Source organism: Papaver somniferum, chromosome 4 (genome assembly GCF_003573695.1).
Source record: "Papaver somniferum cultivar HN1 chromosome 4, ASM357369v1, whole genome shotgun sequence".
NCBI lineage: Eukaryota > Viridiplantae > Streptophyta > Magnoliopsida > Ranunculales > Papaveraceae > Papaver > Papaver somniferum.
In genome coordinates this window covers 158,204,703-158,270,931 of record NC_039361.1, presented here as the reverse complement: position 1 = coordinate 158,270,931, position 66,229 = coordinate 158,204,703, and the positions used below count along the sequence as shown (strand labels likewise).

General features: G+C 37.5%; 4 protein-coding genes and 1 long non-coding RNA gene across 5 annotated transcripts in view; 4 read left to right on the top strand and 1 right to left on the bottom strand.

Moving 5' to 3' along the window:
* Positions 1 to 11,007: 11,007 nt before the first annotated feature.
* Positions 11,008 to 12,265, bottom strand: LOC113273349 (B3 domain-containing transcription factor VRN1-like). The gene is made up of 4 exons (XM_026523084.1): positions 12,170 to 12,265; positions 11,640 to 12,051; positions 11,349 to 11,569; positions 11,008 to 11,262 (listed from the first exon to the last, which is right to left on the bottom strand). The coding sequence occupies exons 1-4, from the start codon at positions 12,263 to 12,265 to the stop codon at positions 11,008 to 11,010; spliced, it is 984 nt and encodes a 327-aa protein (XP_026378869.1).
* Positions 12,266 to 19,791: 7,526 nt separating this feature from the next.
* On the top strand, positions 19,792 to 25,456 carry LOC113271718 (protein RIK-like). Its single transcript, XM_026521624.1, has 12 exons — positions 19,792 to 19,938; positions 20,199 to 20,397; positions 20,812 to 20,910; positions 21,018 to 21,052; positions 21,137 to 21,212; positions 21,477 to 21,608; positions 21,698 to 21,784; positions 22,095 to 22,188; positions 22,320 to 22,437; positions 22,810 to 23,326; positions 24,608 to 24,854; positions 25,136 to 25,456. Exons 1-12 carry the CDS (start codon positions 19,877 to 19,879, stop codon positions 25,279 to 25,281), a joined length of 1,812 nt encoding a protein of 603 aa, XP_026377409.1. The 5' UTR covers positions 19,792 to 19,876; the 3' UTR covers positions 25,282 to 25,456.
* A 14,837-nt stretch (positions 25,457 to 40,293) lies between these two features.
* Positions 40,294 to 46,176, top strand: LOC113271717. Its single transcript, XR_003322290.1, has 2 exons — positions 40,294 to 41,143; positions 46,003 to 46,176. It is a non-coding gene; the product is annotated as an uncharacterized LOC113271717 (long non-coding RNA).
* Positions 46,177 to 65,305: 19,129 nt separating this feature from the next.
* LOC113273348 lies at positions 65,306 to 65,914 on the top strand. The gene has a single exon (XM_026523082.1). The coding sequence runs from the start codon at positions 65,306 to 65,308 to the stop codon at positions 65,912 to 65,914; it is 609 nt and encodes a 202-aa protein (XP_026378867.1).
* A 209-nt stretch (positions 65,915 to 66,123) lies between these two features.
* The window catches only part of LOC113271716 (probable NADH dehydrogenase [ubiquinone] 1 alpha subcomplex subunit 5, mitochondrial), a 3,593-nt gene continuing 3,487 nt past the window's right edge, over positions 66,124 to 66,229 (top strand). The window contains exon 1 of the mRNA XM_026521623.1: positions 66,124 to 66,229. This exon is cut by the window's right edge and continues 304 nt beyond it. Coding sequence (XP_026377408.1) covers positions 66,212 to 66,229 — 18 coding nt within the window. The 5' untranslated portion in view covers positions 66,124 to 66,211.

The following is a 66,229-nucleotide window of genomic DNA, read 5'->3' as shown; positions in this document are numbered from 1 at the left end:
TTGCCCCATCTCAAGATATATACAAATGGGGGTAGAGCCAGACTTGTTACCAAGGGGCACTATGTGCAGAGAGATTTTCATGCACAATTCCTGGTTGATATTTGTGAGCAGTCCCGGTGATATAATCATAGTAATGATGATAATCAGGGTTATTAAGGATTTCTAACTTCCTTTTCATTTGACCAGACAGAAGGTGTTTCCGACATCTTTAAACTGTGTCAACAACATGAGAACCTGTTTTATTGGGTCTCCTTGTGTTGACAACAATTTTAGTTCGTACACCATGATTGTATGATTTTCCATGTACCGAACTTTTATCGGACTGATTCTTAGACTTAACGGAATTAAGTTTTTCTAAGAATCTAAAAACGCTTTCAAAAGCTCTAAATAGATCTTTATCAATTGATCCATCACGATAGTATTCCTCAAAAAGATTAAGAGTTAATCTAGTGAGATTCCATATCTTTGAGCTTAAATAACGTTTTCTCAGCCTTCCATTCTTTTTAATTTTTCCTTTAGATTGTTTTTCATCACCTAAGTTTTCCAAGGTCTTAGATGAAACATGATTATTATGAGAAACCAGATGTTTTGTCCATAATAATTTTCGAACAATCCTTTAAGGGGTTCTGGCGTGCGTTACAGATGCCAAGAGCAAGTTTTCCAAGGAAATTTCCCATATGGCAAATTTTTAAGGATCAATCAAACACAAATTTATTAGGTTTATAGTGTTTGCCTGCTCTGATACCAATTGAAAATGTGGGGGTCTAACAACCACACCCAACAATTCATTTGGAAATCTGAGAGGACTTACTCCAATACACTTTCTAAAGAATTAACTAGACAGTCAGACTCAATCTAGGATAAAGTATATCAAAGAATGTAATATCTCAATCTCTCTATTTAATTCTTACTCAAGCAAATAGAAATCTGCGGATCTAATTATATACAAGAGAGATAACTTGGATTGTACCAAAGACCAATATCCAAGTGTCAATCAATGTAAATCAACAACCAAAGGTTGGATATTCTAATTGATTGATCTAATGCACAACCTGTGATATTTCAATTATGTAACAAAATATAATGCGGAAAAGAAATAACACAGACACCAGAATTTTGTTAACGAGGAAACCGAAAATACAGAAAAACCCCGGGACCTAGTCCAGTTTAAACACCACACTGTACTAAGCCGCTACAGACACTAACCTACTACTAATTAACTTCGGACTGGATTGTAGTTGAACCCTAATAAATCTCACACTGATTCAAGGTACAGTTGCACTCCTTACGTCTCTGATCCCAGCAGGATGCTACGCAATTAATTCCCTTAGCTGATCTCACCCACAACCAAGAGTTTCTACGACCCAGTGTTGAAGACTTGATAAACAAATCTGTCTCACACAGAAAAGTATATAGGATTGAATAAATCTTTCTCCCACAGAAATACCCGAGAGTTTTCGTTCCGTCTTTTGATAAATCAAGGTGAACAGGAACCAATTGATAAACCGGACTTATATTCCTGAAGAACAGCCTAGTATTATCAATCACCTCACAATAATATAAATCATATGATGGCGAAAATAGATATTGTGGAATCACAAACGATGAGAAGAAAGATGTTTGTGATTACTTTTCTATCTTTCCTATCGGAGAAATAAATCTCAAGACAATTTTACAATTGCATTCGTACTATAGAAACAACAAGATCAGATTACACAACTACAAGAGAAATAATATCGGTCTGGCTTCACAATCCCAATGAAGTCTTCAAGTCGTTAACCTACAATTTTTAGGAAAACCTAAGGTTAAAGGAGAATCGGAACTAGCAATACAACTAATGTCACACATGAGGTGTGGGGATTAGGTTTCACAGTTTTTAGAGTTCTCCTTTATATACTTTTTCAAATCAGGGTTTGGAATCCAAGTTACCTTAGTAACAAAGCATTCAATATTTACCGTTAGATGAAAAACCTGATTCAACCAAGCTAATATCTTTCAACCGTTAGATCGAACTAATAATATAGCTTGTTACACACAAATGAAATGTAACCTCATTTAGGTTTATATAACCGTACCCAAACATGTACACTCATGTTGGCTCAAATAGTTAACCGAGGTTAGCCATATGCTTACTCTCATATTAACCTTATTCATCTTATCCATAACTAGTTCAAATGATTCAAATGAAACTATTTAAAGAGTTGTTCAATTGCATAAAGAACACAATTGAAACCAAATCGGTTTGATTCACTCGAATCAATCATGAACAGTATAGCCACAGTTTGCAAAGATTGCATTCCTTAAGATTTAAATGTTTAAGTTCATTAACAGACCGAGTTGACAAAATAACCATCTTAAGTATGCGTATGGGTATGCGTACTTAAGCAACCGGATTTGAGTTTGTTAAGTTTCCAAACTCAGCAGAAATTCTCGGTTCGAAAACTTCCGCCAGTATGCGTACGGGTACGCATACTTAAGGTGGCTAGTTTAGGAGTTTGTAATTCCCAAACTTAGCAGATATTTTCGGTTCGAAAACTTCCTCTAGTATGCGTATGGGTGCGCATACTTAAGGTGACTAGATTAGGAGTTTGTAATTCCTAAACACAACATATATTTTCCTAATGTGCGAACACACTATATATGCTTATATCCAAAGATGGTTATATCATCAACTCTTAATTTCAATCATTGAATCTTTCTTAGAGGACGTTATATTGTTGTTGTTCACAAACTATATTTCGTCAAAGCGATTTTCAAGTTATTGAAATTATCATAATGAAACATTCCAAGGCAACACCAAATTATTGTATCATACAAACCATGTTATATGTAACTCGACAATTTTCATATGATCTTATTCGGACTTATGTCACGAATGTAAGATGAACATGGCTAAAGCGAAAGCTTGCCAACACATATTTCGAGAAATATATAAGCGAGATAAACTCAACTCGAAATCTCAAATGTGCATAATAGAAAACTATATCATAACACGACTTATGTCTCGATATAGGAGATAGAGAAGAAATAGACTTTCCAAGTGATAGATGAGTTTAAGTCTCCACATACCTTTTGTTGATGAAGTTCCACAAGCTCCTCTTTGTAGTTCTTCGTCTTCAAATGATGAATGTCGATAGATCTATAAGCTCAACTACATTATCTATGTCCTAGTGAGAGACATCTATAAATAGGCTAGAAATCAAGACATATAGTTCTGATCACTAACATTGACAAACATGCTTTAGATAGCAACGCATGCGAGTTCGACCGAGCAATGCTCTAACAAGAACAGTTCCTTTGGATCGTATTCCAAACAGTAAAGGAACAACAAATCTGTTTGGTAACAACTCTATCGATTTTTTCAAGATAAAGATATCTCAAGTCATATGAAAAGTCTCTTTATTTTGAACTAATAAACTCCTTTGCCTGGTTAGATCAATCCAATCTTCAATTACCGAAGTAATAAGATCCGGATTTGTAACAATCAAATAGAACACAAAAAAAAACTATTAGCGTTACCGATCTCACGCAACTAATCAATCGAATAAATCCGATATTACTTGGATCCCATCCGATCAAGGTTTGTGCTACACAAAGATATTAGAAACCAAACAAGAAATCTTCTTTGTCTTCATATCTTCTTTAATCTTCAATTAAACTTGCACAACACCACTTGAATCTCTTGTGATCAATCACACACAGAAAGGAGTATGTTAACAATGAATTATCATAAGATGTCTTTAGATCTACAAACAGTTCTAAAGATCTAATTGACACTTCGATTTAGTTCGAGTGAATCTTATATCAGAAGAGAAGATTCTCAAGAATAAACAAACTAGGTGCAATCAAAGTTCAACAACCATTAGTCAATCAAATCAATCGAAAACTAATAAACTGCACTTATCTAGTTTCCCACCAACAATACTTGTATAGCTTCTTGATCCCACAAAAGTCTTTAAACGATAGGTCGTAAGAGATTTCTCCTGATTAGGGTACTTTCCTCTCCGAATAGACGGCTCCTCCAGAAACAACAAAAAGATGAAGTTTGTCTGGCTCTTAGGATAGTTTGCTAGAATTGCAAACTTAGATATTTATAGACCAAGGATGTTTGGACTCCAAGGAATTTCCAAAACTGAATATTTTCAAGATACGCAATAAATTCCCAAATCGGTTTTCATAATTCCTGGAAATGCTTTGTCCAATATTTTCAGAAATCTCTCAATAGAAAATCTCCAATTAGTAAATGCACATTACTAATTTTTATTCTCTAGAGATATGCATTTAATTGTTGGTAATTAAAGCATATAAAACTAACAACCTTAATTAAAAGATTCTTAATTTATTTCGGACCGGGATCTCCTTGAGTAATTAAGGAATAAATTTGAACAATAAAAGATCAGAGTTACTGTTCGTGTTCAAAGTATGTTGACATCTTTTCTTTGTAAATCCTCTTTCGTATTTACAATCTTGGAATCGATTATGCCACACTTCCAAACCAGTTTAGAATTGGTTCATCTGTATTCCAAGACAAGTATGTGATTCATCAAGTATCAACTCACAATCATGGGTTCACTCGGTTCTACCAATCATTAGGATCGGTTATACCTCAATATGGTTTTCTTGTGATCGAACACACAAGTTACCAAGACCGATTACATCAGTTACCAGGATCGGTTACGTCAATTACTAGGACCGATTACCATATACTCATAGTATTTCTTGTGATCGGTTACACAAGTCACTAGGGTCATTTACACAAATTACCAGGATCGGTTATACCAGTTACTAGGACCGGTTACACCAACTGCAAGGATCGATTACACATTCTTTTGTGATCGGTCACACCAATTACTAGGATCGGTCACACCAATTACAAATATCGATCATACCATCTCAGGTGATTACTTAGGATCGGTTACACTAAAAACTAGTCATACCAAATCATAAGTTAGGCATTGTGAATAGTTATACCAAGATACATAACAAGTTATGATCGGTTCTACTAACTCACGCATATTGGTAATCCAAAGATAAGCAATGGATAACAATACCAATAAGCCTAGCGATTTCCCTTTCGATGCATAAAACGAGTTCATGAATGTAATTCCTTTAAACAAATGTAAACATTGTTTCCTATGATCAAATCTCCCATTTACCTATACACATAATAAGAATATCATTCATATGATTATGTCGATGTCATATACACGAAGTTCAAAAGATAAAGGTTATACTTGGTATTCTAATTCCTTAACACTATGATCATATGATCATGTCTCACTACTAGAGTATAATATCATTCACAGCTTCGCAATTATGTTTTTCAATGTAGCACGACTTGAAAGATACGTTAGGAATGAAACAGTTCAAGTCAATATTACAAACGTCAAGAGGAAGGATGATGTCGTCGTTGTAGCTTGTTACTTCTTCACATTCTTCAGGTCTTCGAGTAATACTTGTATGTCTCATAATCCTAGACTTTCTAGTCTAACCTATACAAAGTTATCTCTAGTACATAATCAAGCGACTCTTAGACGAGTTTTGATTCACTAAAATATGACAACCAAACTTGACATACCAATGCTTGGTGGGTTCAACCGAGATATACTCTAACAATCTCCCCCTTTGTCAATTTTAGTGACAAAACTCCTAATACATATGGATAAACAAATTACAAGAATTCGTTACACATACGCTTGATTCCAAGTTTCAACAACACAATATACCTGCATATATTCAATTAATAAATGCCTCTGTTGACATCTGAATAACAAAGATTTTACTCCCCCTAAAGGTAAGATAGATTTTCAATCCGAACATCTTTGTTATTCCACTTTTGTAGTCAATATAACTACAAACATCACATAAGGTACGTTGTGTAGCAGTTCTCCCCCTTTGTGAATACAAAAACATGATATGTTTCTCCCCCTTAGTCAATGCTTTACTCCTTCGTTAGATATAACGTTTAAGCACAATTTTTCTTTCCTTATTGATCAAATCACTTGTTTACTCTATATATTTCTCCCAATTTTGTCACCAAAATGACAAAGGTTCAAGCAAATAAACATCAAACCGAAAGGATCTTACGAATCTACATCCTACAAACAAGTAAAGTACTATGTCTTAGTACCTAAGTTTATCAACTAAACCTAAAAATGTCATAGATTTATCAACATACTATAATATAATACAATTCACAACAACATCTATATTCCTCAATTTATAAAACTAATAAACCCCAGATGTTGAAAAACTGTCGATTAAGAAAACAATAAAAGAAATACCTTAATAATTAGCTGATGATAACCCAGGAGAATCGATAGATTCAAAAATCTTAATAAAACTCAATCCTTATGTGATAACTAGATTAAGCTTAAATCTTTAATGAAATCGACGAGTCACAGAAGAATCGATTGAATCAATTATGTTGATGAAGTTTCCTGCAGCTGAATCTCAAATTGAATCTGATGAATTTTCTGGTGAAATCGATGACGGCTGCAGGGATATACCAAGAAGTCGGTGAGATGTGAAATAAATGAAGGTGAAAGATAAGATGTAGTAATATATCAACCGTTTTTCTGTCAACACATTAAGTTGTTTATCTACCTCTCAACTGATTCTTATTCTAATTTCCAGACATATTAAATAAAAAACTAATTTCAGATGATTTTAATTTTGTTTTCGGATTTTCGGTAATTAAAATGAAGAGTTATAATGAGAAAAAAATGTTGGAGAAAAAAACAAGAATCGCTGGTAGGCTGGGTAGCCCTTGAGTGTGAGAAGAAATTGTGAACTGATAGTAGTAATAGAGGCGCTAATAGTAGTAAAGGAGGGTAACAATGTAACTTGGAAATTTAAGTTGATGATAGGAAGGTAATTACCTACAACCCTCCCGAAACTCTGTAACAGATACCAATTATTGCAACGATTATCCAACGTTACAAAGTTACCAACATCGATACGACGTTACTTAAAAAATATCCGTTAGAAAATCGGGCGTTACAAATCCCCTGATTTAGTGTAGTGAAAGATTACATTCCTTAATATAGAATGTATTTTTTCATGAGTATGAAGTCATCCTTAATCGATTTTAGAACTTAAACCTTCTTTATTCGCAAAAGGGTACGCAAACTGTCATTTCAGACCGAACTCAGGTGAAACAGTTTGCAAACGGGTAGGCAAACTTATTTTCCGGACTTTAACATTCAAAACCATTCGCATACGGGTATGCATACTGGTTCCCGGACCTGAATCATTCTTACAACAATTTGCATACGGGTACGCACACTGTGCTATATCCAGACAATGGTTAATTGTTCTAAACTCCCATTTTTCAATCATTGAAACATCGACGATAATATCTATCCCACACAAAGTTTTAGCTTATAAATAATTTTCAAGTGACCGAATGATCAATACGAAACATTCCGAGTCTAAATCAAATGACTGTCTCACACAAATCATGTAAGAATTTACAAAGCGATTTTCACATGATCATCTTTTGACTTTCGTCAAGAATAATGATGAACGTGGTTAAAGCAAAAGGCTTTCTAACACATATTTCGAGAAAGATATAAGCGAGTTAAACTTAGCTCGAAATATCAAAAGTGTATAATATAAAGTCTATATAGCTAAAACAGAATAGACTTCTGAGTGACAAATGACTTCAAGTCTCCACATACCTATTGTTGATAAAGTTCCTCCAAGTTCCCCTTAGTAGATCTTCGTCTTCAATCGATAAACGCCGTGAAGTCTAAAGCTCAACTACACATTCTATCATAATCCGAGACATAGCTACAAGTAGACTAGAAATTTAGACTTATAGTTTTGACACCTAAACTTGGTAAACAAGCTTGAGATAGCAACACTTGCGAGTTCGACCGAGCAGTGCTCTAACACTTGCGTCCTCTCATATTTTTAACATCGTTCACGCGGAATCATCTTCAACTTGTAGCGGAAACTTTAACGTCATTGGATCAAACCCGCTACGATACCATGTTGAAAACTGAAATGTTTTGAAGTTGTGATATCATGTTAGAAATTCTTATAATTTTACTAAGGACTTGAAAACACTCGAGTAATATTGACGGAGGTATACGAGCATAACGGTGTTGCTCGTATAGAGCTCCTACAACCGTGAAGAAGGTTGTGAAACAAAATTTTGTATCTTTGAATTTTATTTTCTATTAATCTGTTTTTGCTTACTTATAAATGAGAGTGCATCACTATCTATTTATAGGCTATACAACAGTCATTGTTAGCTCCAGAAGTTTCCTTAACTTATAAATGAGAGTGCATCACTATCTATTTATAGGCTATACAACAGTCATTGTTAGCTCCAGAAGTTTCCTTAACTATCCAGTCTAACACCCTCTTTAGAGAATTCTATCCACCAACATTTCTTTTACATTTACTAATTGACCGACCACACGTTTTCTGGAATAGTCTAGTAAACATGTGGACTAGAACATACTTTATCTGAATTATCAAATGACTTGTTATGGGCCTAGACAATTCTAGACTACTATATGTTTGTTCTCTAGTTTTATTTAGATAATTTTTTTATTATTTTACACATTACAAATTAAATGTTCCGACATATAGCATTTGTTAATCCACGAAAGTTTGAGATGGAAAGATTTTTATAACCATATTGCAATTATTTTACTTCAAAATATATTTCTTTTATTTTTTGTGCACAACTTAATCCAAATATCTCCATATTCATTTGATTTCATTTGTCAATTTTGAATAATTATGACGTATGTGAATTTTTATTACCAATTCTGTATATACGTAAATAAATAAAAAATTGTCAAAAACTCAATCAAACGGAACAACAAGAACGGATATCCAAAATACCGGAATTCTATAAACACCATCGAGTGGCGGTAGCTGACTCCAGATATTAGTTGTTGGAAGAAAAAACGACCCTGCATCTAAGAGCAAGAACGAAAAAAATGAACTCAACTCCATAGAATGTGTTTAAGATGTAAATGTAATAAGAAAAACCAGCGATCCAAAATGACAACCTCATCTTCACTAAAGCGACCAACATTGCAAATGCGCTCAAAAATCTCTCCACCAGATGCATATTCCATCACAATAGCAAGATGTGTAGGTGTCAATATTTATTATGAGCCACAACAATAATTTGGTGAGCATGACAAACATTTCTCTAACAAAACCAACCAACCTCTTTGAATCTAACAATATTTGGATGCCGCTGGGATCTATGGTTAATGATCTCCCTCTGAACATTTTCACCGGTCTGTTGCACATAATTCCAGAAATGCTAGTTACTGTTAGTTATTAGCTCTATTAACTGTCAATCTACTTATTAGAAGTGCCAAAACCCCTCAACTTATACAAATAAAAGAATCCACAATTGGCGATATGAAAACTAATTGGGGATATGAATTACTTCCCCCAACCAATAATGTTTGCTAAGGGGTGTTTTAGGACAAAAATACTAAAATACCCTCCCCTCAAAATAAAAATAAAAAAACTTAAAATCAAAAAAAAAAAATCATATCCCCCATTTCTTTATTCACCTCTTATTAATCTCTTTTAGGGTTAGGGTTTTGAAATCTAAAAATTCCCCATTCCCTTTCAAATTTTAAAGTTTCCCCACTCCCTTTCAAATTGTCTTCTCCTTCTCTGTCGGCTCCTCTCTTTGAAATCGATTTTTTTTTTACATTCGGAAATGATGAAGACCATGCCGGAAGTGATGAATATCATGCCGGAATTGATGAATATCATACCAGAATTGATGAAGACCATGACGGAAGTGATGAAGACCATACCAGAAAAGATGAAGACCACGCCGGAAGTGATGAAGACCATGCCGGAAATGATGAATATCAACCGGAAAATATGAAGACCATTCCGGAAATATTTTTTTTACATCGCCAGAAGTGATGAAGACCATGCCGGAAAATGGTGCCGGCACGCTTGGTAACTATCATTCAATGCCGTAACTAAGTGTCGGCATGCTCGATAGAAATCTATCAATGCCGGTACTCAAGTGAAAAAAAATTCAAGTTTCTGGATACTTTACATCATGTGCCGGCAAAGAAATTCAAGCAACATACCATGCCGGTAGCTGTACCGCCATGCTCGAGAAGTAATAGGTCGATCACCGAAAACTCTGCGTAGTGGCAAACATTAATGAAAATTTCCAACAATTGTTGGCATGGTTTTTTGGTTGAATACTATGCCGGCACCGAGCTTTTTCAGCTGCAAAAATGGTGGATCCAAAGAAAAAAAAAATCAAATTTTCAACCTCTTATCAACAATTATCTCTTCACAATCATCCTTCATTTACACCAAAAAAAAATTCCCTCTCAAATATTTTTTCTCTCCTATTCTTACCTCACACACCCAAATTCAAATAAAAATACACACTAATCTTTTAATAAATACTTATATTTTTACTAATTTTAATTAACCACTAAACCTGATTAGTGAGGGGTAAATTATGATTTAAAAAAAATATTTTGATAAGCGGTGACCATGATTGGATATTTGGATTCAGTTTTTGTCATTTTCCTTTATCCCAATTAATTTTGTTCAAATAAAACTAACTAATTAAGAAAGAAAAACTTATCTCTCTTTCGATGTATTTAACAGCAACAAGTTCTCTAGTTAGTTTATCTCTCATCAATCTTGCAGTACCACCAAAACTCCCGGTACCAATATCTTTAACAAGTTCATAACTATTATTATCATGCATTATGCCTGGTTTTAGCCAAGTCAAAGTCAATAAAATCAGAAGTTGAGACAATGATGCACATCCAGACTCCAGTTTTAGTGGTAGATTTCAAGTACCGAAACACTGATTAGATGATATGGCCTCTTAAAGAAGCAAAAACCTTACAACATTGTTAGTACAACTATTGATTGCAACATGCATGGCCATCCAAACTACAAATTAAGTTGACAATGAAGCTTCTTTAACCTTACTATATATGATTTCACTGATTGAGTCATGTGCCAACATTTCTATCAGTTCTTAGCGGGGAAAACATGAACCTTTAGCACAAGGTATCTCCTTTTAACGATTTCAAATACTAACACATCACCTACCTTCAAGTTCAATCCATTCTTTTTATTCATGAAGTCAGCAACACCTTTGCTTAACTTCAAGTCTGTCTTTGAACGAAGAATTCTTATTTTCCATTCTCGCCTATCAGAAACAGCTACAACTTTGACGTCTTTCAAGTCATCGGGGAAGTACCTTATGAATGTCCATGGTATTGGCTGCACATTTCACAGACATTAAGTCAATCTTTGCATGTATGAAGTCAACCTTTGCGGTCAATAAGTTAGTTTTGAAAAGAGCTCACCATGTATTTGTGCTCAACATAAGATGTCTGCACTATGATTCTGAAGAAAGGATTTGTGGATGTGGATGCAAAACTACGTTCGATTTCATTTGCGCGAACAACATATTCCTTGGCGTTTGAAGAAGATAGACTTCTATTTTTTCTCTTAGAACCCGTCAACTTTAAAGGCTTCTTCTTAGCAACTTCATCTTCGTCATTGTCTTCATCCGATCCATCTCGATCTGCATTGACATTATCACTAATGAGAATGCATGCATGCACAAAGATCGGTTTATCCATTGAAAGAGTTACCTGGAGAAGAAGAGTCACCACTCAAAGTCTCCATATGATCTACATCTTCTTCTTGGGAGTCTTGGATTTCAAAACATTCCATGTTCTCGGCTTCATTGGAGTGATTATCCTCAGAACTACTGTCATTATTATCTTCAAATAGATGGTACTCAATTTCACTGCCCTTCATGTTGAAAATAACGACATGAAACTGAGAATTTCCATCGTATCTGAAAAACAAAAAGTGCCCAGCAGATATGGAATAGCAATTAACAAATGTCCGAATTCCATTTCTAAACCAAACACCAGCATCAGATTCCCTTGTCATCTTAACTCTCCATTCAACACCACTTGGAACTTTGAGGACTGCAACACCATCACCATCATCATCGAGATCCTTTTCAATCTTCTTGACAAATTTTGCTGGTAACTCCTACACAGACACAAGTAGTAAACAAGACTCATCATCATATACTTTAACAAGAACAAAAAATTATCACCAGAGGGTCCAAACAAAAAGGTTGTAGTTACTAGTTAGTAATCTGACTTACAAAAGACCCGTCTTGAATGATGGAGTTATGGACGATCATGTAAAACTTAGGTCTTTGCTCTTCTCCCAAACTAGACCACTCTTGAGTTTCTCCCATTTCTCTTCTTCTTGATAAGCTAGCAGCAGCAGCTAAAATATATAAAGGATAAAAAACCTGATTATTCTTCTCTTCATCTATGACCAAGTACAGTACGCGCATGCACACCAGTTGTCAAACCCATAATATAATATTACTGCATGTCCTTTTGTTTATCTAGCAGCTAATTGGGAAATGGAGACCTCCTTGAGAACATAATCTACCGTTTTACCATGAATAACACGTGTCTAGAAGACTTTAACACGTATGCCTGGTTTTTAATGACATAAATGAAAATTTTGATATGCCTCCTGGCTGAAAATCTCTTGGACGTACACCATTAGTGTCGATGGTGGTGCCTCTAGGTCATTAGCTGTAAAAACTCATTAATTTCGGCTATTTGTGCATCATTCATCATTGGCGCATATATTACTGCTACACTAGAGGTGCTTGTACTGCCCAACAGGTTGCCAATTTTGGTTAGGGCTGTTACTGCCTTCATACCAAGGCACACCATTGCCTTCGACAGTCACTATCTGCGGTGCATTGGAGTTGCTCTTAGTCTGACGATTAATATAATGATACCCCAAAACTCCTCCTTGAAAATATCTCTACCTACCTATATATATATATATATGTTTCTGGAAAACCTTGTACGGTTACCTCCCCTTTCTATCTCACCAGAACTCTCCTCTATATCTGTCAGAGAGAAAAACCAGAGGCAGTGATCATGGTAAATCTTTACTTTTATTTCATCTCCGCATTTGTATGGTTAAAGTGGCAGCGATGTTTTATATACTGATCGTCTTTGTTTTTTTTTTATTATTATTATTATTATTTTTAAAATAGGCGCTTGCATTTTTTTTTCCAAACTAATTATCGTTGGCGATGGTGGAACTGGTAATTGATTTTTCCAGAATAGATCGATTTTCCTTTTCTGGCAGATATTTTTCTAGGTTTTAGCAGAGATTTGATGTTGATATGCGAACAGGAAAGACTACTTATATTGTTTTATTGTAGTTTGTGTAAAGCTGGTATCCCAATTGTTCTTTGCGGAAACAAGGTTGATGATGTCAAGAACAGGCAAGTGAAAGCAAGCGACGTTACTTTCCACAGGGAGAATGATCTCCAATACTATGAGATTTCTGCAAAGAGTAACTACAACTTTGAGAAGCCTTTCTTGTATCTAGCCGGACAGCTTTTCCGGTATATAAACTGTAGACCTTCTTTTGTTGCTCTATTAAGTGCCAACTATCCTCCAGTTTAATATAATGTTTTACACTAATACAGTGATAAAGATATCTACCTTATTCGGCCACCTCCAGTTGCTCCCCCGGAGGTTGAATTCGGTTCATAAGCACAACCAGAGTAAGTTCTTTTCTTTGTTTAATCCTTGTCTTTAAATCCTTTGTGTTTTTTTCAGAGTTTTATCTAGGTAAAGTCATCACTGAGAAACTTGCAACTGTTTCTTCCATTTCAGGGGCAAACAAGACAAGATTTAGCTGCAGCTCGATTTTGATGTTATTGACCAAGTGATTACCCCGACTTCTTCTCCCCTCCGCCTTGTCGTGGACCCAGAGATTTGTTGATAATTTAGAGCATTGTACTATAAGTTTTTAGAACAGTATGGCTGCTTTGTTTAACCTAAGGAATTGTTTAGGTCTCAAGTTAAGAAGTGAATCCTTAATCTTAATCTTTACCTTTCATGAGGTGTGAGCCTGGTCTTTTTTTCTTTCAAGGACCCTCAGGTGAGGATACTGGGGATGAGGCTTGTCAGCAACCTCAGGTGATAGGATAAAACCTCAAGTCTCGTGTTACTTGCATCAAAATATGAACATGTTTTGATCTGTAGGCATTTCAGTAACGGAAGTCTTAGTTTCTCCTTTTCCCTAAATGTATCCCACATGACATTAGAGGTTTTTCATTCATTAATCTACCCAAAGCAATAACATAATGAACATAAAGATACAATGCAACAGGCCGTCCCTCTCTGGGTGAATGCAATGCATGCACAAGCCTGGATACAACATAATGAACATATGTTGGCGGAGAAGAGAATAATGAGGACATGATGTGGTTATATACCTTCCATTGTGTGTTAAGAGTGTGCACACTGTCATTTACTGTAGGAGATATTCTAGCTCTGAATACGTCTTTTGTTTATGGCAAGAATATATCCTTAAGCTCCTATTTAGTCCCGGAGCTTCCATTGTATGATGAACTGTGATAATACAATTCCCTCTCTTCTCCTGTGGATGTAAGCTATGAGCTGAACCACGTAGTTCCTGTGTTCTACAACTGTGTTTTTTATTGCCAGCTTCCGCAATATGGTATCAGAGCAGGTTATTGCGATATCTGGTCAGTAATTTCTGAAACTTGTTATTGCCGGGTTTGTTTTTTTTCTGTCGTATTTCTTCTTGAAGAGGTTATTGTTCTTCCTTCTTTGTTTTTTTGATCTGAAACAATATATCTTATTTGATAATGTCGGAGTCTGATTCTAATACAAACATAAAGCTATCTCATGTCCCTCTTAATGGTACCAACTATGTAGCATGGGCAAGAGCTGTGACTTTATCTCTTGGTGGAAAATCAAAACTTGGTTACATTAACGGCAAAAATAGTCGGCCAAGTGATGATAAGAAATCAGAAGAATGGATTTCTCAAGATCATCTTGTTATGACTTGGCTTCTCAATTCCATGGAACCAACTATTTCTAATGTTTTTAATTTCTCTGAGTCTTCAAAGGACATGTGGGATTCTATAGCCGAGTTATATGGTAATCAAAATAATGCTGCAAGGATATTCCAGCTACAACATGAAATTGCAGCTGCAACTCAAGGCGATAAACCCTTTATTGAGCATTATGGAAACTTGAAACGAATGTGGGATGAACTAGCTATTTATCGACCACATACTATAGATCCAAAAGTACTTCTTAAGCGCGCTGAAGAAGATAAAATTTTCTCGTTACTTCACAGCTTAAAGCCTGAATATGAAGCTCTTAAGAGTCATGTCTTGATGAACTCAACTGTTCCTTCTCTGTCTAGCATTTGTGCAACTATTCAGCGTGAAGAAACTCGAAAAGAAGTCATGGACTCCAAAGTTGCTCCTGTCAGAGAAGAATCCAGTGCTCTTGCTGTTGAAAGAGGGAAGCCATATGGTAATCGCAATAAGGGCCAAGGGAAACGAGAAATCTACCGATGTGATCATTGCAATAAAACCGGGCATACAAAGGATCGTTGTTGGCAACTTCACCCACACTTAAAACCCATGTTCGACAGCAATAAAAAGAAAGAACAAAAGGAGCAAGCCGCTGTAGCTGATACTTCTATCACATTGAGTCAGTTAAACCACATTCTGCAACAGTATAGTAATTCAACAAAGAAGTCATCTGAAGATCCTTCTACTAATGCCTCAGGTATTCTCCAAGCCTATCTTACTTCGAATCATAAGATGAATAGCTGGATTGTTGATTCTGGAGCCACTGATCATATGGCAAACAATCCAGATTCAGTCCAATCATTTAATTCTAATTGTGAAAAGAAAACCGTTTCTGTTGCTGATGGAAAATCTGTACCGATTTTAGGAAGTGGTAAACTTAATATTTTTCCAAATTCTTCAAGTGATGATGCTTTAGTTGTTCCGTCATTTCCTGTTCAACTGTTATCGGTTGGGAGAATTACAAATTCATTGAATTGTAATGTTTTATTCACTCCTACGCCTGTCATATTTCAGGATCGAACGACGAAGAAATTGATTGGTGAAGGAATATATTCGCATGGACTCTATCTATTTAATCCCTGCAATTCTGTTAACAAAGCTTTACATACCACCAGCTCTTTGGACAACCAGATTCTACATTATCGTTTGGGGCATCCGTCTTCTCGGATTTTGTCGAGTCTTTTTCCATCTTTGTCAGGTGTATCAACTGTCTGTGATGCTTGTCAATATGCTAAACAAGCTCGCTTACCTTTTCCTAAGTCAACATCTGTTTCTAGTGAACCGTTTGCTTTAGTTCATTCAGATTTATGGGGTGCTGCACCCATTGATTCATATGATGGATACAAGTATTTCTTAGTATTAATTGATGATTTTTCTCGAGCAACTTGGTTATACTTATTGAAATCAAAAACTGAAGTGTATTCTGCTTTTATGGAGTTTCATGCAATGGTGGTTACTCAATTTTGTGCTAAAATTAAGGTGTTTAGATCAGATAATGGTACAGAATTTGTCAAAGGTTCACTTCCTATTTTTCTTAAAAATCAAGGGATCATCCATCAGTCCAGTTGTGTGGGAACGCCTCAACAAAATGGGGTAGCCGAAAGGAAACTTAGACACATTCTTGAAACAGCAAGGGCCATTATGCTTCATATGCATGTACCAAAAAAATACTGGTCTCATGGGGTTTTAACGGCTACCTATCTAATTAATCGACTACCTAGTCGTATTATTGAATTCAAGTCTCCTCTAGAAGTCTTAAAGGGTTACAAACCTGTTACATCTCACCTGCGGGTCTTTGGTTGTGTTTGCTATGTGCATCTCCAAGCAACCCACCGTGATAAGCTAGACCCCCGAGCAACACGTTGTGTATTTTTTGGTTATTCGTCGACCAAGAAAGGATATATATGCTACAATGTTACCTCTCGAAAGTTAGTTGTCTCCCGTGATGTTAGGTTTGTTGAAACAGAATCATTCTTTCGTCCAATGCTTGATTCCGAGAATCGTTCTCAGGGGGAGTATTTAGGTGATTTAACACCTATTAGTTCTCTACCACTTTCAACTGGTCATGCTCCACAAACAAGTGAAGCTACCGAAGAGGATACATCTCCAGTTGGTAGTAACATGATTTCTCCCTTATTATCTGAACCCGAAGAGGTGAATAATGGTGACACAATTTCTTCTGAGATGTCATCTACAGAACAAGCGGTACCAATTCCTCCTGTTTTACGACGTTCGGGAAGAGGCAGTCACCCACCAGAAAAGTTAAAAGATTATCTCACATATCACACAGTTTCCTACCCTATAGAAGACTATATGACATATGATAATGTCACTCAACCTCATTTTTCATTCCTGAGTTCATTATCAAATGAACGTGAACCCACAAATTTCAGAGAGGCCAACTCAAAACCAATTTGGAGGAAATCCATGAAAGAACAATTACAAGCTCTTGATGACAATGACACATATGATATTGTCAAACTGCCGGTGGGGAAGAGAACAGTTGGATGTCGTTGGATATACAAGATCAAGTATAAGAGCGACGGAACCATTGAACGGTACAAATCTAGATTGGTGGCTAAGGGATTTACTCAGACCTATGGAGTTGACTACATGGAAACATTTGCACCTGTAGCAAAAATGAATACATTTCGAGTACTTCTATCCTTGGCAGTCAATCAAGGATGGAAATTGTTTCAAATGGATGTAAAAGATGCGTTTTTACATGGAGATTTAGAGGAAGAGGTGTATATGAGTATACCCCCTGGTCACCCTCAAGAGACTCGGTATGGATATGCCTGTAAACTTAAAAAGGCCATCTACGGTCTTAAACAATCGCCACGAGCTTGGTATGCAAAGTTGAGTGGAGTTCTCAAGACTAGTGGTTTTAAAACAAGCATTGCAGACCCATCTCTCTTTACTAGAAAAGGAATGGCAGGTACCACTATTGTGTTGGTTTATGTTGATGACATTGTTATCACTGGAGATGATCAAGAAGGAGTCCTGAAGTTAAAGGCATTCTTACATAAAAAGTTTGCCATTAAAGACTTGGGTATATTGAAGTATTTTCTTGGCATAGAGGTGGCTTATTCAAATCAAGGAATATTTCTTAACCAAAGGAAATATGTTTTAGACATGTTACAAGAGAGTGGAAAGATGGGAATAAAACCATCTGACACACCTATTGATAGTGGCAGCAAACTTGGTGATGATGGGAAGCTAGTGTCAGATATTGGTTTGTTTCAGAGACTGGTAGGCAAGCTAATCTATCTGACCATCACCCGTCCAGATATCTCGTATGCAGTGAGTTTGGTCAGCCGATACATGCATGCTCCTAAAATCAGTCATATGCATGCAGTCGATCGAATTATCCAATATCTGAAAGGTTCTCCAGGGAGAGGTATTTGGATGCGAAAAAATGGCCACAGTTCTGTAACGGCTAGTTGCATAACTGCATACACTGATGCTGATTATGCTGGTTGTCCAGTAGAAAGGAAATCTACAACAGGTTTTTGTACCTTTGTTGGAGGAAACCTAGTTACATGGAAGAGCAAGAAACAGAATGTTGTCTCCAGATCAAGTGCCGAGGCAGAATATCGAGCAATGGCATCAACTACGTGTGAGATTATTTGGCTCCGCTCCCTTTTAAGAGATTTAGGATTTGGTTCTTCTCAACCAGCGAAATTGTTTTGCGATAATCAAGCGGCAATTCATATAGCATCAAATCCGGTATTCCATGAAAGGACCAAGCACATTGAAGTAGACTGTCATTTTATACGTGAGAAGTTGAGTGCCAAAATCATTTGCACTCCCTTTGTTCGCAGTGAGCAACAGTTAGCTGACATTTTCACGAAAGGATTACCAACTGCAAAGTTTCGTGAAATATTGGGCAAGTTGGGTTCAATTGACATTTTCGCACCAACTTGAGGGGGAGTGTTGGCGGAGAAGAGAATAATGAGGACATGATGTGGTTATATACCTTCCATTGTGTGTTAAGAGTGTGCACACTGTCATTTACTGTAGGAGATATTCTAGCTCTGAATACGTCTTTTGTTTATGGCAAGAATATATCCTCAAGCTCCTATTTAGTCCCGGAGCTTCCATTGTATGATGAACTGTGATAATACAATTCCCTCTCTTCTCCTGTGGATGTAAGCTATGAGATGAACCATGTAATTCCTGTGTTCTACAACTGTGTCTTTTATTGCCAGCTTCCGCAATAGATATAATGTAACAGGTCGTCATGAATGCATGCAACGAATATGGCGGAACGTCCTGGAGTGTTTATTCTGCACTAGTAACTCCACACGTTTCTGTGACACTCCTTGGGTGTCCATCTTCAAGGAAGTGTTTCACAAAACATGGGAGCATTTGGTTATAGGCCGCCATCTGCAACAACGGTTTGGAAAGCTACAGTGGATATGGTGGTATATATCCACAAGCCACGCCATTGCAACAAGTTGCCTTAGCCCTTCGATAGTCACCATATCCAGTTATCAGTGTAACTACTCCGTCAGCATCAGCAGGGAGTGCATTTTCAAAGCCATCTTGGAACCCTCTTAGTGATACAGGAAAACGGCACGCACAGCTGCAAAACCCCTCCAGGTATTTGATGGCAGTTGCCAGGTTACTATGCTGTGGTTGTTTACCGCAGCTATTTGGTATCAGGACGTGTGCCATGTGACACCCTCAGGTCAGCCGACATGTTTACGAGTTAGGTGGGTCTCAAGACTATGTCCTCCGACGAGACGAGCCCAAGCCCATCCGAAATCAAAAAGGAAAAGAATAAACATCGAAAACTATAACACAAACGAAATAAAATTCCCTCTTCGCTTCTGCAATCCTAGTTCACCTTCCCCAACCAATCCATCAATAAATCAAAGCTTAGTATTATTATTACAGAGTAAAATCATGACAGACCAGGTTTATTCTGAAGAATCTATTAATAATTCATCAGGAGTAACAAGACAAAGGTACATTCATTCATCCATTAAACCCTAATTGCTCTCTAATTTCTTAGTTTTGAGAGAGATTGGGTTTTTCAACTTGATTTGCAGTGATAGCTTGGACCTTAGGGTTTTATGATTGTGGATACTGCATGGAAATTGTTTAGGGTCATTGTTCAAATAGCTGGAAACAGTTTTTTGTGTTCTAATTATGATGTCAAGATTTCTGCAGAATTTTTAATTTGGAATCATTTTTGAAAAGACTAGTTTATTAATTATGGTTGCAGAAAAAAGAGAAAATGGGATCAGCCTGCAGAATCCTTTATATCAGCTGGATTAGCTGTACCACTGAACAACATTGGGACTATTGTTGGATTAACACTTCCAGGCGTCACTCCAGTATCGACGACGTACTCGGCTGTTCCTCATATTTTTCAGGCTCCCATCCAACAGAGTGTGGCTTCAGTGGTACAAAACTTAAATTTGGTGAGATATATCTTGTAATATACTTGGCTGTTGTTTTCCTATAATTGTCATTTCTTGTTAGTTAGTGGACTCATACTTATCTAGTTACATGAATGCTGATTAGAGTTTTTTGGATTCTTTTTTTTACTTTTTTGCTTTGCGATGCGAATTTTATTAAAGATACCAAAGAATACAAAAAGAGACACATAATGGGTACAAAACAAAGCAAAAAGATTGACAAAAAAAAACACAAACTCAGGGCCTTCATAATGGGTACTAACTACAATCTAGTAGAACCTAAAATAACTTTTTTGGATTCTAAACTAATACGTTCTGTGATACCACTGTTCTTTCTAGTTTTTACAGTTTTTACTAATATTCTGATGTAAATTTTCATTTTTGCCTTATGTTTTTAATATGGTGTTGCTGCTTCAGCCCAAAATCCAAGATGAGCTGATAGCACGAGAAATTGTCATAAATGATGCTGAACCTACGGTCCGCTACAAGCTCACAAAACGGCAGACGCAGGAGGAGGTACATTCTGTTAATTTCAATTGCATATTGAGCGATTTCATAAGCTTTCTGTACATTTTTCTTGTAACTATTAGTAGCTTGACATGAAATGGTTTTTGCCATCGCAGATACAGAGATGCACCGGCGCAGTTGTCATAACTAGGTTAATACAATTCCTAATGCAATATTATGTGCCTTATAATACTCTATAATTCATCCCTATAATCCTTGTTACTTTTCATTGCAGGGGAAAATATCGTCCTCCAAATGCCTTGAATGACAGTGAGAAACCATTATATCTTCACATCTCTGCTGGGGCCCACGTAAGTTCTCATCCCTAGTGTTTCACATAATTGTATTGAATTGGAAAGGTGATATTCTAGATCTGGTGTAGTAACTTTCCTTTTTGTCTTTGATTTTTCTTCACATCTCTGTAAGGACAACTTATTTTTTTATTGAATGTATTTATAAGATGTTCACTATTAGAAGTTACTCTTCCTGAAACTGTATTTTGAACGCTGTGCATTTATTATTGTCTGTGGGACACTCTGCTGATGTCGGTTTTGTTGAACGGGGTGCCTTTTCAGTTAAAAGAGACAGCAGAAAGGATTGTAGCAGTTGATAGTGCAGCGTCAATGATTGAAGAAATGCTCAAACCCGGCGTAGGTTCTCATGCAGCTTCTACTCCATTTCATTCTATTGTCAACTCGGAAGGACAGGTAACTTACAGAGAGAACAACATACTTCAGCAAGCTCTTGCACGATATAGCATATACAATAAGTCGTCCGCTGATAAATATTGACACAGGTCACTCAGCAACTGGAAACATGCGTCTTTTTGGGCTTCAATACTGATCCATCATTAAACATTGCAGCTCGCATCCGAGGGCCAAATGTGAGTTTTCCTTTTGGAGCCCACATTTACTTGACTTGCTTAACACAGTCTAAGTGACATAAATGAAAATTTTGATATTCCTGCTCACTAGTCATTTTGTAATCATGTTGATCTTCTCGTCATCATTCGATGTCTCTGTCCAGTGCTCTCCTCCTTTGTAGTCTTAACCTACTTGGTGAATTAAGAGTCTTTTTTTTGTTTTTTGGTATGTGGATAAGAGATTCTAATGTTTCTAAGCTTTCTCTGACATCTCCATACAATTGGGAGAATTTTTTTTTGTGCTGCTGGTGGTTGGGATTTGTTCATGCAGGACCAGTATATAAATCACATTATGAATGCAACAGGAGCAAATGTATTGCTTAGAGGACGTGGTTCAGGAAACCTGGAGAATCCTCAAATTCAAGGTTCTATTTTATCTTATCTTTTTCTATTTTATTAATTTTTTCTTGGTGTGGTGAGCCTTGACTCTTGATTTATGCTACATTTGGTTGGCTGTGTCATCTGTTTATTTATTACAGTTTATTCTACTTTGCAGAATCACAACAACCACTGCACTTATATTTGTCAAGTATTAATCCAAAAAGTCTTGAAGATGCAAAGCTACTGGCTGAAAATCTCTTGGACACTATTAGTGTCGAGTGTGGTACCTCTAGGTAATTAGCTCTAAACTCATAAATTTCGGCTATTTGTGCGTCATTCATCATTGGCGCATATATTACTGGTACACTAGAGGTGCTTGTACTTCTCAACAGGTTCGCAATTTTAGTTTGGGCTGTTGATGCCTTCAAACCAATTTATAAGATTGCATTCCCTTTTGCATATATCTCTCAAAATTCTGTTATTCCATTTGCATACCTGTGGCATCTGTTCAGCACAAGTTCATAGAGTTTAGAATGGAAGATGGGTATATTTTGAACTTTGAAGTTCTGATGAAACAAACTATACTGACAGTTTGTAATTTTATGGGTTTATTTTGCCAATAGTATCTGGGTTTGCATATGATGTTTTCACCTTCTTTCTAGTAGGGTTTCATCATCTAAGGCTTACAATGCTGTTCCACCACCTCAACAGTTGTTGGCTGGAGTTCAAAGCTCTGGGAATGAGCAAAATGAAAATGGTGGTGTAATTGGTGCTAGAACGTCCTCAAGTGTTTATTCTACACCAGTAGCTCCACAAGTTTCCGCTGCCACCCTCCCTGGGATGCCTTGTGTCCATCTGCAAGGAAGTGTTTCACAAAACGTGGGATCATGGTTACCATCCACAACTACGGCTTCCTATCCTCAGCCTGCAGTGTCTAGTGGGACAAGCTACAGTGGATATGGTGGCATATATCCACAAGCCACGCCGTTACAACAAGTTGCCTTAGCCCTTCGACAGTCACCATATCCAGTTGCCAGTGTAACTACTCCATCAGCATCAGCAGGAAATGCTTTGTCAAAGCCATCTTCGAACCCTGTTAGTGACACAGAAAAACGACGTGCACAGAGGCGCAAGTTTCAGGAGCTACCAGTTGTTCCCAAGTGCCCTGCAAAGCCCCACCAGGTATTTAATGCAGTTTCTAGGTTACTACTCTGTGGTTGTTTACTGCAGCTATTTGGCATCTCTCTTATTTTTCTTTAAGTGTCACTTTTACTTGAACAATTTGGTTTAGAAGCTGAATAAATAAGAAGACTTCAACAATATTATACGTAATATATTGTATATAGAGGTAATACTTAGTTACTATATTTTAATCCCTTAGAATAGCAGTCAATAAATTGAGAGGTGACCTTTTATACTATTCTTAATTTGCTTTGCTGTCAGAAAAGATCTACCCAGGGTATAGATAGAAATGCTACATTTTGAAGGTTAATGAAGTAGCCATTTCAGCTAATACAAGTCCCGTGCTGCTATGGTGCGTTTTTGTAAAGATTAAATCCATAAGTGAAGTCCTCGATTTAAAGCTAGGTCTGCTATTCCGTTCAAACTTGATTGTTAGTCTATGGAGATATGGGAGTCATAGACCTAGCGTTCTTAGTGAAGTTCTGGACCGTTAACCACCTCAATGAACTACGTGATCCCTGGCTTCAATGATTTTTATTGAGCGTGAATTATTAGGGCTGTGCTTCAATATTTTGTATACAAGATTTAACAACACTTGCTGAATTTATTCCAGGTATTTTCTCTGACCTAATCAGAAACTGATAGGCCAACACAATGTCTGTATACTGGATCTTTGGTTCTCATGTGTGACAGGATCCTTAGTTGTGGAGTCAGTATGAGAACAGTGTTTAATGAGTGGATTCTTTTTTACCAGCCTTTTTTGTTCCTCACTCCCTATCTTCTTTTGGATTTCTGTTGACTGCACATGGTCAATTCCCACATGTTATGCACTTCTCATCGTACCATTGCAACTATGGATACTAAATAAGTAAATCTTCAACGTCATGACTTTTCTACTTAAATCCAGACTGCCATTTTCTGGGCATTGTTTTTTCTCTCGTTGTGTCTGTCGCTGCACGTCTGAAACCAAGGCATCGGTTGTTTTTAATAGCATCTGGTTCTTGTACTTGAGTCTTTGTGGTTACCTTCTCCAATGCTGTTTTAGAATTAAAACTTTGATTTTATAGGCTTGCTTGGAACTCCATATGACCTGTAGTTGTGTATATTTTATAGGCTTGCTTGGAACTCAATATGACCTGTAGTTGTGTATGGCAAGGATAACAATCTGGGGCTTGCTGAGATATTTGTACTAAGCCTAAATAGATCCCATTATATCTCCTTCTGTGTCATATTCCCTGGCATTACTAAGCGTTTTGGATGTTGAATTTTTCATTTTTTCAGAACTCACCACAGGGATCAGAATTTGTTGAGCCAGGTGCAATTTCAGATTCATGTAGGAACGTTTCGAATATGCCGCCTCCAAAGAAGTTGGTGCAGTCATCATCAAATGGGATGCCACCACCCTCATCCTCAATGGCCATGCCCCCACCTCCAACGCCAAAATTCACAGTACCTAAATCGCTCTCCCAAACAACTGGGGATAAAAACGCAACAACGATTAACCCAACATCTGGTCCACCTGTCCCTGGTATGGAAGAAAAGGCCTTGCATTTCTTGAACTTTTATTTTTCAATCATCATCTAATGGCACCGTAGTTGATTACATTTGAACTAGACTAGTTCATAATTGCACTAAAGTTGGCCTGATCAAACACTTGCCCGTACATGCTCTTATTTACTTTTATATGTGTGCTTATTTGTTGTTAGTCCCAGACGTGCTTTTCATAGAACTGTATGGTCTTGCTTCCCAACGCCATTCCAATTTGTTGTCCAAGTTTTTTGACGGTTTTTTTCTTTTCTTTCATTGTAGATACTTTGACCCAACTCATGGAGTACGGGGATGAAGATGATGAGGATGAGAACCTTAGAGATGATAGTAGGGGTGAACAAGAAATCTCAAAGGTTAGTTCCAAGTCTATGGCAGCTGCAGTTCCTAAACCATTCTGGGCTCCGTGAATTTTTTTGTTTGTAGACTTCCTTATGTAACCCCTTGTATTACACCTCAGACGCATCTTACAGGTCTCTGTAACCCGAGTTCCATTTAGACAGTCAGCGCTGTAATACTAGTTATAGAATCAGTGAATCAGCATATTTATATATATACATGGATTTCTTGTTTTGTTTTACCAAATTTAATCTTTATTCAAATGCTCCAAGGCGTCCGCCCATCGCATTCAACTGCTAAGGAAAATTAATCACATTCGTAAAGCCACTGTGTTTTCTTCTCCAGAGCAATTATACTATTAGGAAATAACTAACCGTGCACAAGAATTCAAGTTTGAATGAATGACAGTCACACCCAAATAGATCGGACAAGTTTTTTGGCCTGACTTAAGCATAAATTTCTCCTTTTTTTCTTCTTCTTAGAATTAGGATTCCAAGGGGACATGAATTCAGAAGATTTTCAATAGTTGGATTTGGAATATTTCCAAAATAACTTATACTAGACCTTGATAGCGCGTTTGGATACCAAATATAAAAATGCTTTTGCTTCTCCAAAAACAGAAGTCACAAACATCCAGAAACTAAAAAGTTCTGGATGTTTTCTAACTTCTAGAAACTAAAAAGTTTAAAAAGTAACTTCGGAAGATACATCCAAACATGCTACGAAAGTTCGACTAAATTTAGGAATGAGTTCCTACATATACATAATGTCTCCTGTATTCCAAGGGCTTAATATTGACCTGAGAGTTCGACCAGGCCAACTGGACTAATCCCTTTTGGTTTTTCTAAGTGCGTGATATTAAGCAGAGAAATCAAGGTATATATATATCAAGAGACTTGGTGGGAAGTTGATTAATTAATACTATATAGATCGCCATGGAAAAGCTAAGCGAGGATATCATATCAAAACTTCTTTCACACGTTCCGATAGAGTTTTTATCGAGGTGCAAACTAGTATGCAGATCATGGGAAAGGATTCTATCTCATAAAAACGGGGGATGCCTTTTCGCAGTCGCATCACGCGGCCAAAACAATGCTAAACTATATTATACAGATCACTACGATTTGATGAGCATAGATAATCCACACCGTCACGAGCTTAATTACTCTTTCGAAACACACGCTACTGAGATCGACCATCCACCAATTGATACGACTGAAGAAAGCAACACAGTGGCCATCGGTTCTTGCAACGGTTTGGTTTGTTTTTCTGTACCCAATATGCAACCCTGCATCTGGAGAATACGTTCATCTCCCGAGATTTAACAGTACAAGTTGTGGTCGTATCGTCGGTGGATTTGGTTACCTTTCTTCGACAAACGAGTACAAGGTCGTCAGAATTTGCTACCCTGCTAATTTCCCAGAAAGTAGTGCCGCTGGATGGGTTCAGGTGTATACTCTTGGGAATAATAATAATAGCAGCGGGTGGAGAGACGTCGGAGAAATCACCAACACATTATGGTTACCGGGCGTCCAAGCAAACGGAGCACTGCATTTTATGGACGACGTAGATGGGAAGATTGTGACGTTCGGTTTGGAAACCGAAGAGTTTGGGGTGCTCCCACCTCCACCTTGTATCGGAAAATGTAAGGATTCCTTTATCAACTCCAAGTGATGGGAGGAAACTTGTATGTTGTTCATCAACAAAATGGTGAACGTGTAGACATATGGTCATTTAGACATGTTGAGAACAGGGATCATTACGAGCGAAGAGAAAAGGATTATGGATCTTGGAGTAAAAAGTTTTCTTTCGAGTGGCAACGCATAGGCAGCAAGTTTGATTGCTATCAACCATTTGCTGTAACAGAGAAAAATGAAGTTCTCTTTTGGGTGAATGATTGGAATCTCTGTAGTTATGATCATGAAACTGGCATTTTTAAAAAGATTATGAACATGAATGAGGGCAGGACGCTATCAATTAGTCAAGGTATTCCATACAAGAGTAGTCTTGTTTCATTGAAAGATCTAGGAGTATGTTCGAAGATACGGAGGCAGAAGACAGCTGTGGGATAGACATTCTTTGCCGGTGTCACTGTAGTACAGTAGTAGTAAAGTTATTGGGTGATAATATCAGTGACCCGAGTTCGAAACTCGCTAGCATCAAATTCTTTACCGATCACAAAAAAATAAATAGACATTCTTTGCTACTTCATCCTGCAAAATTTTGGTTATGGTGCACAGATCTAGACGCATTACATGATTTATACCGACAGACACGGAGTTTTGCGTTTTATTTTTTGTTTTTTATTTATTGATACAAGAAGAAAATTTATTTATAGAGAATGAACCGATACAATTGATTTGTCCCCAGTGATTACATCTTCAATATCATGAGTTACCCTCTCGTCATACTCAAAAATAGACATAATAGTTCTAGTTCTCCTAACAAGATTAAAAGACCAACTAACATGACTTAGTTCTGGTTCTCGTCACGACATTAAGCTGGTTCTCGTCACGACATTAAGTAAGCTTAATGTCGAGAATTAATCCGTGATTCCTCCAATGAATATAATATATTTAATCATTGATAATTTAACTAAAGACTAAAAAATAATTATATTATTTTATTTAACTATTACTAATTTTGGCTATGATGCAATCTTCATGAAGCCAGATTGAATATGAGCATCCACAACTTTTAAAATTTTGTTGAACGGGCAATTGGTGGATATAAATTAATATTCTTATCCTTAGGATGCTAAGGGGCGTTTTTTGAGTACGAAATTACTAAGTTACCCTGTCTCCTAATATAAAACATAAAATCCAAATCTAGAACCCAAAGTTAGCAAGGCTAAAGGTTTTCAACCTGTGATATTTCAATTATATAAAAATATACTAATGTGGAAAAGAAATAACACAGACACCAGAAATTTTGTTAACAAGGAAACCGCAAATGCAGAAAAACCCCGGGACCTCCAGATTGAACACCACACTGTATTAAGCTGCTACAGACTCTAGTATAATACAAGGTAACTTCGGACTGGAATGTAATTGAATCCTAACCAAGTCTTACACCGATAAACGTACAGTCGCGTTCCTTACGCCTCTAGAACTGTGCCGGATTTTGTGCACTTGGTTCCCTTAGAGTTGCTAATATTTTGAAACGGTGAACATGTACGTCGTCGGGTTATAGAATCACAATTAGATTATAGAAGTCCTTATTAACAAAAGGTATGCGAAGACTAAAACTTATCAATCACTCAGGAGTATATTTTATTCTATCTTCCAATGACACTAAGTTGTATAGCTATATATACTTTTACATTATACACATTTGATATTTTGAGTTGAGCTTAACTCGCTTAGTTACTTCTCAAAATATGTGTTGGAAGCTTTTTGCTTTAGCTATGTTCATCATATTCTTGACGAGTTTAGATGGAAACAATTTATTGTTGGAAACTAAATATTATTTCAAAAGATGGTCATGTGAAAATTACCTTGAACATCTTATATGATTTGTGTGAGACAGTCATTTGATGTTAGCTTGAGAAGTTTCGTATTGATCATTCAATCACTTGAAAATTACTAGAAGCTAATGGTTTGTGCAAGACAACCATTATTGTCTTCCAAGGATGTTTCAATGATTGAAACGAGAGTTTAGAATGATTACCCATGAATGGATACAACACGGTATGCATACCTAGTATGCGAACTGTATTGTGATGATTCAGGTTCAGAACTCTTGTTTGCGTACTGTTAGAGCATTGCTCGGTTGAACCCACCAAGCGTATATATGTCAAGTTTGGTTTTCATATTTTAGTGAACCAAAACTCATTTAAAGAGTCGCTTGATTATATGCTAGAGTCAACTTCGTATATGTTAACTAGAAAGTTATTAGGATATGAGACATACAAGTATTACTCGAAGACTTGAATAATGTGAAGAAGTAAAGATCTACATCGACGACATCATCCTTCCTCTTGAGGTTAGTAATATTTTGAATTGAACTATTTCTTTCCTAACGTATCTTTCAAGTCGTGCATTAAAAACATAACTGCAAAACTGTGAACGATTATACTCTAGTTAGACATAGTATTAAGGAATTACAATACGGAGTATAATGCTTATATTTTGAACTTCGTACATAAGACATAGACATAATCGTATGAATGTTATTGTGATTATGTATGGGAAGAGGTGAAGATTTCGTCATAGGAAACAATGTTTTACATTGTTTAAAGGAAGTACATTCATAAACTTGTTTTGTGAATCGAAAGGGAAATAGCTAGGCTTATTGGTATTGTTATTCATTGCATATCTCTGGATTACCAATATAGGTGATTGAGTAGAACTGATCATAACTTGTTATGTATCTTGGTAAAACTAATCACAACGCCTGACTTATGTATTGTGTCATAGTATGCATAGTAGGGGCTATCTCTTTAGTCTGCCTTTAGTGCTGTCTTGGGTGTATTTAGGAATTCCATTACTGGTTGATTACTAGCCGCTTGATTAAGGACACGTGTGTGTGATCCACTGCCTAGGGTTAGGCCAATAATTGTTCTTTTAAGCTGTAAGAAAACTCTGTTGGTGGTTATCTGAAAATTAATGAAGTGTTTATCTTTGACTGCGGTTATTTTGCCCAGATAATTGGATTGGTTCTTCGATCCAAGAGGTGTTAATCACCAATTTTATCCCTCATTTCCATTCTTTGATTTTCAATCTGTTGTGTAATCACAATAATTGGTATTCATAGCCTTGTTTTCACCCAATTTTTTTTTCCAATGAAGCTCAAAGACCTTGAAACAAAAACCTCAGCTAATGAAACTGCTATCAGTAAGCTTCAATCTGATATCAAAACGCTTTCCACTGATCTTACTACACAAATTGATACTGTGAAGGCTAGTTTCAGAGAAACCTTACAAGAGAATAACCGCAGTCTTATTCAGTTGCTCCATAAACCTGCAAATCACAATCGACCTGAAGATCCAGAAGGTTCACATCAGAAGGATGATGACTACACAAATTATTCTCATCATCATCATTCTAGCTTTTCTAATCACCATCATCGGATTCCAACTAGACTTTCCCCGATTTTATGGAGATAACCCAAGAGGATGGATCCAGAAGAGTGAAAGATACTTCCAACTCAATGATATTGAAGAACATATGAAAGTCGACATAGCGGCAATCTATTTAGAAGGTAAGGCTGAGAAATGGTTTCTAAATTTTCAAGTTAATCGAAATAGAATTACCTGGCAAGATTTATCTCTCCATTTATGTGCTAGATTTGAAAATCCTGTAGAAGAAAATTTTGTCGGTAGCTTCAGTAAATTAGTTCGATCATCTTCTGTGGATGATTATTATGATGAATTTGAATCACTCAAAGCTTTGATGCTACGTACGAACCCTTCCTTGAGTGAATACTTCTTTTTTATGAGCTTCCTCGGTGGATAAAATGATGACATTGGAAAAAATGTATCCATGTTCCACCCACAAACTCTAGCTGATGCCTTCTCATTAGCTAGACTCCAAGAGCAGAAATTTCAATTAGCTAATGCAGCCTCCAAGCCATTTACCAAATCCTTCAATACCCATTACAGCCCACAGAGACCATACACTCCTAACCCCTTACCTCCTAAACCAATAATCACTTCACCCAAATCTAGCCCTTCCACCTCAAAATCTTTTTCACACCTATACCAAAGTACACCTCTACACCTCCTATCATTAAAAGACTTTCTCAAGAGGACATGGACAAAAGAAGAGCTCAAGGGCTCTGTTATAATTGTGATGCAGTATACAAGCCTGACCACTTTTTTAAGGGTAAACAAAAGTTATACATGTTACACATGAACTCTACTGAATCACAGGACACTGAGGAGAAATAGGAAGTGTTTCTTGAGGCACCTGAATCTCCAGTTCAATCTGAAGTTGAAGTATCTCTTCATGCTCTCACTGGCTCTGCCACTGGTGATACCATCAGGATCCATGGTCTCATCAACAAGAAGAATGTGTCTATCCTTATTGACACAGGTAGCACCACTAGTTTCATTGACAGTGCCTTAGTGAATTCCCTCAAGTACTCTATCACACCAACTTCTCCTATGATGGTCACTGTTGCCAATGGAGAGCAAACAACAAGTTCAGGAACTTTCCCTAAACTACAATGGAGCATGCAAGGGCACCATTTTATGGAAAACTTGAGAGTATTACCACTTGGAGGGTGTGACATAGTACTTGGAGCAGATTGGTTGAAGAAATTAGGTGATGTGACCTTCAATTTTGCAAAACTTAGTGTTTCCTTTCTATACAAGACCAAACTTATAACATTGCAAGGCACTACTCCAAAATATTCATTCCTGATGATGAGTGGGGAGGCAGTAAAAATTTCTTCTTTAAAACATTCCCATGGGGTGGTAGCTCAACTATTCTCCATCAATACAACTTCAACACCCCCTACCACTCTAGAAATTTTACTTCCACTCTTGCAAGTATATCCTGATATATTTCAAGAACCTTCCCCTCTTCCGCCTGCAAGAAGTTTGGGCCATAAAATTCCATTACAACCCAACTCCTCACCTGTCAACCAAAGGGATTATAAGTGTCCTTATGTGTAGAAAGGAGTAGTTGAACAATTGGTTAAGGAAATGCTTCACACTGGGATTATTCAGCCTAGCCACAGTCCATTTTCCTCTCCCATACTTCTTGTAAGAAAGAAAGATAATTCATGGAGATTCTGTGTGGATTATAGGAAGCTCAACAACATCACTATTAAAGATAAGTTTCCTATCCTTATTGTGGATGAATTTCTAGATGAACTACATGGTGCCATCATCTTTTCAAAGATAGATCTGAGGGCAGGATATCATCAAATAAGAGTTCATGATCTTGACATCCATAAAATAACTTTTAGAACTCATCAAGGCCATTATGAGTTTAAGGTCATGCCATTTGGCCTCACCAATGCCCCTGCCACTTTTCAAGCTCTAATGAATGATATTTTTCAGCCATTCTTAAGAAAGTTTGTGTTAGTCTTCTTTGATGACATACTTATTTATAGTAAAAGCATGAGTGAACATTTGGAGCATCTCAGATTGGTCTTTACGCTTCTCAGACAACACCAACTCTTTGGCAACCTGTCCAAATGTTGCTTTGGCCAACCTTCTTTGGAGTATCTGGGTCATATAGTCACAACAGAAGGGGTGTGTGCTGATCCCAATAAGATTTCTTGTTTGCAATCTTGGCCAATCCCAAAGAACATTAAAGAGATGAGAGGGTTTCTGGGCCTTACAGGTTACTACAAAAAGTTTGTGCAGAATTATGGAGTTATAAGCAAGCCACTCACTAATCTCCTCAAGAAAAACTCCTTCCAGTGGAGCTCAGCTGCTACAACTGCCTTTGAGACACTCAAACAGGCAATAAGCTCTACACCTGTATTGGCTTTACCTGATTTTTCTAAGCCCTTTGTAGTGGAAAGTGATGCTAGTGACATGTGCATTGCAGCTGTCCTATTTCAAGAAAAGAAACCAATTGCTTACTTCAGCAAGACACTAGGAACTGGAGCTGCAACACTCTCTACTTATGAGAAGGAATTTCTTTCTATTGTTACTGCAGTTCAAAGGTGGAAGTATTATCTCCAAGGTACCAAGTTCACCATAAAAACTGATCATCAAAGCTTGGAGTACTTATTGGAACAAAAGGTTACCACTGCATTCCAACAAAAATGGATCATCAAATTATTAGGGTTTGACTATGACATTCAGTACAAGAAGGGTTGTGATAATGTGGTTGCAGATGCACTTTCTAGAAGACCCTCAGTTCCTGCTACTTGCCAGTCCATGGAAATCTCTACACCATCTTGGGTACAAGAAGTTCAGCATAGCTATGTTAATGATGTCAGGGCCAATCACCTTATGTCTCAACTACTACTCAGCCCTGATTCTATACCTAATTACTCGTTCATTGATGGTGTTCTGAGATACAAGAATAAACTTTATATAGGTACTGAGGTGCTCAGATTAGAGATAAACTATTACACTCTCTACATACTTCTGCAATTGGAGGCCATTCTGGAATTCAAGCTACTTCTATAAGGGCAAGAAGTCATTTTTATTGGTCAGGTATACATAAATATATAGTCTCTCTTGTCTCTCAGTGTGATGTATGCCAAAGAAAAAAAGCTGATCACACTAACTCTGTTGGCCTTCTGCAACCTCTGCCTATACTTGAACATGCTTGGCAGCATATTAAAATGGATTTTATAGAAGGTCTGCCTCTCAGCTGCAAGAAAAGTGTCATTCTAGTGGTGGTAGACAGAATGACAAAATATACACACTTCTTAGCTCTGCAACATCCTTATACTGCTGCATATGTAGCTCATGCATTCCTAACTCAGGTGGCCAAATTACATGGATTACCCTCTTCCATTGTGTCTGATAGAGATAAAGTCTTCACCAGCAATTTCTGGAAAGACCTTTTTAAAGCATTGGGTACCAGCATCAACCTAAGCACAACCTATCACCCCCAAACAGATGCCCAAACTGAAAGGGTCAATGCTTGTGTTGAGAATTATTTAAGGTGCATCATTGGCCACAAACCAGGGAAATGGACTGAATTCTTAGCATTGGCTGAATGGTGGTATAATACTAGCTACCACACAAGTTTAAAGACTTCTCCTTTTCAGGCATTGTATGGGTATGTTCCCCCTCATCTTGCTTTTCCTTCTGTCAGTACCACTTCAATTGCTGCAGTTGAGACTTATTTGAAGGACATAGCTTCCATGCTTGATTTATTCAAAGATTCCATTCTTAGAGCTCAGGAGAGAATGAAGTTATACGCTGACAGGTCCAGACAAGATAAAACTTTTGCAGCTGGAGACTTTGTCTACCTCAAACTCCAACCATACAGGCAATCCTCTCTTTCCTTGAGAATTTTTTTAAGCTATCTTCCAAGTTCTATGGTCCTTATCAAATTCTTCAGCGCATTGTCAAAGTGGCTTATAGGTTAGATTTACCATCACATTCTCGAATTCATCCTGTATTCCATGCCTCTCAACTCAAGAAACACATTGTCCAGAAGCACACTCCCTCACTATCTCTGCCACTAGTGGATCATGAAGGCCAAGTGATTATGCTACCTGAAAAGATAGCAGGTATTCTACAGGGCACCTAGCTTGTCAAGCAGGTATTGATTCAATGGACTAATTCTTCCCCAGAGAATGCAACATGGGAACACTCCTCCAACATTCACACTCACTATCCAAAGTTCATCCTTGAGGACAAGGATGTTTTTCAGGGGTAGGTAATTGCACAGTATGCATAGTATGGGCTATCTCTTTAGTCTGCCTTTAGTGCTGTCTTGGGTGTATTTAGTAATTCCATTACTGGTTGATTACTAGCCGCTTGATTAAGGACACGTGTGTGTGATCCACTGCTTAGGGTTAGGCCAATAATTGTTCTTTTAAGCTGTAAGAAAACTCTGTTGGTGGTTATCTGAAAATTAATAAAGTGTTTATCTTTGGCTGCGGCTATTTTGCCCAGATAATTGGCTTGGTTCTTCGATCCAAGAGGTGTTAATCACCAATTTTATCCCTCATTTCCATTCTTTGATTGTGAATCTATTGTGTAATCACAACATATTGATATGGCTTTTATTAGTGCGACCTGTTGATACATGAAAAATAATTCCCCTTAATGGGTTTGGGGTGCCCCTAAGTAAGTAGGAAAAGCCTAGTATAAGAGTGGGGACTAGGCCCAAGCCCAATGAAGTGCCTCCCTTGACAAAGGGGATACGCAATTAAGGAGGTTTGGGACACGTGGCAAGATGACATAAAAGGAAAGGGTCTTTGGAAAGTCTATATAAGGAAGGAAAAAGTAAAATAGAAGGTCAACTTTTCTCTCTCATACTATTCCTAGAAATTGAGGTCACATGATGTACTAGGACGGGTAGGACCTAAATCGAATTCCGGTATTAACATTTGACAACCACACCCGGGGATCGTGCCTAGATCATCATGAACCATCTAGAAAGCGCCAACCCAAGCGCGGCGGAAAATAAACCAACCAATGGTCCCATCAATACGGACGAGGTGACAATGGAAGACGGGGACAGCGAGGAGGAAGCGGCAGAGAAAAACAATGTCAAGCAACCAAGAATAGGCACGCCCCAAAGCAAGGAGAAGGATGTATCGCACGAGGAGAACACACAAGCAACGCAGCAACCAAAGTCCCCACCTCCAGTTTTGCAAGATATGCAGAAGGAGCTAGAAGAGCGATCACAAAGAAGACAGGAGCTAGAAAAATGGATAGACTTTCATCTCTTCACCAATAAGAGAATCCTGGGAACATCCTGCATCTTCCGATATCGTTTTCACTCATATCCCCTCCATCTCAAGAAACGGTTAGGGAAGTTTTCGTTTCTCTGCAATATGCCGAGAACAAGACAATCCTCCCAAACTGCATCTTCATCTTCTTCGGCCAAGTCATCTTCATCTCCCCGAGTAGGTCTTTCTGCCTCTTCTGCAAGCCCCTCTGCACCTTATACAACAGTCCATTCTCAAGGAAATTCTCCTTGTGCTGATAACGATGAAGACGATGACCCATACTGTCATTACCTATTGAAACACTTTGAGGAATGCAATGATGGTGTAGTAGGAAAAGGGTATGTCAAAACCTCGATTCTTAAGCATATCCATGACAGACACGCTCCAACTGCTGCTTCCATTTCTACCTGCAAAGATAGAATCTGCACTAAGGTACGTGTATACATTGCTTGGGAAAAATTGTTGAAACAACTTCGTATGTGGCTTTGCTTCGAGTGTTTTCAATGTCATTCCTGGAAAAGAGCATGCCCAGACCACCCAGGAGGCGTGTTGAAAGGTCCTTTGAATGGCAAGGGGCTAATTTCCTGATACACGGGGTTGACAAACCAATTACTCAGACCCCAGATATTCCTGACGCTGGGACTGCAAGTGGTACTGATGCAAATATAGGGGTTTCAATAGAGATTCTTAACCTGATTTTTCAGAAACGTATTACAACTATCTCTAGCATCCCCCCACAGTGCAGGTTATCATTTTCTAGAACACTAAAATCCTCGTTGGATAAGGTCTTAGCCAATCCCTCGGATATACTTCCTTGGATACAACTGCTGCTATTGCCCACTTGCACACTTAGTCTCTACATTCCTAAAAGCACTGCAGAAGAGAGATCTGGCGTCCGAAAGTGACTTCAGACAGAATTGATCAACCAGGATCTTAACATTTGGAAGGAGCAAAACGGATGCACTTTCTGGATGTGCATAAGGAACTTCAGCAAGCAACAAAAGGAAAAAATAAGAAGCACAAGACGAATGCCCAGACCTGTAAGAAAAAGCTTAGCAGCGGACACTACACAACAGCCATTAGAATCCTCTTTTCTAATGGTGTTGCTCCCAGCAATACTGACACATTGTCCCAGCTGCAACTGAAGCACCCTTCAGCTCCACCTCCAATCATCCCAACAGAATGTATTAGAGATGCACCGGTTTCAGTTGATGGCCCTGCAGTTCTTGCTGCTATTAGAAGCTTTCTGAAAGGTACAGCATGTGGACGCGATGGACTCCGAGCTCAACATTTGTTTGATGTCTTAAGTGGCTCCGCTGCTGCAGTTTCAGACGAGCTACTTGCGTCCATGGCACGTGTGGTAAACTTATGGATAGACGGAAAATGCCCATCTGGCTTAGGAGAGTACATTGCTAGCGCGCCTCTCACTCCCCTCCTAAAGCCTGATGGCGGTTTAAGGCTAATAGCTATTGGTACAATCTGGCGCCGGTTATGCTCGAAATTGGCAGCCACTTCAGTATGCAAAGAGATGGCAACTTACCTAGGTGACCACCAGTTTGGTGTCGGCATTCCCTGCGGAGGGGAAAACATACTCCACGCTTCCAATAGACTTCTCAAGGCTAAAGGTACACAAAGCAACCTTACTATGATGCTCATTGATTACTAATGCATTCAATTTGGTCGATCGATCAACTATAATAAGAGGAGTCAGAGCTAGATGCCCTAGCATATCTTACTGGGTCGAGTTTTGTTACGCCAAGCCTGCAAGAATTTATTACGAGGAGTCTATTCTAGCCTACTCAAGGAATCCATTAGGCCCTCTCCTCTTTGCACTAGCTCTACATCTCCTGATCTTCCACATTGCTAGTACCTGCACCTTAGACCTGCATGCCTGGTACCTCGACGATGGAACCATTATAGGAGACACTTTAGAAGTCTCAAAATCTCTAAATATAATTCAACATGAAGGTGGTGCACGAGGGCTGCATTTGAACATCAGGAAGACGGAGATTTACTGTCCTTCTCTCGATCCAAGATGCTCAGATAATTGTGTTTTCCCTGCCAGTATTGGTCGACTAGCATTGGGTGTGAAATTGCTGGGAGGTCCCGTCAGCATGGATACTCAATACTGTAGTGACATGATCCTACAACGTATTGATAAAACTACTAGGCTCATGGAATGTGTTAAGACACTCAACGACCCACAGTGCGAGCTATTTCTCTTACGGAACTGCGTTGGAGTTTCTAAATTGTACTTCAACATGCGCACAACCAGTCCAAGAGTCATACAGTCGGCATCAGCACACTATGATCAGCAGCTCATGGAATTTCTACGGCACCTGATAGTAGGAGATGTCGCTGGATTTGGGTTCCTTCAACAGCGCCTGGTGACCTTGCCTATGGGATATGGAGGATTAGGAGTGTACACCATGCGCGACACTAGTCAGTACTGCTACCTAGAGTCGTGTGTACAGACTCAACGCTTACAGCAAACCATTCTGACCAATCTTGATATTTCAGCACCAAGCCTTAGCTTCCAGGACGCTCTCAACATTTTCATACAAACCTATGGCCTGTCCACTTCTTTCGACATCAGTACCACCGCCCCACAGCCTATGAAGAAAATGATGGCTATGTATTTCGATGCAGTGAAGAAGGAACTTCCTAACAGGTTCAACCTATCAACAAGAGATGTGATCTTATGGCAGTGTAATAGGCAGGAGCACGCGATGGAATTTTTGAAGGCTATCCCCATTGCTGGTCTAAATCAAACCATCGGGCCTCGACAATTCAGGGCAGTCGTCCAATACCTCTATGGCATACCACTTTTTCCGGAAGACAATGTATGTACTTGCTGCAAACGCGATACAAACGTCTTTGGAGATCATGTGCTCCATTGTGCTAGCGAGGTAGGCCTCAAATTTCGACATGACTTGGAGCGGGATGTGATTATGGATATTTTCTATAGGGAGGGAGTGGCGGCTCGGAAGGAAGCATCTCTAGGCCTTTTGTCTGGTGGGGTGGCTTTGAAGCCAGCAGACATACTTGTGCATAGATGGGAGAACGAAGTTTATACATGTTTTGATGTCACAGGAGTCTCGCCCTTCTCTTGACCTGGTTTACGTAGATTTACACCTGGACATGCAATCACCGCGGCCGTTAGTTGCAAACGTAACAAGTATCTGGAGATATGCAGGTCCCACGGTTATGCTCTCGGAGTCTCGGCTTTCACAACTCTAGGTGAACTCGGAGATGCTATGATTGTTCTCTTGAAGAGGCTAAAGAACTGTTTAGCTAATTACGATGCTAACAATAAAATAGGCGGTTCTTTATTTCACAGGGTAGGTTTGGCTATCCAAAAAAGAGTTGGAGCACAGTTTGTTGCTCAGCTCCCATCCATTCATGTATAAATTAATATTTAATTTTCTTAAATAAAATCCCGTAGAGGCATTGTTTTAAAAGAAAGGAAAAAAAAAAGAAAAAAAGTTAAAAAAAAAGAAAAAATTATTCATTGCATCATATTTTGGTTTGTTTAGTTCGTTTTTGGTTTTGTATTCGTACAATTAAGACAATGGAAGAAGAAATATTCATAATGAAGTTTCAAGCAACAAAGAGTTAAAGGAAAAGAATCACATTGTCAAGATTCTACGAAGTTCAAGAATTATCATCATGAGTTGAAGACTGAAGACGAAGATGAAGACAAAGACTGAAGATAGAAGACGTTTCTACGGATGCTGTGAGAGTGGTGATGACTGCATGCCGAACGGATAACGAGGTAAGTAAGCATATTCCCACATTCATTAAGTGTTTGATTTCTTTTCTTAGAGATCGTCAGAAAAAAGGGTTTTCAAAATGAATAAAAGATGTGGGTTTTCAAAATAATTCGGAGGGTTTTTGCCTTCCTACCATTCAAGGTGTCGCAGGATTCTCTCTTCATTCCTACCTGGACACATGTGCGACCCATAAAAAGCTATTTACTATTGAGAGCAACTTCATAAAACCCTTTCTTGTGAGGCAGAGTGAGACTTTTGATCACTCTGAACCCGAATTTCTTTCGAGAAGAGATAGTTATTTCTCTCTAAATTTTAAGGATGAGATTGTGTTCATTTATTTGTCTAACTTCTTATGACTAGTGTGCAGAATCTCTATGTCTTTTTAGCGCGTTGGATGCTATCATTGCAGAGAACTAGTAAGTTTGAAAAGTAGGTTTTGTAGGCATACCTCTTGTAAACCTTCACGAGACTATAACTCGTCCACTAGGGACACCTAGGGGTTTAAAGGCTTGTTATACATGCTAAGTGTGACCGTAGACTCGACGACACGGAGTTGTAGGTATGTTTAAGAATTAGTTTTGTTTGATTTGATCGAGGACTAGCAAAGTCTAAGTGTGGGGGAATTTGATAGGTGTCTAAAACACCTTGATTTCACATCTATATGCTTTCTTTGCTATTTCTCTTGTAAAATATGTATCTTATGTTTACTTTTGAGTGTTTAGGTACTTTGGAGTCATTTGGAGTGAAAGAAGGAGAAATCGTCCATTTGGAGCATAAAAGTCAAAAAGATCAATTCACATGCGAGATACATTTGGAACCGTTTAAGGTTGCGCAAGGAGTGAAGTATGGACTGTTGACAGACAGGCCAAATGGTCATTGGGTGGCCTGTATTAATCTGCTGGGTGCCTACACTCTGGGTTTCTCAGAGCTGGGGTTGTTAAATCTTCAATTCCTACAGAAGACCTAAACTTCAGATAAGATGTAATTTTTCTCATCATTGCCTTCTTTGCCTGAAATTGAGAGAAGGCATGGTGGCACTGTTACTCTGAGAAAAGGAGAGAATCAGAGATGAAATTCGTGGAAGAGAAGCATACTGGTTGAAGAGAAGATGAAGATGGTGATGAACTTGTTGTTGTAGGAGATTTGATTTGTCTGAATCAAGGTCTTGTTCTTGAGTTAAATTGTCCGAGAATACAGACCCAGGGAAGAAATTGGGGATATCTTGCTGCAGATCGAGAATTAAAAGCCGTGAAGGAGATGGGTTTTTGTAGTTACAATTGATAATGGGTTTGTATGATTCTGTCAACAGAGAAGATGGTGAAACTAGAGTTCGATTCAAGATGGGTTTGAGCTGTGGATTCATGAACCAGAATTAGTCTTGTTTGGAGTAATTTTAGAAGAAATAAAAAGGGTTTTTAGCTGAGCATTTAATGGAGAAATTAATGGATGGGGTTTGAATCTGGTGATGCAGCTTGTATTGTTTGTAGTTGGGGGAGTTTAATTGATCTGAGAAGAGATTTGTTGCTGGTGTTAATAGTGGTGCTGGATGCAGTGAAAGAAAGATGGTTCTTTTGTTGATTGTGATGAATAATGGAAATGGGTTCAGTTGGAAGATAAAACATGGTTGCAACTACAAATGGTGCTAGTGAAACTAAGCAACTAAGACTGGTGAACTTTTGGTGACAGTCAGGCAAGACTGAATGAGTTACAGGCAAGGCTGAATTGGTTAGGAGTTTGTTGAATTGATAAAAACTGCAGGTTGATGTTGGATGGATTGTGTTTTGAGTTATGTATGGAATTGCAAGGGTAAACTGGCTGGAGTATTAGGCTTGAGATGGTATTGTTAGGGCTGAACAGAAACCGAACCGATAACCGTAACCGCACCGAACCGATAATCCAACGGTCGGTGACGGTTTTTATTTTAATAACCGTTAGATCTACGGTTCGGTGTACGGTTTTACCCATAACCGCAAGATAACCGCACCGAAAAACCGATTAATAGGGACCGTCGATTAGTTTTTATCTTGATTAATCCTAGCCGTCTAGATTAAAGCCTACACCATATATATTTCGGAACCCTAATTTTTTCAGAAGTTTTCATCTCGTTCTCTTCTTCTCGGCTCTCGCTGGTCTGAAACCCCAGTCGCCTCCACCACCAGTAGAACCACCACTTTGATCTTTTAAACCACCTCCATCAAGAGCACCACCACCTCCTTGGCTCTATCTAGTAAGTAAATAGATCCCATGTTCTATTTCTCATTCTCGTTTCGATTGATTTGTTTGTTTTTCAATTTCTAGGGTTTTTTTTTTAATTATTCTTCTGTTAGGACTTAGAGTTTCTTTCCTCGAAATGGTTTGCTTGTTGTTTTGTGTTTATCAATCAATTTCTTTTGTCAAATCTTATTTTTCTGATTACAGTCATGGGTTTTTTATTTTAGGTTTTGGTTGAGTTGAGGCCTGAGGGGAGGAACTCAAGAAGGAGTCTGAAAGCTATTATCATTCAGTTTGAGTTAAGGGAAGGAAGGAGTCTGATTACAGGTAACTACTAACTAGTTATCTACTCATGATGAAGGAGCTGTTGGTTAGGTTTTATTTATAGTTTTTGTTAGTAGTCTTGTCCAGTAGGAGAAGAAGTTGAATCTAGCTAGGGTTATATTTAAGATTTTACATCGGAGTCCAAGAGGAGAGATCAAAGTTGGGTTCATGATTACTGGTTTGATTTTTGTCTCTGTATTCATTTAGTTGCAGAGGGTCGCTTTTGTTTTGTTGATATTTCTTTTACTAGCTCCATTGTTATTAGTACTAGTAGTTCTGTCTTTGATTGAAACTATCTTGCATTTTCAATATCTTTTAATTTTATTTCTTATATCTGTTGTGATTGAATGCAAGTAAAAGACTAAAGCAACAGCTGTGCAGTTGGAATTTGAGAAAGACCATGGATCTGTAATTTCATTGGATTTAGGAATATGTTTTTAGGATGAAACCAACCTTGATACCAATGGGTGCAGCTTCAATTAGAAATTGATTCAAATTATGGTAATCAAGTTAGTTTCATTATCAAGTTCAGAACTAACTTGTTTACCTTTGGTTGTTTGGCAGGGTAATGATTGGATCAAGTTCAGTTTCATTATCAAGCTGCAAGATGGCAAGTGCATCTCCCTCTCTATCCCCTGCAGCTGGGTCTACTGATGTGACACTGTCAATAACACCTCAAGTTGATGCTACAAATCAAGAAACACAAGCTATGGAGCAGGCTACACAGGACCCTGCACCTGAGGTTGTACCGAATAAGAAGGGGAAAACTAGATCAAAAGTTTGGAATGACTTTGTAAGGCTCAGTGAAGAACAAGCTCAGTGTAAGCATTGTAAGAAGAAATTGCAAGCACATAGCAGAGGAAATGGCACTTCCAGCATGAAGACACATTTAGGCACATGCCCTCAGAATCCCAACAAGAAGCAGAAGGGTCAGAAGAATTTGATGTTTCCACCTCCAAGACCAGGACAGTCATCACAACTGGTTGCTGTAAGTTATGACAAGGATATGTGTAGAAGAAGATTGGCTGAGTTTGTCATCATAGATGAACTTCCATTTAGAATTGTAGAAGGAGAAGGGTTTAGAAGATATAGTGAACAGTTGGAGCCTAGATTCAAGGTGCCAAGCAGGATGACAATTTACAGAGATCTTTTAATCATCTACAAAGATGAGAAAGAGAAGTTGAAGAAATACTTCAAGGAAAGTAAACAAAGAGTCTCTCTCACAACTGATACATGGACTTCTCCAAACAACTTCAATAATATGTGTGTGACAGTGCACTTCATTGATATCCATTGGAAGCTTCAAAAGAGGATCATTCTGTTTTGCTTGATCAAGGGTCATACTGGAGTGGATATTGGGAAAATGCTTGAGAAATGTTTGCTGGATTGGGGGCTAGAAGATCTTTTTGGTGTGACTTTGGACAATGTCAGTGCAAATAGTGTGGCAATTGAGTATCTTCAAACAAGTGTCATCAATTGGACCGGAGCAAAAGTGAGATCTCAGTACATGCAGGTATAATTACTTTTCTTGGCTCTATTCATTATGACACTTGAAACTGATTCAATATGAAAAAAAATTCTTTAGGTTGATAGAATATAATCTTGCATAGCCATGAGTTCTTTATAATGTACTTGTTGCTTTGTGCTTGTTGTATATCTTTGTGCTTGCAACTGATTCTTTCATTCTGTTATTGTTTGATGAACTAGCTAGAAAATAATTCTTTGATGAACTGTCTGTGCTTTTATTGTTTCATTCCTGCCAGGTAAGGTGTGCTGCGCATGTTCTTGCGCTTGTTGTCAAAGATGCTGTGCTGTTGTATCACAAGTCCATTGGAAGGATCAGATCAGTTATCAAGTTTGTTACCGGCTCTCCCTCTAGGTTGGCCAAATTCAAGGAATGTGCTGCTCTCGAGAAGATTGATTGTAAGAAGATGGTTTTCCTAGATGTGAAGACCAGGTGGAATGCTACGTATCTGATGCTTGATGCTGCCATTCCTTATGAAAAAGTCTTTAAGAGATTAGAAAGAGAAGATAGGAGCTTTCGAGATAAGTATATTTTCAAAGAATCTGAATGTGAAGCTTTGCCTAATACTGATGCTGATATTGTTGTAATTGATAATGAAGAATATTATCATAGTTCATCTAGTGAATCTGAATGTGAAGTAGATGTGTCTAAAAAGAAAATACTAAGAAAAAGAACAAACCTCATCGTCATCATGCTCCATATGCTGCAGACTGGTCATATGCTAGGTGTCTTGTTAAGTGTTTGAAAATCTTCTTTGATGTTACTGTTAGGTTCTCAGTTTCAGTTCAGGTTACTTCACATGAATTTCTTTGGCAGTTGGCATTGATACATGAACAGTTGGTTCGTCTTAGAGCTATAGGAAACCGAGATCCTCATATTTCTAAGATGGCATAAATGATGTTTAAAAAGTACAACGCATATTGGGGGGATTATGAAGATATGAACTCTGTGATGTATTTTGCTAAGTTGCTTGATCCTCGAGAGAAAGAATTTGGTTTGAAATTTGATCTTGAATGTTTGTATGAGCAAGATGATTTTAGGGTTACGACTGTTTTGAAAGCTGTGAAACAAGTTATGGGAAGACTTTATGATGAGTACAACAACATGTATTCAAATGCCAATGCAGAGGAAGGTGACATCATTACTTACTGTTGATCATCATTAGTTCATTACTAATATTGCTTATTATTTTTTTTTATCATCATTACTTACTATTGATAGTTCTCATGTCTTAGGTACTGGCTCAACATCTGCTGCTGGTGTTGATGACATGGTTGTTTCTGTGCAAGAAGAGAACATTGAGGATATGCTTGAGTCGAGGAAGAAAAGGCGAAGAATGAATGTTCACAATACTCATCCAAAGTCAGAGCTTGAAAGGTATTTGCTTGATGACTGTGAAGCATCTACCAAGGAGTTTGATATTCTAGCATGGTGGCAGGCTAATAGTACCAAGTATAAGGTATTTGCTTAATCAACTCTTTTAATAAATTTCTTAAACTAGCATGGTGGCAGGCTAATAGTACCACGATCTTGGTGATGCTTCATTTTCTTAAACTCTTTTAATAAATTTCTCCATTTGCCAGTACACATACTTGGTGATCTCAAATTTATTAATAATCTTGTTTCTTCAGAAACCCATGTTTCTGCTCTTTTCTTTGGAGGTCTCATTTCATGATCAGACCCACTACTGTCAGCTAAAACCATTTGCTGTTGTGGTTGTTTAAGGTACTATCACTAATGGCAAAGGATATTTTAGCAATACCAGTGTCCTCCGTTGCTTCGGAATCTGCATTCAGTACTGGAAAACGCATTCTTACTCCATGGAGAAGCTCGCTATCTGTCAGGACAGTTGAAGCACTTCTCTGTACGCAAAGCTGGTTGCAGAAACCTATCTCTCTTGATTTCCCATGTGACTACGTACCTGATGACAATTCCAACATTGAAGATGGTAATGGAATCCCTTCTCTTTTGACCTGAAATTTGAATGAGTGTATCTTCTTTTATCTGTTAGTTTCTCACCTGCTGTAACAACAACAGCAGCAATCATAATTCATATTCAGCCAAGTGTTTGTATTCTTCTTTGCATTCTTGTTGTTTTTCTTCTTATCTGTTAGTTTCTCTTATCTTATTTCTTCTTGTTTTTCTTGTTGCAGAAATTTTGGGGAAGGATGAAGATTAAGGAGATTGGCTTGAGAGATGGATGGACTGCAGTCTTTTAGCTTTGGTTAACTTGAGAAATGAAGATCAAATGGATGACTGCAGTCTTTTTATGTTATTGGCAACATCGTTTTCTTTTAACTTTCGTTTCATCAGACTTTGGTTATAGACTTTGGTTATCTTTTAGAATTAAGACTTTGGCTAACTTGTTTGTGAACTTCAACTTTGGTTATCTGTAGACTAAACTTGTTTGTGAACTTCAACTTTGGTTATCTGTAGACTAAAGAGTAAACCTATACAGGTGCAGGGTATAGGTGAAAACCGAACCGAACCGTAACCGAACAGTATCGGTGCGGTTAAAAACCGAACCGAATACTGAACAATTCGGATACGGTTTCAATTGTGATAACCGCACCGAACACGGTTAGTTGAACGGTTTTACCTATAACCGCACCGAACCGAACCGTGTGCAGCACTAGGTATTGTTGGTGATATCTAAGGCACAGGTTGTGATTTTGTTGGTGCTTCAAATGGAAAATGGAATTGGCAGAGCTGTAATACAGGAGATGGTATTGCAGTTGGATACAAGAGCTGTAGAGAGTATGTTGGTGGTTCAAATGAAGAGAAGGAGCTACAGCTGATATTAATGGGAATTGCAGGAATTAGAGATGTGCATTGATGTGTTTTCAAAGTTGTTGTAGTGATAAGATTCGTTGAAGACTTGTAAAAGCAGATTTTAGACTTAATTTTAAATAAAAAATATAGGAAACTTAAATAAAAGTGATATGAAAAATATGGAGAAGACTGGGGCTATGGATTCCACTAATTACCAATATCAAAGTGATTTATATTCTCTAATTATAATTATGCAAATCCTTCATTCAAATTGATTCTAAATATTGCAAAAGTTGATTTTTTTAGAAATAACAATTGTAAATCGAAAGTATGGGACATCAAAACCCTAGGCTAGCATGCTCCATCAATTGAAATTACAATTGTTTAACAAAAACAATTTTTTCTATTTATTTATCAAGACAAATAATCATATAATAATTGCATAAATTAAATAAAATAGAGATTACCACATTTTATTGGCGAAATAGCTTCCTCTGTCGCCCCAGAGGATGGGTTTAGCTCATCATTGTATAAACTTGCTCAAAATATTGATTCATGCTCAAAATTTGTTTACAAAGATGAAATTGAGAGAAAATAATGAAAATCCGGTGTTCGCAACGTTTATAATTGTTGCAAAACAATGTTACAAAGAACGATAAAAAAGAACTGCTGTTGTTGTATCTCTGCGACCCTCGTGTGGCTGTCGTTGTCACTTTTGATAAACGAATGCCTCTGGTGGTCTTTTGTTCTTCGTGTTCTTGGTGCAGCAGCAGAAACAGAGTTCTGAAAACTCTTGATTCACGCCTCCTGAGCTGTCTTCTTGACCCCAAACTCTCCGTCCCTCTTCTATGTGATACCAGAAGCCTATATATACCCACACAGGCCTTCGAATATCACCCCATTACTCCAAATAATCCTCATAACTCCGGCAACAAAGAAAATATTCTCGGGAATATTTTGTTTCCTTTTTCTTCTCCTGCACGCGTCTGGATACGTATTTCTTTCCTTCTATACCTTCTACACGCTCCAGAATATCGATCAACTCTTCCAAGAACGTGCACTACACGTTTAAATTCCTCACAACTCGTGCAAGCTCATGTTTTTTCTCCAACTCCCTATTTGGATTAAACCAAGTTATCCAGCCAAATTTGATCGAAACAAACACCCATACCAGCTCTGTTAGGACGTATCACAACTACCCATGAAGTTTCAGCGATTGAATCACACAAAAACTCATCCAAAATCCGATCGAAAAATCTGCCTGTGAATGGAAATGTTTTCCCGCCATTTTTATTTTTGAAATGTTGAAGATGAAGTGCCCCTATCCTTTTCTGGGGTGCAAATAGCAGATGGGTGCTGAGGACAAATTTGGGTGCTGAGGATGAATTTGGGCTATGCATAACCTTGGATATCCCTTAGCCAAATATGGGTTTTGTTTTTGCTAATAGCCAAATCTGGAGTCCGTATAGGAAATGTCCTCCAGGGGTCCAAATAGCACTTTTTGAGCAACTTTTTCCACACAAGTGTATTTCTCCAAAAACACCTACACAAACATAAAAATACCATAATAAGTACAAAATCAAGCACTAGCAATAGAAACACTGAGGACAATTCAGACACAAAAATGTGTCTATCAAATACCCCAAACTTATTATTTGCTAGTCCTCGAGCAAATCTAATATAAAATGAAAATGACTACACTTAGCACGTGCAGCAAGCCGTTAAACCGCTAGGTGGCCCTATCGGCGGAGTGTTGTCTCCGTAGGGTTTACCAGAGGTGTACCCACAAAACCTTTACTCCAGACTCTAGCTATCTACGCAGAACCTTGGAAGGCACTAAAGAATCTCCTTGGTTGGCATACTCTCATTGACTACATGAGGAAGTACCCTGATGCGAAATTCCAATTGTTGTACACGAGTTTGCACTCAGCATACTAAAATTCATATACAAGTGACAGAGCTCTACTCAGATAGTTTCTGTACATCATAACCGGAGTCAACCAATCACATGAAAAGATTAAGAAGATGGATAAAGAGATGGTTAAAAGTGAACGGTGTTTCCCATATCTGTCTGAAGGCCTCTGCCAAGGTGAACCTATCCTAATGGACTGAGATACCGGTCTGACTAATATCAACACAACTGACATATACAAGGGGACCAGTAGTCGATAAACCTAACTCTAGGTCAACACAAATGGCATATACAAGGGCACCAGTGGTCGACTTTATTGAATTTATTCCGGTTGGTCTAATGGTCTGGTTTTTTTTTTTATGGTGTTATCTTAATCACTCTATTACACCCTATCAAAGGTAACAACTTGAATCGTGTGCCCCACCAAATCACTTAAAAATAAAAACAGAAGGATTAGGATTCAACGAGATATAGCGAAACTACCGTTTTTTTTTTTTTTAAATTCTAACACCTGAGCTCTGTGCTTTTATGAATAGACTCTTTAGATGTTTCCATCTAATCAGATTGGTTCCTCAACTCCTACAACCAACATGTTCCCATCCACTTGGATTGGTTAGTGTCAACCTTAATAAGAATAAATTTCTAGGCTCTGGAGTTTATTTATTGCAACTAAAAGCTAACAAAAAGTTTCTTCCCCACCCCCAAACTTAAATCTAACATTGTCCTCAATGTTTCTAATGAAAGAGCAATACCAAACAGTAAAGTAACATGAGGAATTAGTAAAGAGAGAAGTCGGAAAGATAGTACCTGGGTGAAGAGAGAAATCAAAAATTAATATACAACATACAATCGCCTCGATGGTTAATCAAGGGTAAACAGGGTCCTCCAGAGAGACCTCCTCAATATCACCTATAGGAAAGGGCTCTAAAAAGGGTTTCAATCTCTGACCGTTAACCTTGGAAGTACTACTACCATCCGGTGTCTCGATCTCAACAGCTCCATGAGGAAAGACAGTGCGAACAATAAAAAGACCCGTCCACCGAGAACGTAACTTCTCAGGGAAAAGATGCAAGTGGGTATCATACAGAAGAACTTTTTGACCTGGAGAAAATGATTTTCTTAAGATAATTCTATCATGCACAAGTTTCATTTTGTTCTTATACTCCTTAGCACTATCGTATGCATCTCTACGAATCTCTTCCAACTCATTGAGCTGGAGTTTCCTATGGGCTCTTGCCTTGTCGAGTGAAAAATTTAGCTGCTTAACATCCCAATAAGCGCTATGTTCTAACTCAATAGGTAAGTGACATGCCTTTCCATAAACAAGCCGATAAGGAGACATTCCAATGGGGGTCTTAAACTCAGTACGGTAAGACCATAAGGCATCAGTAAGCCTAGACGACCAGTCTTTCCGATTAGGATTAACTGTTTTCTCTAATATACGTTTTATCTCCCTATTGGAAACTTCTACCTAACCACTAGTCTGTGGATGATACGGGTAGCTACCTTATGTGTAATACCATATTTTTCATCAAAAGCCTAAAAGGTCCATTACAAAAGTGCGACCCTCCATCACTAATTATAGCTCGCGGTGTACCAAAACGTGTAAGTATATTATTTTTCAAGAACTCAATCACAACCCTATGGTCATTGGTTTTACACACAGCCGCCTCAATCCACTTAGAGACATAGTCTACAACGACAAGGATGTATAAGTTACCAAAAGAATTAGGAAACGGACCCATAAAGTCAATACCCCACACGTCAAATACCTCCACAACTAAAATAGGGTTCAAGGGCATCATGTTCCTATGGAAAATAGTTCCTAATTTCTGGCAACGTTCACAAGTCACACAATAACTGTGCGAGTCTTTAAACAACGAAGGCCAATAGAATCCACACTGCAATATCTTAGCAGCAGTTTTCTTAGCACTAAAGTGACCTCCACAAGCATGATCATGACAAAAGGAAATAATACTGGACTGGTCACTCTCAGGTATACATCTCCTAATAATCTGGTCTGGACAATACTTAAACAAATAAGGATCATCCCAAAAGAAGTGATTAACCTCTACTAAAAACCTAGAACGATCTTGTTTACCCCAATGTTGGGGCATTCGACCAGTAACAAGATAGTTCACTATATTCGCATACCAAGGTAATTGGGTAACAAAGAACAATTGTTCATCAGGAAAGCTATCCCTTATAGGAAGGGAATCATCAGGGGAACTAACAACTAGCCTAGACAAGTGGTCTGCTACAACATTTTCGGCACCCTTTTTGTCTCTAATGTCTGGAGAAAACTCTTGCAACAAAAGGATCCACCTAGTCAATCTAGGTTTTGTATCCTTCTTAGACAAAAGATATTTCAAAGCAGCATGATCAGTATATATGATGATCTTAGAACCTAAGAGATAGGGTCTAAACTTGTCTAAGGAAAATACAATGGATAACAGTTCCTTCTCGGTAGTGGTATAGTTCAACTGGGCATCATTCAGAGTTTTGCTAGCATAGTAAATCACATGAAGTAATTTGTTTTCTCGCTGACCTAGCACAACACCAATAGCATAATCTGAAGCATCACACATGATCTCAAAGGGTAGGTTCCAGTTGGGTGCCTGGACTATGGGGGCGGTAGTGAGTAAATTCTTAAGATTCTCAAAAGCCTCTAAAAAAGCATCATCAAAGACAAACTTAACATCTTTTGCAAGCAAATTGCAAAGAGGTCTAGAAATTAGGCTAAAATCCTTAATGAATCGACGATAAAAACCTGCATGCCCTAAGAATGACCTAATATCTCTTACGGTTTTTGGGACCTGTAAAGTCTTAATAAGGTCAACTTTGGCTTTATCTACCTCTATACCCTTAGAAGATACGATATGCCCTAAAACAATTCCTGAACGACATTTCTCCCAATTAAGCACTAAATTGTTTTCCTTACACCTAGTCAACACTACTGACAAATGATGCAAGCACTCATCGAAAGACGAACCAAACACTGAAAAATCATCCATAAAGACCTCTAAGAACCGTTCTACCATGTCAGAAAATATGCTCTTCATGCAACGCTGAAAAGTCGCAGGGGCATTACAAAGCCCGAAAGGCATGCGTCTATACGCAAAGGTACCAAAGGGAAAGGTAAAAGTGGTTTTCTCCTGGTCTTCTGGGGCAATAACGATTTGATTATATCCAGAGTAGCCATCTAAAAAGCAGTAGTGACTATGTCCATCTAATCTCTCTAGCATCCGATCGATGAAGGTAAGGGGAAAGTGGTCCTTCCTAGTGACCTTGTTCAATTTCCTATAGTCAATACAAACACGCCAACCCGTGGTCACTCGGGTCGGGATTAACTCATTGTTATCATTCGGGACTACATTAATACTGGATTTCTTGGGTACAACCTGAAAGGGGCTGACCCACTTACTGTCCGAAATGGGGTAGATAATGCCTGCATCTAACAACTTAAGGACCTTGTTTCGAACTACCTCTTTCATATTAGGGTTTGGTCGACATTGCATCTCCTTAGAAAGTTTGGTATCACTCTCTAAATAGATCTGATGCATACAAACAGTGGGACTTATACCCTTAAAGTCAGCTATGGTCCACCCTAAAGCTTCCTTGTTGTTTTGAAGGACAGTTACTAGCCTACTTTCCCGGTCACTATCCAAGACGGAAGAAATAATCACAGGTAAAGTCTCAGATGTGCCTAAGGCGGGCAAGAAGAGAACGGTGATGAAATCCGGACCCTTATCTTGTATGGCCAGTCCTTACCCTTTACTAGGAAATTAAAGCAACCGTTTTCAAGTCCTCAACATATATGCATACAAAGGAAGACAGTAACTCGCTGACAGGGGATTCGCGAGTGTTTAGAAAAACTTACCTCCCGTACCAGACGGGGGATGAAACTTTGTAGTCGACTCGGGCCACGACTCCTATGTCATGTACGAACCCGAAGGGCCGAGGTGATATCGTAATCACCGTCCTTCTCTGCAAACAATTTATATTTAAACTACCCTTCCGTAGGGTTTAAAAAATAATGTCCCAAAATTTATAGTCCAAAGTCCAAAAATATAAAGTGTAAAAGAAAAAGAAAGTCTACAAAAATAAAAATCTACAAAAATAAAAATGTCTCTCTTTTTAAAAAAAAAAAATAAAAAAATCTTCTTCTTTCGCTCCTTCCGCTTTGCCTTTTACTCGAAGTCTTTAAGTGTTCACCAAAAGCTTTGGCAAAATTTTCTTTCGCTCCAAATTCCGAATTCTGTAAGAAAAAGACAAAAACTCAAAAACGTAAAGAAGAACAAATAAAAAAAAAACTAAAAAAAAAAAAACTAAAAAACTCTAGCCTAAAGACAAGTCCGCGTCGGCGGCGCCAAAAATTGATGTGTTTTCAAAGTTGTTGTAGTGATAAGATTCGTTCAAGACTTGTGAAAGCAGATTTTAGACTTAATTTTAAATAAAAATATAGGAAACTTAAATAAAAGTGATATGAAAAATATGGAGAAGACTGGGGCTATGGATTCCACTAATTACCAATATCAAAGTGATTTATATTCTCTAATTATAATTATGCAAATCCTTCATTCAAATTGATTCTAAATATTGCAAAAGTTAATTTTTTTAGAAATAACAATTGTAAATCGAAAGTATGGGACATCAAAACCCTAGGCTAGCATGCTCCATCAATTGAAATAACAATTGTTTAACAAAAACCATTTTTTCTATTTATTTATCAAGACAAATAATCATATAATAATTGCATAAATTAAATAAAATAGAGATTACCACATTTTATTGGCGAAATAGCTTCTTCTTTCGCCCCAGAGGATGCGTTTAGCTCATCATTGTATAAACTTTCTCAAAATATTGATTCATGCTCAAAATTTGTTTACAAAGATGAAATGGAGAGAAAATAATGAAAATCGGGTGTTCACAACGTTTATAATTGTTGCAAAACACTGTTACAAAGAACGATAAAAAAGAACTGTTGTTGTTGTATCTCTGCGACCCTCGTGTGGCTGTCATTGTCACTGTTGATAAACGACTGCCTCTGGTGGTCTTTTGTTCTTCGTGTTCTTGGTGCAGCAGCAGAAACAGAGTTCTGAAAACTCTTGATTCACGCCTCTTGAGCTCTCCTCTCGACCCCAAACTCTCCGTCCCTCTTCTATGTGATACCAGAAGCCTATATATACCCACAGACGCCTTCGAATATCACCCCATTACTCCAAATAATCCTCATAACTCCGACAGCAAAGAAAATATTCTCGGGAATATTTTCTTCCCTTTTTCTTCTCCTGCACGCGTCTGGATACGTATTTCTTTCCTTTTATACCTTCTTCACGCTCCAGAATATCGACCAACTCTTCCAAGCACGTGCAATACACGTTTAAATTCCTCACAAGTCGTGCAAGCTCATGTTTTTCCTCCAACTCCCTGTTTGGATAAAACCAAGTTATCCATCCAAATTTGATCGAAACAAACACCCATACCAGCTCTGTTAGGACATATCACAACTACCCATGAAGTTTCAGCGATTGAATCACACAAAAACTCCTCCAAAATCCGATCGAAAAATCTGCCTGTGAATGGAAATGTTTTCCCACCATTTTTATTTTTGAAATGTTGAAAATGAAGTGCCCCTATCCTTTTCTGGGGTGCGAATAGCAGATGAGTGTTGAGGACAAATTTGGGTGCTGAGGATGAATTTGGACTATGCATAACAGTGGGTGTCCCTTAGCCAAATCTGGAGTCCGTATAGAAAATGTCCTCCAGGGGTCCAAATAGCACTTTTTGAGCAACTTTTTCCACACAAGTGTATTTCTCCAAAAACACCTATACAAACATAAAAACACTATAATAAGTACAAAATCAAGCACTAGCAATAGAGACACTGAGGACAATTCAGACACAAAAATGTGTCTATCATGCATGGGAGCTGGTAGTGCACAAGAGCTCTGGTGATGCCAAGAATGAATGGATTTTGGCAGTGGATGATGCAGTGAGCTGGTTGAAGCTACAACGAAGGATACTGCATTATAATGGTGCAATACTGAAGCTATGAAGAACCACTATGGCGCAACAGAGTTAGTGGCCGTGCAATGGCCTTGGCCTGGTCAACTCAGACCAGTCAGCTGAGCCGATGCAGACTCATTCTTCTGACTCGGTAACTGACTGACTCTCTTGACCGGTATGTTTGACTAGACCTTGAGCTTTGACCAGTAACTTATACAGTCACCTGAGATGACTTTCCCGGCCAATTTATGGACGGTAACCCCAGTTTTCCGGCGACTACTTTTTGGCTGAAAATTATATTGGGCTATTTTCTACATAGGTATTTTCTACATATGGGCTTGGTGGATTTTGAAGGTTTGACCTAAGAAAAGCTAAAAAAGAAGAAAGTTTTCAATAGACAGTGACTAAATACAACCTTGGTTTTGAATATATACAACCCCCAAGTGAAAAAAAAAATATTTATTAAACTTAGTTGTGTGGGTGATAAAACCCACCGTTAGACTTGTGTTTATTAATGGTGGACTTTATTCATCTTTTCATCATTCTTCCTCCCATTTTTTTTGAGGCAGCTAATTATTAAAGTTTCAGATCGGATCACTTCACTGATGGATTCATTTGGAATAATCCACAACTATTTTTTTATCCACTTCAAGCTAAAAACAAATTTCATTCAAAGTTCAAAAACCAAAACCAACTGAAACCCTAATGAAATTACTCCAACAAATCTTATTTTATTTTTGTATTTGGTGCAATTGTTATGATCAAATTAAGAGCTTTTCTTACAGACATCAGATTGATACTATTTTTCATTTGATTTTTATTTTTTTGAAGCAATAATAATTCTTTTCTTTAATCTTATGGAAATCATATTAACTAACTTTAATTTGTCAAAATTGAATTCCATTTGTAGTGTGACCGGAAGAGATCTAATGGTAATGGCATTATCGGGTTTCTTTCTTATCATCAACTCCGTATGATATTAACCGCTTGAACCATTGGCCATCCATGAATGTTCAAATCCTCTTTTTCTTTTTTGATGCAAATTGGTTGTGATTTCAAAATATTATGACAACAGAAAAATAAGGACAATGATAACAGCTGCGGGTTTTGTACACTTACATAGTTAGGTTCACAAATATTATAGTTTTGATTAGAAGGTTGTAATTAACTAAATGAAGGCTGCATTTAGTCACTGCCTTTCAATAATATCACGTATTTTTCTACTTAGAGCTTTGGAGGAAAGCGGCGATTCTATTAGGGTTTGCTTTCATTTTTTATCTTCTTAATTTTTATAATATGATGATGAACTCAATAGTTATGAGTAGCTAATTTCTTTATTATTGGTTAAGGATGTAGTCTTAAATCCATAACTTGTGCTTGATTAATGCATTAGTTTTCTCTCTTGATTATCGTTCAAATATCTACTGTTTTTCACAATTACATGATTAACATATTGTAATAGGATTTAGGTGTTTGTTTACTTAAGTGGCCAATTATTTAGACTCACATCCAATACATAGATAATTAAGGGTTTATCATTGAGCGATAGCTCTAAATACAAGTAGCATGATATGGTTACAGTTTGTAGTGATACACTCTCGTAATCATATGTAGAGTTTGACCTTTGTCCGAATTGTCATGCGCAATGTATGACAATTGCTTTCATTAGCCTATTTCTGAGAACTTAATGCTCCTAGGTAATTGAACTTAATTAGCACAATGCGTTAGGTAATTCCTTACGTAGATTTCACATGTGCAGCTTTAATGTGTGTGTTGATAAATTAGGAAATTAACGGATTATCTTGCTCTCTTGATAGTCTAGGGCTCTTGATAAAACAAAGAGATTAAATCGTAATTATAATCATGTATGCAAGCACTTGTTTAAGATTGAAGATGAACTCCTTGACCAATATCTCTCTCCATTGATTATTTCCAATTATTTTATTTGCTTTGCTTAATATTATTGCTTTGATATTATCAAAATCCTCCCTGGTTACTAAGAAACTAGAATTATTATAACAACAATTGCCTCTCTGTGGAAACGAACTCTTCCTTACCTTGTACTTCATTTATATTTTGTTGAGTAAGAAAGTGAATTATTTTTGACGCATACGACTGCGATCACCTATAAGTACTTTACCAAATATGATCGTCTATGAACAGAGTCGAGACAACACAAAAAATTCGGTTCACACTTCGTGTGATCGTCTATGGATACGAGACCGAGGCAATACAGCAACAAGGTCACTTGTATGATTAAGTATGGATACAAGATCGAGACGATACGACAACAAAGTGTGCACTCGATAATAGGTTCGGTAATAACTAAATCTTTATAGGATCAATATCAAGTGTTACCGAATTAACTTACAAGTGCAATTTACTTTAAAATATATAAATCAAATATAATTTCAGAATAATAAAGTATATGGCATAACAAGATTTTTTTAAAAACGAGGAAACCGCAAATGAAAAAAAACCATGGGACCTAGTCCAGTTCTGAATACTCTCATAATTAATCAGTTATACAAAATATAATATCAAACTTCGTATAGTTGAGACCAAGCAGACCACCCCTAGATACTTAGTTTCGTCAGTATCCCTGTGCCTTCGACTTCTAGAGTCATGCACGTGAATAACAAGTTCTTTGGATCGTATTTCAAATTGTAAAGGAAGAATCTGTTTGGTAACCACTCTAATCAATCTTGATAAAAGATATTTGATGAGTTGTCGAAAAACAATCAAGAACAATATGTATACATCCAATCTCCCTATATATGTATCGTATATATAGATTATATTGGAAACTATTCCGCCCCCTATGTTCTTTGGCTAACTTGGAAAAACCGAATAATTATTATATACGGTTCCATAACTGAACGCGTGTGTATAGTCTTCTATTGTATTTTGAAGATCTAATTTTTTTTCTTGATTCTCAAGTTATCTTAGCTTGAATTCTAAGCTTACCCTGGTCTTTGAAAATTATAAATAGAGCATCTATGTCAACTGGGAAAATCAATCCCTGACACTTTGTGTCCTAGTTGATTCTAGATTCTTCCTCTATAGACCTTTTCAGTCTACGAATAAAAGACTTCGCTTTGGAGACTCGTGAAGCAAGGTACGACTATGTTTACCTTGATAGTTCGTGAAGCCTGATCTTGTTTTTATGTTATCGAGGTTATCTTAATCTCTTTCAGGAAAGATAGATGGTAATCACAAGTTCTCTTCTCTTAGAATTTGTGATTCCTCAAGATAGATATCTAAAAACTGATCTTAGTTGATCTTTTGATGATTGTTCCTGAGAGGTGGTTAAGAGTTCAGGCTGCTCTTAGGTAGTTGTAAGTTCCGTATTTGTAAGATTTGCTAGATTTTCCATTGCAAACAGATGTACACACTTGATCTTTAATCTAAAAGGAAATCAAATATGATTATCTGTTAGAGGAAGATTGATATCAAAAGTCTTCACTTCGACTGAAGCAACTCTTAGGCTGTAAAGGACGCCAGCTAAGGAAAGCAAGTGCATAGGTCCTTGCGAGGTTCAAGAGATGTAATGAGCGCGGCCGTGACTGAATCACTTGAAGGGTGGATTCAGTCTCAATTATATTCCAGTCTGAAGTCTGATAGTAGGCTAGTGTCTATAGTGGCTTAATACAGTGTGGTGTTCAATCTGGACGAGGTGTCGGGGTTTTTCTGCTATTGCGTTTTCCTCGTTAATTTTTTTTTATGGTGTCTTGTGTTTTTCTTTTTTTGCATTATATTTTTTATCTTTATAATTATATTTACACAGGTTTGTACATATTCGATCTAAGCAAATACATTCGCTTAATTGTAATCGATTACGAGGCTAGTTTCTTGTAGAATTCGTATTTTGAAAGATAGATAACAAGTTTAATCACTTGGAAGAATTCTGATTGAATTATTTGGATACGACTAGATTGATCTTGGATATTGATTTTTGAGATCGTCCGAGTACTCATCTTATCAATCAGGTTCACGGACCTTGTGTATATATATATATATATATATATATATATATATATATATATATATATATATATATATATATATATATGATTGAGTAGAGATTGATATATTAACTCTTTACACATATTGAAAAGGATCATTAAGTTGGTATACTTGCAATTATATTAAGTTTTATTGGTGTAGGTTGCCGAACGAAAAAGTTTGGTGTATTTGGTATCCCCGTTTTCAAGTATTACAAGTTCTCATACCATAGAAAACATATAAGAAATTTGACAAGAACTTTTTTAATAACAGTGTGGTTGAGATTTTTTTTAGAATAACTTTTTAGTTAGTATGATTTTAAAGCCCATACCATCTTGAAATTTTATTGTAATATTTTCTTCTCTTTTTATTTATGAAATCATCGTCAATTTATCTGTTGTACTTATATTTTTCCATGTCCTCTTTACAGTATAAACATTTATTTATAACCACTACAGATAATGAAATATACTTGATTCAATGAGTTTTCCGAACTAATTTATTATTTTAAATTTTTTTGGTCCAATGAATTTTCAAAGAAACGGATTCAAAACAAAAATATTTTAGGAAAATACATAGTATATGCGAAATTGATATGAACCATATGGGGAAAGAAAGTTAACCGTTCATATCGGACAATAAATCTTATTTTTGTCAATATCACTGATACCTAGTGATGTACATGGTAATGGTTATCCGTTAAAACTAAACCGATTAGGGAACAACCGAACCAAGCAATTTATTGACGGTTGGTTTTGGTTTAAAAAGATAAAGATCGAGATTGACGGTTTTGGTTTTGGTTTGACATCAAACCCAAATCGAATAAGATGGTAAAACCAACTAATTTTTATGCAATTAATATCAACTATTAAATCTACCTTAAATTAACTATATTTAATCCTATCCATAAATTTAACTATAAAAATCTATATTTAATTATATTTAATTTTAATGCGTAGTTTTATGTATATTTTTGTGTAACTATATTTTAATCTTTCGTTATTTATTTTTTGTGTATTTTATTTTTTTAACTGTTAGTTACATGAAACTGACAAAATAAAGAGAAATCGAAACCGAACGATAAAACCATAACCCAATGTCAAACTAAAAACCGAAAGCATTCACTAATTTTGGTTTGAAAAATTAAAAACCAGAGTAATGGTTTCAGTTTCGGTTTGAGGAAAAACCGAGTCGAATTGAGCTGTACACACAAGAGATACCGTCGTATCATTATCAGTAGTGATGGCCATATAGATAATATCGTTATTTTATCTCGGCTGGGACCGATACACTGGTACAATTTTGTATCAGGGAAGTACCGTTTTAAAATATCACTGCAATTTCGGTTCCAGATTTTATGTCTATAATTTTTATAATAACCTAATAATCATGAATAAAGAAAACAAATAAAATCAATCACAAAGGAATTGGATACAAATCAATCATACAAAGAAAACAAAATCAAAGCAAAATAAGAGATTAATAATCAAAATAAATCAAAGCAAATTAAGAGATTAATAATCAAAATCCCAACCTCTTGTCAATAAAATAAGAAATCAACTGATTCTCCCCAATGAGTTTAGAAAAAGAGTTTTTTCGGCTGAAGAACTAAACATTCGATGAGATTTAAGGATTTATTCCTCTTCATTTGAAATTCCCAAGGTACCCGATCTTCACAATAAATTCTCAAAATATCAATATATCGAAAAAATCGAACGTCTAACTTGGTGCATATCGGTCGATATCATCAGCAATATATCGTAGTTATTTCAGTCTCGCTCAACTATAGATACCGATAATTCGGGATGATCCGGCTGATATTGACTACATCGGTAGTATCATATTAGGGCGAACCACGTCGATGGCTAATAATGGTTTTTTCTCTTTCCATCTGCTTAGATGGTTTTTTCTCCATCTCCATAGATGGATTATATCTCCCATTAGGGTTTTATCTAATCAATCTGTGATTTGTTATTTTCGTTATTCCCCTCTATCTCTTCTGATTTCTTTCTCCTTTTTGCTTGGTTGTTTCTCTCATGGCTTCAACTTCACAAGGTAACCCTAACTCTGAGTTTGAAGACATCATCAACCGTATGAATAACTTTATGGAGGAACCTCACACATACAGTTATGATGACAATGATGATGCGCAAGAAACTTCATTTGATACTCATAAAAACATGCTCTTCAAGTTCAACTCTGGGAAAGAGTATCATCTAAACATTCTAAACGAAGTCCTGTCAAAAGCTTGGAGACCCACAAGTGCAGTTTCGATCACAGATATTGGAAGTGGGTACTACAATGCAAAGTTTCAGTTTTTATGCGACATGGAAGCTGCTTTACAAGGCACTCCATGGTCTGTAAAAGAAGACCTAATGCTACTAGAAAGATGCAAACATGAATTTCTTATAGAAGACTATGATTTCAAATACGTTTACTTCTGGATACATATTCATGGATTACCATTAAGTATGATGAACAAAGAAAAATTTTTCAATACAATTAAGGAAATTGGAAATCCAGATCCAATAGACTCTGAACTAGCAGCTAAATGGGGTAAATACGCAAAGGTACGTGTTAGATTGGATATCACTATACCTCTGCCTAAAGATATGATTATTACCCTAAAATCGAAAAAGAAGATCACTATCACTTTCAGGTATGAAAAACTCCCTAGATTGTGTTTCTTTTGCGGGTACTTTGGGCGTATTATGAAGCAGTGTTCACATCTATCAAAAAAGCTAGAAGAGATCCCAAATCTCAGTCCGGGGGAGTTTGCTTACAAGATGAATGACAAGACATATGCCAGGTATAACGAAGAAATTCGAGCTTTTTTCAAGCAAAACAATCCAGGAATCATACGACCAGCTCAAGATCTTCATCAAGTGAAGAAACCTAACACCAATGCTCAGGGGACGTTAATCTCAGGGAAAATGATCAACGGTAGCAAGGATGCACCCAGTCAGATACAACTTAATTTCGCAGCATTAAGAATGACTACAAGCAACAATGGGGAAACAACTAATTTAGGGTACTCTGAAAAGTGCAGGCAGCCCTTGACGTCTACTGCAACGGTCTTAAAAAACATAAGTTTATCTAAAGATGACAAGGTGTCGACATCTACAGGAAAGCAGGTGATGTACCCTGAGCAAGGTAAGGCTGATAGTCATGTCAATTATAAGACAAATGAAAATGCTGCAGCTACAGAACTGTATGCCACCAACACAAGCACAACTGTAAGGCCTGACAACCACTCCCAGCTGCAGTCACATGATCCAAGTAAAATGGTTGATCAAAACATTATTAGCTGTGAGATGCCATCAAAGAAAATTACAGACAGTGAAAGTACGAGAAATACTGAAGGTAATTTTGCTTCGATGAAGTCGGCTATATTACCAGCTTCTGAAAATGGTTCAAAGGCCCAGCTCATAATAGATCCAAGAAGCCCAATGTTAAAACCCGATAAATCACAGTTGCAGACAATTTCAACCCCTTTCCTTTCATCACACCTAAATACCAAACCTAATTCGAATTTCACTCAACGAGGAGAAATTTTGAAATCAAGTGAGGCAGATGAGTTCTCATCTATCTCAGTTTCTTCTACGGATTCAACGAAGAAGAAGAATAAGTGTTGGAAGAGATCAGCAAGGATTAATTCGAAAGGAAGCACTGAAAAGAAAGATGAAGAGATTTCAATTGGGGTTAAAAGGCATGCTTGTCCTATGGATATTGATGTTCCAATCAAGAAGACTCATTCAATAGTTAACTCTCAAAAGGGTGTGGTGGCTATCCAAAATCAGCCAGAAGTTCAATGTTAATCTTCTCCTGGAACTGTCGAGGGCTGGGAAACGTCTCGACAATCCGTAATCTTAAAGAGTTTCTTAGGGCTTGCAATCCCCAAATTGCTTTTCTTTATGAAACTCTCCTGAATGAGGTAAAATCAACCAAGCTTTTTTCTTCATTAGATTTTGACAACTACAATTTTATTCCTGCAATTGGTAGAAGTGAAGGTCTGGTTATTCTGTGGAATGATTCTGTTAACCTAGAAATTATTAGTTCCAATAAAAATGTTATTCACTGCCGTATTCATAACCTATTAGAGAGTGATTGGGATTTATTCTGTGTCTATGGCCCTCCTAGTAGTCAGAAAAGAAATGAATTTTGGCACAATTTCTCCCTATTCACTGCTCAGATTCAGAATCCTTGGTGTATGGTGGGTGATCTAAATGGTATCTTCTCCAGTTCAGAAAAGCATGGTGGTAGTCAAAAGTTTAATTCTGCTAACAATGGTTTTAAGGATTTCATCCAAGATAGAAGTTTGGTTGATTTGGGTTATATTGGCCCAGCTTTTACTTGGTCGAATGGAGCTACCTTATCAGAGCCTATATATGAGAGGCTAGACAGAGCTATGTGGACTACAAATTGGCTCCTCATGTTCAAGGATACTGGGGTTCTTCATCTACCTAGAATTAATAGTGACCATGCCCCAATTCTGGTTAATACTCATAGGGAAAATCGACGTAAGAGAAAGCTTTCGAACAAAATTGAGTATTTCTGGATGGAGCACCCAGAATTCAAAGATGTGGTGATTGATGTTTGGTCCACTCAGCAGGTGAATATTGTTGGTAAACTGGATGCAGTTGGTAAAGCTTTAAACAAGTGGAGCAGGAAATCCTTTGGGAACATCTTCCAGGCCATGGAACACGCTAAGGCTGAACTTCTCAACATCCAAAAAGAAGCTCACTTGAGAGACATCAGAGAGGATGAGAAAAAAATGTGTGATAAGATTGAGTCTCTCCATTAATTACAATATAAATATTATGAGCAAAGGAGTAAAGTGAACTGGATCCCCAATGTTGATAAAAACACGCATATTTTTCATCTTGCTGCAACTCAAAGAAGAAGGAAAAATCAGATTGCAGCTCTACAACAAACTGATGGAAGTTGGCTCACAAATGCTGATGGTGTAGTGGCTTATCTGGTTGATCACTTCTCTAATATATTCAAGCGAGACCATAACGAAGATAACATCACTATCCAGTTCCAAGATCCAATCAAACTAGATGCTGCCAATAATGATCTGCTTGCTCAAACTCCCACAACTGAAGAGATTTGGAATGTGCTGAAGAAAATGGAGAATCTCAAAGCTCCGGGGCCTGATGGGATGCCGGATGTTTTCTTTAAACGTTGTTGGGACCATATTGGAGAATAAGTTGCTCAAACTATCAAAACTTGCTTTGCTTCTGCATCGCTTCCCCGAGGACTTAATCATACTAATATTTGCTTGATCCCAAAGATAAAAAACCCCCATCTGCCTGCTGATTTTAGGCCCATTGCCCTCACTAATGTCATCTACAAGGTTATTACTAAGATTATTGCACAAAGACTGAGAATTCATCTAAATAATCTAGTAGATAATGCACAGTCAGCCTTCATACCTGAAAGAATGATTATTGACAATATTGTAGCTGCAAAAGAGATATTTCATACAATGTCAAATTCTTCTTCTATAATAGGTGCTTTTGCACTTAAAATTGACATCAGTAAAGCTTATGATAAAGTGAGTTGGAGATTTTTAAGCCACTGCTTGAGAGTTTTTGGTATTATTGGCAAGACCCATGATCTCATTATGAACTGTGTTTCGACCGCCTCTTTTTCGCTTATTATTAATGGCCAAGCTGAGGGTTATTTCACCAGTGAAAGAGGTATTCGTCAGGGATTCCCTCTATCTCCGTACCTATACATTCTTTGCGCTCAAGGTCTGTCGTGGCTCATGCGAACTATGGAGAATAATGCTCTTTACAACGGGTACAAGATTTGTAGAAATGCTCCTTCAGTGTCCCATTTAATGTTCGCTGATGATCTCATTCTATTTTGGAACCTTGATGAACTGACCATCGACACGCTATAGAGTATTCTTGATATATATGCTGCCTGGTCAGGCCAATGTGCAAACATGCAGAAGTCGTCAGTTCACTTCGGCAAAGGAGTGAGACCCAACAGAAGAACTGACATTGCTAACAGGCTAGGGGTGAAACAGATGCAGATTAGCGACAAATATCTTGGCCATCAGCTTCTAAAGTCATCCTACAAAATTGATTCCCATGATTTTCTTAATGATAAATTCGACACTAAGCTGGCAGGTTGGAAGCGAATTCACTTAACCTATGCAGGCAGAACCATCATGATCAAGCATGTCCTTGGGCTCATACCTCCGTACTATATGGCGACATCCCTGATACCTAAGAAGGTGATGGAAAGACTTACCAGAACTATGAGAAACTTCTGGTGGGGCCATGCTAGAGAGGTAAGGAAAACCCACTTTATCAACTGGAAACAATTTGAAAAAGCAAAAGATGTAGGTGGGTTAGGAATTAGAACTCTGCAACACTTAAATAGAGCCATGATTGCTAAACTTGTCTGGAAATTCCTAGAAAATGATGATTGTCTGTGGTGTCAGCTTATGAGTGCTAAAAATCTCCAAAAAGACAACTTCTGGGAAATGACGAAACCCCAAAAATGTTCCTCTACATGGTCTGCTATGTTAGGTTGCATAAGTGAGATGAATGAAGGGTGTTGTTGGGCAGTTGGTAATGGAGAGAAGATACATATCAAGAATGACCCTTGGATTCCGAAACTTCATAACAGGAGGCCTATCCCCAATTTTCTTTCAACAGAGCAGCATGTTTTAGTTAGTGAACTTATCCTACAGAACCCTCCAAGGTGGGATATAAACAAACTCCAGCTATGCTTCCAGTCGCATGAAGTCGAGACTATATTGGATATCCACTTACCTAACATCAGCGAAGAAGGGACTGAGGATAAATTACTTTGGCTTCACCATCCTAATGGGGTCTTTACAGCAAAATCCTTCATCAAAACTTTAAATGACAGAGCTTATTCTTCTTCTCATTATGGTAATACTGAACATATACCTTGGAAGAAATTCTGACAGGTAAAATTTTTGGCACCCAATCTTCAAATATTTGCTTGGAGAATTCTTAATAATGGTATTGCAGTTGGTAGCAGGATGATGACATACTGCAAAGATATTAATACAAAGTGCAGGATGTGTAATGGTGCTGTTGAAACTTTGGAACACTTGTTCCTATACTGCTTGTATCTCAAGCTGTTCTTTTTGCTTCTCACTGACTCTCAGAATTGATGCAAGCCTAAATCTTTCAGTTCACCACTATATCAAGAGTTGGTTATTAGAAGGTGGAAACTACTCAAAGTTAAAAATGGGGATTTGTCTGTTCTGGAGTATATGGAAGACCAGGAATAACATAGTCTTCAACAAAGGCACTGTGCATATTCATAAAATGCTTCAAGAGGCTTACTACTGGTTCCACCGTGATACCAACATTCAAGATGATACCACTCTGCCTTCTGAACAAGACTTACTAGACTCTGCCAAGACTGTTTGGTCTCCTCCCACTCAGTCAAAAATGAAAATAATTTTTGATGGTGCTGCTGGAATTAGAGGGTTCGCCTGCGCGGCAGTGGAAAGAAACTACAATTGTGAGTTTAATGGATGTCAGACACAAGTATTCGCATTCAGCACCCCTTTAGAAGCTGAAGCTCATGGTGCTTTGGTGAGAATTGAGCTTGCCATCAGCAAGGCTATAAGGCACATTATCATTGAAGGTGATTCACTCACTATGATCAATTCTCTCAGGTACAATAATTTTCCAGTTCCTTGGCGTATTAAGAATACTATTGGAAAAATCAAAGACAAGCTAGGGAACTTTACGTCTGTTGATTTTAATTTTATCAAAAAGGAAGCCAATTTCATGGCTCACTCCTTAGCAGCTTATGCTGTTCGGAACAACTGTCTAATCAGTGGTTAACCTCTACTCCTTCTTGTATTACTCACTTGTTTAGTGAGGATTCTTCTTCTTAGTTTTTGTTTTTTTGTTGATTTTTGTTAACTTTCAAAAAGTAAAAAAAAAAATAATGTCGATGGCTAACCGTGTGATCTAGTTTCCCTCCCCTTAACTAAAAGTGGGAACCTTATAAAAATGGGTAGTGTATGTACGATTCAGTCAGTATAAGAATTGTAAAATCGAATCGGTCTTCTTCTTGTTTCTCTTTGTTTCTAAAAAGAAGGGGAGAGGAGAAAAGCGAGATAGATACAAAAGAGAAAAATGTTTCTTCGAAGATTG

What these genes read in the sequence shown, in the direction of transcription:
- LOC113271718 (XM_026521624.1), top strand. Translation starts at nt 19,877, where the DNA reads ATGACAGACCAGGTTTATTCTGAAGAATCTATTAATAATTCATCAGGA. An exon ending in AACGGCAGACGCAGGAGGAG is followed by an intron (nt 20,911 to 21,017) that starts GTACATTCTGTT and finishes TTGCCATCGCAG; the next exon opens with ATACAGAGATGCACCGGCGC. An exon ending in ATCTGGTCCACCTGTCCCTG is followed by an intron (nt 24,855 to 25,135) that starts GTATGGAAGAAA and finishes CTTTCATTGTAG; the next exon opens with ATACTTTGACCCAACTCATG.
- LOC113273349 (XM_026523084.1), bottom strand. Translation starts at nt 12,265, where the DNA reads ATGGGAGAAACTCAAGAGTGGTCTAGTTTGGGAGAAGAGCAAAGACCT. An exon ending in TCATTCAAGACGGGTCTTTT is followed by an intron (nt 12,052 to 12,169) that starts GTAAGTCAGATT and finishes GTGTCTGTGTAG; the next exon opens with GAGTTACCAGCAAAATTTGT. An exon ending in ATGTTGAGCACAAATACATG is followed by an intron (nt 11,263 to 11,348) that starts GTGAGCTCTTTT and finishes TGAAATGTGCAG; the next exon opens with CCAATACCATGGACATTCAT.
- LOC113273348 (XM_026523082.1), top strand. Translation starts at nt 65,306, where the DNA reads ATGGGGATTTGTCTGTTCTGGAGTATATGGAAGACCAGGAATAACATA.